Consider the following 72,089-nt stretch of genomic DNA (forward strand, 5'->3'; position numbering starts at 1 on the left):
CATCTCTCCTCTTGAACACCAAGCATCTGGGATCATTGAGAAATACTCTCTACTAGTATTCTCTCCCCCTGGAGATCTCTCTCTCTCCCCTTGAAGGATCTCTCTCTCCTTCTGAGATGTGATCTCTCTCTCTAAATGATAAGCTTTGATGTGATCTCTCTCTCCCCCTTTGACATCAATTTCCAAGAAGGGCTTGATAAAGATGTAACCTCTCTCTCTCCCTCTGGAATTTGACGTGAATGGGTTTGATCCTTGAGTCACAACATAAAGCAAAGATAAAAATGTGATGCTTGTAGAGGACAAGATTCATTGAGTGGAGCTGGATTAGAAGAAACACAGAATAAGTGGCAGACTGTTTTTCCTGTTATGAAATCGGTGGCACCGAGTTGTATGCTTCGGTGGTACCGAGAGTTTTCGGTTGGACCAAAAATAACAAATCGGTGTAACCGAGTTCATCACAGAGAAAACACTTGTCACCTCAGCTCACTAGACTAGAAAGATCTCACAAAGATTTGCAAGGAATTTACTAAATGATATGCAAAGAATTGGATGCAGAAAATGCAGAGCAAACAGAAAGAAATCTAGATGAAGTTTTTTTTGAAAGGGGAAACAAATATGCATGAGACAAATGCAAAAACACAGAAGAAAACACAAGGGAACTTCATCTAGAGATGGTCGGCGATGAAGTCACCTATGTTAGAGTATATTGACTTAGGAGTCAAGTGAGATCACTTGATCATAGGTCATACTCATCGTTTAAGCTCAAAATGGGGTTGCCATTTTTCATTTAAGCATCTTGATGTATTCACATCCTGTCGAGTTGCTTTAGCTCATGTCTTGGAGTAAAGCTTCTCTAAGATGGAATAACATACCTTGGTTGGTGGTGTTGTCCATGTAGTTGAACTTGTGTGAGTTGCTTGAGGTTGATGTAGCTCATCGAGAATTTGGAGCACCACATGGAATTTGAGTCCATCTACCTACATGGGTTAGATAGCATGCAAGATACAAATATATCCAAGACATAAGATTTTCATCATAAGAGAGTTATCAAGGATTAGTCATAAGCTCATGTCTTGCATGTATCTAATGGAGTTTCTACTCCAAGTTTGAAGCATCAATGATGTTCAGTTCTCCTTTTAACCTGCAAAACACTTTCTCATCAAGAGGTTTAGTGAATATATCCGCTAATTGCTTTTCGGTGCGAACATGCTTAAGATCAATGTCACCCTTAGCAACATGATCTCGAATGAAATGATGACGAACTTCAATATGCTTAGTTCGAGAATGTTGCACAAGATTATGACCAATTTTGATAGCACTTTCATTATCACAAAGCAATGGAACATGTCTCACATATATCCCATAATATTTAAGAGTTTGGGTCATCCAAAGTAATTGAGCACAACATGAACCAGCGGCAATATATTCAGCTTCGGCGGTGGATAAGGATACCGAGTTTTGTTTCTTGGAGGACCAAGACACAAGAGATCTACCAAGAAATTGACAAGTACCCAAAGTGGACTTTCTATCAACCTTGTCTCCGGCATAGTCCGAGTCGGAATAGCCAACAAGATCGAAAGAGGCCCTCTTAGGATACCAAATGCCAAAATTTGGTGTATGGATTAAGTATCTCACTATCCTTTTCACGGCCTTAAGATGACATTCTTTAGGAGCAGCTTGATATCGTGCACACATGCACACACTTAGCATAATATCGGGACGTGAAGCACATAGATATAACAATGAACCAATCATAGAGCGATAACCTTTTGATCAACCGGTTCACCATCTTTGGTCAAATCAAGATGTCCACTAGTAGGCATGGGTGTAGACATACCTTTGCATTCTTGCATATTGAACTTCTTAAATAAGTCCTTAGTGTACTTCATTTGAGAGACAAAAGTACCTTCCTTAGTTTGCTTGATTTGCAACCCAAGAAAGAATTTGAGTTCACTCATCATTGACATCTCAAACTTCTCCAACATTAGCTTTCCAAACTTCTCACTAAAATGAGGGTTAGTTGAACCAAATATAATATCATCAACATAAATTTGGCACACAAATAGTTCACCATTAACCCTTTTAGTAAAAAGAGTAGCAATCTTCCCAATTTCAAAGCCTTTTTTAATAAGGAACTTGGTCAAGCATTTATACCATTCTCTAGGAGCTTGTTTAAGACCATAAAGAGCTTTGTGAAGTTTGTAAACATGATTGGGTTTCTTAGGATTGACAAAGCCAGGAGGTTGTTTAACATAAACTTCCTCCTCTATTTCACCATTTAGAAAAGCACTTTTAATGTCCATTTGGTACAATGTGATATCATGGTGATTAGCATAGGCAAGTAAGATGCGAATAGACTCAAGTCTAGCAATAGGAGCATAAGTCTCACCATAGTCCATACCTTCGACTTGTGTGTAGCCTTGGGCGACGAGACGTGCTTTGTTGCGAACTACTTGTCCATCTTCATCTTGCTTGTTGCGAAACACCCATTTGGTACCGATGATGTTGTGGTTGTTGTCGGGCTTCTCAACCAATGTCCAAACTTGGTTCCTCTCAAAGTTGTGTAGCTCTTCATGCATAGCATTTATCCAATCCGGATCTTCCAATGCTTCTTCGACCTTCATAGGTTCAATGCTAGAGATGAAAGAATAGTTTTCACAAAAGTTAGCTAAACGAGTTTTAGAGCGAGTGATTCTCCCGGTTTGAATATCATTGTAGATTTGCTCGACGGGATGGTCTTTAGCAATTCTTGCTCGAACTCGTGAAAGCTTTTGCTTGGATCTTCGTTGAACATCTTCTTCATCTTGTTCTTCTTCTTGGCCTTCTTCATTCTTGGCGTTGTCGTTCTCTTGTCGTGGTGGAGAAGGAGGTTGTTGACGTTCATCTTGATGCACTTCCTCGTTTTCTTCATCTTGGTGTGTCCCACTTGTGGATGCTTCCGTATCACCTCTTGGTTCACCTTGTCGTGAAGTAGAAGCTTCCACTTGGACAGGCGAGGTACTCTCCTTCACCTCCGTTGGACGGACCTTGCCAATAGACAAGTCTTGGATTGCTTCCGAAGGATCTTTGTCTCCTACATCAATTGGCAATTGCTCTACTTGCGAGCCGTTAGATTCATCAAACTTCACATCTACCGTCTCTTCAACCTTTCGGGTGAAGTTGTTGTAGACATGGTATGTGTGAGAGTTTGAGCCATAACCTAGCAGGAAACCTTCATGAGACTTAGGAGCAAATTTAGAACGACAATGCTTATCAAGAATGTAGCACTTTGAGCCGAATACTCGAAAGTATCCAACTTGGGGTTTGTTACCGGTGAGGAGCTCGTATGTCGTCTTGCCGAGTAGCTTGTGAAGATTCAAGCGATTTGTTGCATGAAAAGCTGTCTCAACCGCTTCTGCCCAAAAGTGCTTCGGCGTCTTGTACTCATCAAGCATCGTTCTCGCCATTTCGATGAGCGTCCGGTTCTTCCTCTCAACAACTCCATTTTGTTGAGGTGTGTACGTAGCCGAGAACTCGTGTGAAATCCCTTCTTCGTCAAGAAAGGTGTCCACATTTGCGTTCTTGAACTCCGTTCCGTTGTCGCTGCGAACCTTCTTGATCTTCACTTCAAATTGATTTTGGGCCTTCCTAGCGAAGTTCTTGAAGATCTTTTGGACCTGCGATTTATCATCGAGAAAGAACACCCACGTAAATCTTGAAAAATCATCAACTATAACTAGACCAAAAGAATTTCCACCGAGACTCTTGTAAGAGTTGGGACCAAAGAGATCCATGTGAAGTAGCTCAAGTGGCCTCTTTGTGGTCATGATGTTCTTCACGGGATGCCTTCCTCCAACCTGTTTACCTGCCTGACAAGCACTGCAAAGTCTATCCTTATCAAATATGACATCATTAACTCTAAGGATATGATTTCCCTTAATAAGCTTGTCAAGGTTTCTCATGCCAACGTGACCTAGTCGTCTATGCCATAACCAACCTTTTGAGGATTTAGCAATGAAGCAAGTTTTAGGTTGGGCCTTTTTAGTGAAATCAACAATGTATAGATCGCCTCTATGTATGCCGGTAAAGACCATTTTATGATTGTCTCGACGAAACACTTGGCAATCAATTTCAGTAAATAAGACATTGAAACCAAAGTCAGCAAGTCTAGATACTGAAAGTAAGTTGTATCCAAGAGATTCAACGAGCATGACATTTTGTATGGAGCTATCATGTGAGATGGCCACCTTACCGAGGCAAACCACCTTACCCTTTGAGTTGTCACCGAAAGTGACGTACTTTCGAGGACTATCATTATCAGCAAGCTCATGAAACATGTCTTTATCTTCGGTCATGTGATCGGTACATCCGCTGTCAAGGACCCATTCCTTTCCTCCTGACATATATCCCCGAAGATTTGCCATAAGACCAAAGTGTCTCATTGCATCATCAAGATCGAAGTCACTATCATCATCCTCATCATAGTATCCATGTTCAACATCGTCATGTGGTGGATCAAATCCTAGAGAGGGTGATTCGTTAGAGTGATTTTGACAATGATCTTGTCTATGAATTTTTATAGCTTCGGAAATAATATCACTAATAATACCAACATTTCCTTTGGCACGCATAAGGTTTGTAAGCTCAAATAGACGATCACCAAACATAGGATCACTAGAATTCATCTTACTCAAGGCAATAGACTTATGGAGAATTTCATCAAGATTTTTCAAAGAATAATCAGGAAATCGTTCCTCAAGAAATTTCCATATAGTGTAGGCACACTCAAGAGTAGGCAAACATCCAATCAAGTTTCTAGGCAATCCTCTAATGATAAGTTCGGCAGTTCTAAGATTCCTAACCATGTCAATTGACTCATCATGGGTAGGATGCATAGGATCAACACAAGGTGCACAAGGACTAGCAATGTACTTGTTCAAATGATATTGATTGAAAATTACAAGCATCTCATTTTTCCACTCATGAAAATACTCTCCATCAAGAATAGGCACTCTATGTCTAAGAATCCCCAAAGTAGACTCATCCATCTTCCTCTAATGGTGATTAAACCAAAGCAATGGAGACCAATGCTCTGATACCACTTGTAGGACCTTGAGAAGAGGTGTCTAGAGGGGGGGTGATTAGACACTAAGTACCAAAGTTTCCGTTTTTAAGTTTTTTTAAAGTTTAAGTGGAGTTTAGACACAAGTTTATCATTCACAACACATATCAAGCAAGCATGCAAAGAGTATATATGAGCAGCGGAAAGTAAAGCATGCAGCTTGCAAGAATGTAAAGGGAAGGGATTGGAGGATTCAAACGTAATTGGAGACACGGATATTTTTGGCGTGGTTCCGATAGGTGGTGCTATCGTACATCCACGTTGATGGAGACTTCAACCCACGAAGGGTAACGGCTGCGCGAGTCCACGGAGGGCTCCACCCACGAAGGGTCCACGAAGTAGCAACCTTGTCTATCCCACCATGGCCGTCGCCCACGAAGGACTTGCCTCACTAGCGGTAGATCTTCACGAAGTAGGCGATCTCCTTTCCCTTACAAACTCCTTGGTTCAACTCCACAATCTTGTCGGAGGCTCCCAAGTGACACCTAGCCAATCTAGGAGACACCACTCTCCAAGAAGTAACAAATGGTGCGTTGATGATGAACTCCTTGCTCTTGTGCTTCAAATGATAGTCTCCCCAACACTCAACTCTCTCTCATAGGATTTGGAACTGGTGGAAAGAGGGTTTGAGTGGAAAGCAACTTGGGGAAGGCTAGAGATCAAGATTCATATGGTAGGAATGGAATATCTTGGCCTCAACACATGAGTAGGTAGTTCTCTCTCAGAAATAGGATGCTGGAAGTGTAGGTTTAGTCTGATGGCTCTCTCCACGAATGAAGAGGAGGTGGAGGGGTATATATAGCCTCCACACAAAATCTAACCGTTACACACAATTTACCAAACTCGGTGGGACCGAATCAACAAACTCGGTCGGACCGATTTAGCAAATTTAGTGTCCGTTAGGATTTTCGGTGGGACCGAAATGCAACTCGGTAGGACCGATTCTGTTAGGGTTAGGGCATAACGTAATCTCGGTGAGACCGATTACACAAACTCGGTGAGACCGATTTTGGTAACAAGCTAACCAGAGAGTTGGTCAGGCAAACTCGGTTGGACCGATTATCAAACTCGGTGGGACCGATTTTGATAATGAGTCAACCAGAAAGTTTGCATTGTAATCTCGGTAGTACCGATTGCTCAAACTCGGTGAGACCGATTTTGATAATGGACATACATAGAGAGATTACAATCCCATCTCGGTGAGACCGAGATCCCTATCGGTGAAACCAATTTACCTAAGGTTTGTGGCAGTGGCTAAGACATCCAAACTCTGTGGCGCCGGATAGAAAGAATCAGTGGGGCCGAGTTTGACTTTAGGTTTAGGACATATGTGGAAATGGGAAAGTAGTTGAGGGTATTTGGAGCATATCACTAAGCACTTGAAGCAAGAGGCTTATTAAGCAACACCTCATCCCTCCTTGATAGTATTGGTTTTTCCTATAGACTCAATGTGATCTTGGATCACTGAAATGTAAAATGAAGAGTCTTGAGCTTGAAGCTTTAGCCAATCCTTTGTCCTTAGCATCTCAAAGGAGTTCCCACATCATTTAGTCCATGCCACTCCAATGTTGAACTTATCTGAAATATACTAGATAAAAGTGTTAGTCCAACAAGAGATATGTTGACATTAATTACCAAAACCACCTAGGGAGCACTTGTACTTTCATAGGGCAAAGGAGGCTGGTCAGGTGGGTGGCTTGGTGCCTAATCTAGTTGATGGAGGTGTGTCTATCCTTCAGTACGCTGATGATACAATCATCTTTATGGAGCATGACTTGGCAAAAGCAATAAATATGAAGCTGGTATTATGCTTATTTGAACAATTGACCGGGTTGAAGATTTACTTTCATAAAAGCGAGTTGTTTTGTTTGGTAGAGCCAATGAGGAACAAGAGGCTTACAGGCAATTGTTTGGATGCGAATTGGGGACATTACCTTTCACATACTTAGGTATACCCATTCACCATCGTAAGCTGACAAACAAAGAATGGAAGTGTATCGAGGATCGGTTTGAGAAGAAACTGAGTTGCTGGAAGGGCAAACTCATGTCATACGTGTTGGGGAACGTAGCAGAAATTCAAAATTTTCCTACGTGTCACCAAGATCTATCTATGGAGAAACTAGCAACGAGGGAAGGAGAGTGCATCTACATACCCTTGTAGATCGTTATGCGGAAGCGTTCATGAGAACGGGGTTGAAGGAGTCGTACTCGTCGTGATTCAAATCACCGGAGATCCTAGTGCCGAACGGACGACACCTCCGCGTTCAACACAGTACAGCCCGGTGACGTCTCCCACGCCTTGATCCAGCAAGGAGAGAGGGAGAGGTTGAGGAAGACTCCGTCCAGCAGCAGCACAACGGCGTGGTGGTGGTGGAGGAGCGTGGTAGTCCAGCAGGGCTTCGCCAAGCACCTACGGGAGAGGAGGAGGTGTCACGGGAGGGAGGGAGGCGCCAGGGCTTCTGGTATGGATGCCCTCCCTCACCTCCACTATATATAGGGGCAAGGGAGAGGGGGAAGGCGCAGCCTTGCCCCTTCCTCCAAGGAAGGGGTGCGGCCAAGAGGGGGGGAGGAGTCCATCCTCCCCAAGGCACCTCGGAGGTGCCTTCCCCCTTGAGGACTCTTCCCTCCCCAAGTTTCCTTGGCGCATGGGCCTCTTGGGGCTGGTGCCCTTGGCCCATATAGGCCAAGGCGCACCCCCTACAGCCCATGTGGCCCCCCGGAGCAGGTGGACCCCCCCGGTGGACCCCCGGACCCCTTTCGGCACTCCCGGTACAATACCGATAAAGTGCGGAACTTTTCCGGCGACCAAAACAGGACTTCCCATATATATATCTTTACCTCCGGACCATTCCGGAACTCCTCGTGACATCCGGGATCTCATCCGGGACTCCGAACAACATTCGGTAACCACATACAAACTTCCTTTATAACCCTAGCGTCATCGAACCTTAAGTGTGTAGACCCTACGGGTTCGGGAGACATGTAGACATGACCGAGATGTTCTCCGGTCAATAACCAACAGCGGAATCTGGATACCCATGTTGGCTCCCACATGTTCCACGATGATCTCATCGGATGAACCACTATGTCAAGGACTCAATTGATCCCGTATACAATTCCCTTTGTCTAACGGTATTTTACTTGCCCGAGATTCGATCGTCGGTATACTGATACCCTGTTCAATCTCGTTACCGGCAAGTCTCTTTACTCGTTCCGTAACACATCATCCCGTGATCAACCCCTTGGTCACATTGTGCACATTATGATGATGTCCTACCGAGTGGGCCCAGAGATACCTCTCCGTTTACACGGAGTGACAAACCCCAGTCTCGATTCGTGCCAACCCAACAGACACTTTCAGAGATACCTGTAATGCACCTTTATAGCCACCCAGTTACGTTGTGACGTTTGGTACACCCAAAGTATTCCTACGGTATCTGGGAGTTGCACAATCTCATGGTCTAAGGAAAAGATACTTGACATTAGAAAAGCTTTAGCATACGAACTACATGATCTTTGTGCTAGGCTTAGGATTGGGTCTTTGTCCATCACATCATTCTCCTAATGATGTGATCCCGTTATCAATGACATCCAATGTCCATGGTCAGGAAACCGTAACCATCTATTGATCAACGAGCTAGTCAACTAGAGGCTTACTAGGGACATATTGTGGTCTATGTATTCACACGTGTATTACGATTTCCGGATAATACAGTTATAGCATGAATAAAAGACTATTATCATGAACAAAGAAATATAATAATAACCAATTTATTATTGCCTCTAGGGCATATTTCCAACAGTCTCCCACTTGCACTAGAGTCAATAATCCAGTTCACATCGCTATGTGACTAACACTCAAGGTCACATCCCCATGTGACTAACACCCAAAGAGTTTACTAGAGTCAATAATCTAGTTCACATTACCATGTGATTAACACTCGATGAGTTCTGGGTTTGATCATGTTATGCTTGTGAGAGATGTTATAGTCAACGGGTCTGAATCTTTCAGATCCGTATGTACTTCGCAAATCTCTGTGTCATCTTTGTAGACGCAGCTACTATGCTACATTTGGAGCTATTCCAAAATAAATGTTCTACTATACGAATCCAGTTTAGTACTCATAATAATCTGGATTAGTGTCAAAGTTTGCATCGGCGTAACCCTTTACGACGAACTCTTTTACCACCTCCATAATCGAGAAAATTCCTTAGTCCACTAGTTACTAAGGATAACTTTGACCGCTGTCCTGTGATCCATTCTTAGATCACTCTTGTACCCCTTAACTGACTCATGGCAAGGCACATTTCAGGTGTGGTACACAGCATAGCATACTGTAGAGCCTATGTCTTAAGCATAGGGGACGACCTTCGTCCTTTCTCTCTATTCTGCCGTGGTCGAGCTTTAAGTCTTAACTTCATACCTTATAACTCAGGCAAGAACTTCTTCTTTGACTGATCCATCTTGAACACCTTCAAGATCATGTCAAGGTATGTGCTCATTTGAAAGTATTATTAAGCATTTTGATCTATCCTTATAGATCTTGATGCTCAATGTTCAAGTAGCTTAATCCAGGTTTTCTATTGAAAAACATCTTTCAAATAACCCTATATGCTTTCTAGAAATTCTACGTCATTTCTGATCAACAATATGTCAACAACATATACTCATCAGAAATTCTATAGTGCTCCCACTCACTTCTTTGGAAATACAAGTTTCTCACAAACTTTGTATACACCCAAAACTTTGATCATCTTATCAAAGCATACATTCCAACTCCGAGATGCTTACTCCAGTCCTTAGAAGGATTACTGGAGCTTTGCATACTTATTAGCATCTTTCAGGATTGACAAAACCTTCCGGTTGTATCACATACAACCTTTCCTCAAGAAAATCGTCGAGGAAACAATGTTTTGATATCCTATCTGCAAGATTTCATAAATAATGCAGTAATCGCTAATATAATTCCAACAGACTCTTAGCATCGCTACGAGTGAGAAAGTCTCACCGTAGTCAACTCCTTGAACTTGTCGAAAAACATCTTAACGACAAGTCGAGCTTTCTTAATGGTGATACTTACCATCATTGTCCGTCTTCCTTTTAAAATCCATCTGTACTCAACAACCTTACGACCATCAAGTAGTTCTTCCAAAGTCTACACTTTGTTTTCATACATGGATCCTCTCTCGGATTTTATGGCCTCGAGCCATTTATCGGAATCCGGGCCCACCATCGCTTCTCCATAGCTCGCAGGTTCATTGTTGTCTAGCAACATGACTTCCAAGACAGGATTACTGTACCACTCTGAAGTAGTACGCGTCCTTGTCGTCCTACGAGGTACGGTAGTGACTTGATCCGAAGTTTCATGATCACTATCATAAGCTTCCACTTCAATTGGTGTAGGTGCCACAGGAACAACTTCCTGTGCCCTGCCACACACTAGTTTGAAGAGACGGTTCAATAACCTCATCAAGTCTCCACCATCCTCCCAGTCAATTCTTTCGAGAGAAACTTTTCCTCGAGAAAGGACCCGATTCTAGAAACAATCCCTAATTGCTTTCGGATCTGAGACAGGAGGTATACCCAACTGCTTTGGGTGTCCTATGAAGATGCATTTATCCGCTTTGGGTTCGAGCTTATCAACCTGAAACTTTTCCACATAAGCGTCGCAGCCCCAAACTTTTAAGAAACGACAACTTAGGTTTCTCTAAACCATAATTCATATGGTGTCATCTCAACGGAATTATGTGGTGCCCTATTTAAAGTGAGTGCGGTTGTCTCTAATGCCTAACCCATGAACGATAGTGGTAATTCGATAAGAGACATCATGGTACGCACCATATCCAATAGGGTGCAACTATGATGTTCGGACACACCATCAAACTATGGTGTTCCAGGCGGTATTAATTGTGAAACAATTTCCACAATGTCTTAATTGCGTGCCAAAACTCGTAACTCAGATACTCATCTCTATGATCTTATCATAGACATTTTATCCTCTTGTCACGATGATCTTCAACTTCACTCTGAAATTACTTGAACCATTCAATAATTCAGACTTGTTTTTCATCAAGTAAATATATTCAACATCTACTCGAATCATCTGTGAAGTAAGAACATAACGATATTCACTGCATGCCTCAGCACTCATTGGACTGCACACATCAAAATGTGTTACTTCCAACAAGTTGCTATCTTGTTCCATCTTACTGAAACCGTGGCCTTTCAGTCATCTTGCCCATGTGGTGTGATTTGCATGTCTCAAGTGATTCAAAATCAAGTGAGTCCAAACGATCCATCTGCATGCGTATACACCAATAGACATGGTTCGCATGTCTCACACTTTTCAAAAACGAGTGAGTCCAAAGATCCATCAACATGGAGCTTCTTCATGCGTTTTTATACCAATATGACTTACATGGCAGTGCCACAAGTAGGTGGTACTATCATTACTATCTTATATCTTTTGGCATGAAAATGTGTATCACTACGATCGAGATTCAATAAACCATTCCTTCAGGTGCAAGACCATTGAAGGTATTATTCAAATAAATAGAGTAACCATTATTCTCCTTAAATGAATAACCGTATTGCGATAGACATAATCCAATCATGTCTATGCTCAACGCAAAACACCAAATGACAATTATTCAGGTTTAATACTAATCTTGATGGTAGAGGGAGCGTGCGATGTTTGATCACATCAAACTTGGAAACACTTCCAACACGTATCGTCAGCTCACCTTTAGCTAGTCTCCTTTTATCTCGTAGCTTTTATTTCGAGTTACTAACACTTAGCAACCGAACCGGTATCTAATACCCTGGTGCTACTAGGAGTACTAGTAAAGTACACATTAACATAATGTATATCCAATATACTTCTATCGACTTTGCCAGCCTTCTCATCTACCAAGTATCTAGGGTAATTCTGCTCCAGTGGTTGTTCCCCTTATCACAGAAGCACTTAGTCTCGGGTTTGGGCTCAACCTCGGGTTTCTTCACTAGTGCAGCAGCTGATTTGCCGTTTCATGAAGTATCCCTTTTTGCCCTTGCCCTTCTTGAAACTAGTGGTTTCACCAACCATCAACAATTGATGCTCCTTCTTGATTTCTACTTTCGCGGTGTCAAACATCACGAATATCTCAAGGATCATCATATCTATCCCTGATTTGTTATAGTTCATCACAAAGCTCTAGCAGCTTGGTGGTAATGACTTTGGAGAAACATCACTATCTCATCTGGAAGATCAACTCCCACTCGATTCAAGTGATTGTTGCACTCAGACAATCTGAGCACAAGCTCAACGATTGAGCTTTTCTCCCTGAGTTTGCAGGCTAAGAAAATCGTCGGAGGTCTTATACCTCTTGACGTGGGCACGAGCCTGAAATCCCAATTTCAGCCCTCGAAACATCTCATATGTTCCGCGACGTTTCAAAAAACATCTTTGGTTCCTCAATTCTAAACCGTTTAACTGAACTATCACGCAGTTATCAAAATGTGTATGTCAGATGTTCGCAACATCCACAGACGACGTTCAAGGTTCAGCACACTGAGCGGTGCATAAAGGACATAAGCCTTCTATGAAGCAATGAGGACAATCCTCAGTTTACGGACCTAGTCCGCATAATTGCTACTATCAACTTTCAACTAAATTTTCTCTAGGAACATATCTAAACAGTAGAACTATAACATGAACTACGACATAATTTGCAAAAATCTTTTGACTATGTTCAGGATAATTAAGTTCATCTTATGAACTCCCACTCAGATAGACATCCCTCTGGTCATCTAAGTGATTACATGATCCGAGTCAACTAGGCCGTGTCCGATCATCATGTGAGACGGACTAGTCATCATCGGTGAACATCTTCATGTTGATCGTATCTACTATACGACTCATGCTCGACCTTTCGGTCTCCGTGTTCCGAGGCCATGTCTGTACATGCTAGGCTCGTCAAGTTAACCCTAAGTGTATTGCATGTGTAAATCTGTCTTACACCCGTTGTATGTGAACGTAAGGATCTATCACACCCGATCATCACGTGGTGCTTCGAAATGACGAACTGTAGCAACGGTGCACAGTTAGGGGAGAACACTTCTTGAAATTGTTGTAAGGGATCATCTTATTCACTACCGTCGTTCTAAGTAAACAAGATGCATAAACATGATAAACATCACATGCAATCAAATAGTGACATGATATGGCCAATATCATTTTTGCTCCTTTTGATCTCCATCTTCGGGGCTCCATGATCATCATCGTCACCGGCATGACACCATGATCTCCATCATCATGATCTCCATCATCGTGTCTTCATGAAGTTGTCTCGCCAACTGTTACTTATACTACTATGGCTACCGGTTAGCAATAAAGTAAAGTAATTACATGGCGTTGTTTAATGACACGCAGGTCATACAATAAATTTAAGACAACTCCTATGGCTCCTGCCGGTTGTCATACTCATCGACATGCAAGTCGTGAATCCTATTACAAGAACATGATCAATCTCATACATCACATATCATTCATCACATTCTTCTTGGCCATATCACATCACATAGCATACCCTGCAAAAACAAGTTAGACGTCCTCTAATTGTTGTTTGCATGTTTTACGTGGCTGCTATGGGTTTCTAGCAAGAACGTTTCTTACCTACGCAAAACCACAACGTGATATGCCAATTGCTATTTACCCTTCATAAGGACCCTTTTCATCGAATCTGTTCCGACTAAAGTGGAAGAGACTGGCACCCGCTAGCCACCTTATGCACCAAGTACATGTCAGTCGGTGGAACCTGTCTCACGTAAGAGTACGTGTAAGGTCGGTCCGGGCCGCTTCATCCCACAATACCGTTGAAACAAGGTTGGACTAGTAACGGTAAGCATATTGAACAAAATCAACGCCCACAACTACTTTGTGTTCTACTCGTGCAAAGAATCTACGCAATAAACCTGGCTCTAATACCACTGTTGGGGAACGTAGCAGAAATTCAAAATTTTCCTACATGTCACCAAGATCTATCTATGGAGAAACTAGCAACGAGGGAAGGAGAGTGCATCTACATACCCTTGTAGATCGTTATGCGGAAGCGTTCATGAGAACGGGGTTGAAGGAGTCGTACTCGTTGTGATTCAAATCACCGGAGATCCTAGTGCCGAACGGACGACACCTCCGCGTTCAACACACGTACAGCCCGGTGACGTCTCCCACGCCTTGATCCAGCAAGGAGAGAGGGAGAGGTTGAGGAAGACTCCGTACAGCAGCAGCACAACGGCGTGGTGGTGGTGGAGGAGCGTGGTAGTCCAGCAGGGCTTCGCCAAGCACCTACGGGAGAGGAGGAGGTGTCACGGGAGGGAGGGAGGCGCCAGGGCTTCTGGTATGGATGCCCTCCCTCCCCTCCACTATATATAGGGGCAAGGGAGAGGGGGAAGGCGCAACCTTGCCCCTTCCTCCAAGGAAGGGGTGCGGCCAAGAGGGGGGGAGGAGTCCATCCTCCCCAAGGCACCTCGGAGGTGCCTTCCCCCTTGAGGACTCTTCCCTCCCCAAGTTTCCTTGGCGCATGGGCCTCTTGGGGCTGGTGCCCTTGGCCCATATAGGCCAAGGCGCACCCCCTACAGCCCATGTGGCCCCCCGGAGCAGGTGGACCCCCGGACCCCTTTCGGCACTTCCGGTACAATACCGATAAAGTGCGAAACTTTTCCGGCGACCAAAACATGACTTCCCATATATAAATCTTTACCTCCGGACCATTCCGGAACTCCTCGTGATGTCCGGGATCTCATCCGGGACTCCGAACAACATTCGGTAACCACATACAAACTTCCTTTATAACCCTAGCGTCATCGAACCTTAAGTGTGTAGACCCTACGGGTTCGGGAGACATGTAGACATGACCGAGACGTTCTCCGGTCAATAACCAACAGCGGGATCTGGATACCCATGTTGGCTCCCACATGTTCCACGATGATCTCATCGGATGAACCACTATGTCAAGGACTCAATCGATCCCGTATACAATTCCCTTTGTCTAACGGTATTTTACTTGCCCGAGATTCGATCGTCGGTATACCGATACCCTGTTCAATCTCGTTACCGGCAAGTCTCTTTACTCGTTCCGTAACACATCATCCCGTGATCAACCCCTTGGTCACATTGTGCACATTATGATGATGTCCTACCGAGTGGGCCCAGAGATACCTCTCCGTTTACACGGAGTGACAAATCCCAGTCTCGATTCGTGCCAACCCAACAGACACTTTCGGAGATACCTGTAATGCACCTTTATAGCCACCTAGTTACGTTGTGACGTTTGGTACACCCAAAGTATTCCTACGGTATCCGGGAGTTGCACAATCTCATGGTCTAAGGAAAAGATACTTGACATTAGAAAAGCTTTAGCATACGAACTACATGATCTTTGTGCTAGGCTTAGGATTGGGTCTTTGTCCATCACATCATTCTCCTAATGATGTGACCCCGTTATCAATGACATCCAATGTCCATGGTCAGGAAACCGTAACCATCTATTGATCAACGAGCTAGTCAACTAGAGGCTTACTAGGGACATATTGTGGTCTATGTATTCACACGTGTATTACGATTTCCGGATAATACAGTTATAGCATGAATAAAAGACTATTATCATGAACAAAGAAATATAATAATAACCAATTTATTATTGCCTCTAGGGCATATTTCCAACAGTCTCCCACTTGCACTAGAGTCAATAATCCAGTTCACATTCGCGTAGGAGTATGTGCTTTGTTGTGGGCAATTTGGAACTGCAGAAATGATTTGGCTTTTAACAGAACAACAAATATTCATTTTTTGCAGGTTATATTCCGTGCCACTGCGCTGATCCGTATGTGGTCCGTTACTCACTCCGATGGAGGCCAGGGAGCGTTTGGTTACTGGATCTATCCGGTGGAAGATGGTAGCACGGGATATCTTCAACCGGTTTGGATGACGGTAATGTAATAGGATAGGCGATTAGTTTTCCTATCTTTGTTATGCTAGCCGGTTGTGGCCTATTGCCTTTTTGTTTTTGGCGTTGTGGCTCTTTGCGAGCTTGCCGTTACTTTGTTTCAGACTGTAAGACCTTGTTTAACCTATTTGCTTATTTATAAAGGTGGCCATATGCATCATTCTGATGTAGAGGCCGGGGAATCCCTTTTTGATTTTTTTTTTGATATCAATAAAGAGAGCCATGATGGGCTTCCAACACTACGCACATCTCACTCGAATACATACCACAACAACGTAGAAATTGACCTTAACAAAAATAGATCCTAATCAGCCTTAAAACAGGAATATGTCTCAAGGTATTGTAAACTTCATCTCGCCAACTAAAGGAAGCACATGGCATGATAAAAACGACGGAAAAATGCATTGCAGTAAATGAATATGAACAGGGAGAAAGAACGTGCAGAAAACTATTTTATTTTACACACACTACAAATATTTAAATATCTCACTGCAAAAATGGCATATCCAATTGTTGCGCGCCTCGCCAGTGGCGTCGGCGGCAAAGCCCGACTCCCGCTTCGTCCCCGCCCACCTCGTCTGGATCCCAACGAGGTCCGCGAACCTCCTCTCGCGCCTCGCCGGTGGCGCTACCGATGCAGCTAGCCTCCGGCCTCGTCTCCGCCTTGTCCCTGTCGACGCCTACAAGCATGTGAGATTAACAGTGTGGGGAAATGGGGAGAGAAAATGAGATTTGGTCCTACCGCTGGGGATATGATGCTAGTTCGCTAGTATACCAGTCCTAACGAACGACTTGGTCTAGCGGATGTGTCCACCGCCTTGACTTTAAGATTCGTGTTCTGAATCCAGCGATAGTATATTTTTATGTAAGCTAACATTTTCCATATTTTTATGTGATAGTATATTTTCCATATTAGGAAGATGAACATGCGTGTGTTTCCCTGGGATGATAAACAAAAATGGAACCTGATTGGTTCTCACTCTCCAATTCCTATAAAAAACAAATCGAAGTTAGTGTCTTCAAATGTCAAAGATTGTACAAAGGAAATTTTGAAGCACGACTGTTGGATCAGATTACTGCATAGCAAAGCATACTTCTATTAAAGTATACTCCCTCCGTCTCAAAATAAGTGTCTCAAACTTAGTACTCCCTTCATTTTTTTACTATGCATATAATATTTGGTCAAAGTCAAACATTGTAAAGTTTGACCAATTTCGTAGAAACAAGTATTAACATCTACAATACTAAAGCTATATGGCATGAAAATTTATTTCATGATGCATCCAACAATATTGATTTCATATTGTAAATCTTGATATATTTTTCGATAAACTTAGTCAAAGCTAGCAAAGTTTCATTTTGACCGAATCTTATATGCAAACTAAAAAAAAACAGAGGGAGTACAACTTTGTGCAAAGTTAGTACAAAGTTGAGACACTTATTTTGGCACGGAAGGAGTAGATATTTATTGTGTGTCATTCATAACAACAATTAATTGTTGTGTACTCCATAGCAGTGGTTGATTGTTGTGCTTCTATCAATGCTCTTCACTTTATTTGGACCCTCTCATGTGTTTGAATTTTAAATAATTTAAATTGTGATCTCTAAATTTGTAATATTCATGAATTGTGTGAATCTTCATTATCAAGTTTAGATTTAGGGCCTGTTTGGTTTGCTTCCAGAGAAAGTTGCCTGAGTCAGGCAGCATCGAGTCAGGCTCTTAGTACGTGTGCAAATATGTATTGTAGTTGAAATTCTCTAAGCGATGCAAATAAACATCAGGTGTCCAGTTCAAGCCTAGAGACTATACAAAAGGACATAATTGTACATGCCAAAACATCCAGATTCCTAATGCAATTCTCAGGCTTTAACTTCAAAACATTTGCTCATATACTAGTTAACAGGAAAAAAATGGTGCCTTGAGTGGTGGCCACTGTTTTATTCTTTCTGGCGACGATACTCCCGAGTCGATGCAGAGCTTGGTGAACTTGCTGCATGAGAAACCAGCCGTGGATGCATTGGAGGTCATGGTAAGTCTGCAAGCCAACCTGCAGTGCAGGGAAAGGGTTAGTTTTCAAAGTGAAGTATGATTGCCGTACGTGCAAACGGAACGAAAGAATTAGCCACACAAATAAAGGCATAAAGCAAAGAGCATGTTTTGAAGACAGGAAATTTCTGTCTGCATGAGCGAGGGAACCTGGTTTATATATATGGCGGTGACGGTTGCCTCTCTATATGACTGTCCCGCTAGGAATTAAGGCGTCCTTAATCACGGTGACAATGCCACTTTTGATGAAGTATCCATCACTCTCCCTTGAAGCTTCTTGGATATCATCAACATTGATTATCTGTAAAAGCAGCATACCAATTAGGATCTGACATTACTTACCACAATAAACATGGCATAATATTCTTTTTCAGTACTCCCTCCGATCCATACTACTTCTGGCTCACTTAGTACAACTTTGTACTAAAGTTTTACTAAGTGAGCGACAAGTGATATGGATTGGAGGGAGTAGGAAAGTAAAGAGTTTTTTAGCAAGCATACGGTTTGCCTGAGAAATATTGCCACAGAATAATGCATTAGTATTTGGTAACATAAAGAGGACTGAAATCAGTGTTTCAGGGCACATTCTTGCAAACATCTTTTCATTAACAAGAAGATGATAATGACCAAGAAAAATCTATGAGTCTATTTATGTTCAGATAGAGCCTCCTCTTGTTTTCACCCCAGAGTAATGAGTAGTTGAACAGAGCATACATGAAAATACGGGTTGACTGGCAGGAGGTAGAGATGTATATGAAGTACCTTCACATTTTCTCCGATTCGAGCATTTTTGTCGATTATTGCTTTTCTGATGTGCGCATTTTTTCCAATACCGATGGGAATGCCGCCACTTTCAGAAAGGATTTTCTTGTCATTTTCCGTCTGCACAAAAAAAAATTCACTATGTTCTCACAACGCTTTCATGGCGCTATTAGCACAGTTCTGTTTGATTATATTTCACCTCATAATAGTCTGCACCCATTAGCAGGGAATCCTCTATAACCGCGCCTTCTGATATGCACGAACGTAGTCCAACAACAGAATGGTTGATTGTACAATGCTAGCCAAAAGGAGAAAAAGAAATACAAGATAGTGAATTTTAGAAAGCCCATGTACTGAAGCATGAGAAACTAGACTTGAGGGAGGAGAAGATATCCGATGGATAACATATCAGGTATGAAGGTCCTAAACATGTCGTGACCTAGAGTCTCAAGGGAAAAGGCGGCTTACATTAATGACGCAACCTTCACCGATAACACTGTCTGTCACATCAGCGTTAAGAACCTTCGAAGGAGGCAAGTATCGAGATTGTGTATAAATTGGGGCAGAACGGTCATAGAAGCTGCAAACAAGTTTTTACCAAAAGTGAGTAATAGGTAGTGAATCGAGCAAAATGCCCCTCCTAACTTTTTTCAACTGTAGAATATCTACCTAAAATCTGGTACTGGTTTCTTGGTTATTCCCAAGTTTGCATTGTAAAACGCCTCAATAGTCCCAATATCTTCCCAATAACCATCATATAAGTAAGCTTGCACCTGTCACAGATAATAGCAGCCTAAGCAAACAAAGTATATGGAATATGAACGCTGGAAACAAATTGAAGTAACTACAAAGTCGATAAGTAACTTCTCTCAAAAGATCATGAAAACTAAATTCTTGATGGACAAATATTTAAGTTCATAAACCAATGCTTTCACTTTTACTACAAAATATGAAGGAGTTTCACCTTGTTTCACAAGATAAAAGTTACAGCGTGAAAATAATAAGAATAACATGCACTACAAGCTTCAAGAGCATAGCGTACCCTCATTCCAATTTCTGTTGCACCAGGAATAACCTCACTTCCAAAGTCATTTGCTGAAGGAAAATTGTCACGAAGAAGCCGAAGCATCGCATCTTTGCTAAAAACATAGATTCCCATGCTAGCAATATAAGGTAATTCCTTGGCCCTCTCAGAATCAAGGCCCAGTATGGTGGTGTCAACCTGCAAGATTACGGCATGTCAACTGAAAAAACTAACTGCACAAGCATATATACTTTCGGCTCCTTAAGGCGTATCGTATGTTTTAAATTAGATACAGAAAATGCTACTTAGCTGCATACCATCATTGCCTTCAACTTCTCTCCTTTTGGTTTTTCTGAAAACTCAACAATTCTCCCTTCATCGTCAATTTTCATCAGGCCAAATACAGTTGCGCGCTCCTCGTCCATTGGCAGGGCAGCCACAGTAATATCAGCATCTGTTTCTCTGTGTGCTTGAATGAATTTTTGGTAGTCCATACGGTACAGGTGATCTCCAGCCAGAATAAGGAACTCCATAACATTGTGTTCCTCAAACAGCCATAAGTACTGTCGCACGGCATCTGCGGTACCCTGATTTGGGAAAAGGCAAGAGAACAAAAACTCGTTGGTTCAAGACTATATATTAATATAAAAAGAACATAACATGTCAGGCCTCAGGGGATAACATAAGGGTGTTTGCAGCATCTATTGTTATGCATCATTGTGAACTTGATTTTTTGATTCCAAGGAAACTGCAGGACCCTCCAAGTTCATGAATGTTTCTAAAAGATAAATGATTTGTCTGAATGTTTCTAAAGATAAATTCAACTTATTAAATGTTAACTGTCCCCTGGGACAGAAGTACAACAGGGTGTAAACTGTGAATAATGCATGAATTTCTTTTCATTAACCGATATGTTGACATAAAAAAAAATCTCTGCTGCTCTTCTTCTACTCTATGCAATTTAACAACATACCACAATTTATTTTTATGCATTTTTGCAACTATATTTACTTCTTATTTGAAGTTTAAAATTCTTGACCTGCTTGGTACAAAATTTGAGCCCTTACATGAACACATAGTAATAGTTGGAGATTGATACTCTAGATCTAGATGGAAGATGAATCAACCAAGGTACCTGAAACCAGTTAGGATTCTCCGGGCTCTGCTGCGCAGCGAGAACTTCGACAAAGCCATCATTCTTGTATCCACCAATGTTGTTCCCGTAGGCCCTCGAGAGGTGGCGGTTGAGCGACGCGGAGTTGAACTGCGTCAGAACATAGATCTTGGACACATTGCTGTTGAGGCAGTTGCTGACCGGGATATCTATGAGCCTGTAGTTGGCACCCAACGGCACCGCAGGCTTGGCCCTCTTCTTGGTCAGTGGGTACAGCCTTGTCCCGGCGCCACCACCGAGGATGATCCCAAGAACACTCTGCGGCGATGGATGGATCACATCAGTTGGATGTGATGAGAAAACATTATGTCAAAACATTCAAAATATTAACCGGATGAACTGCTGTCTCAGGTTTATGTACTTCTATCACATAATTTGATAAATTAAAATGCAAATTGTTAGCAGTACAGTCTCCAGGTCTTGAGCCAATTTATATAAACGTTTTTAATTGAAGGTATGGAGTAAATAATTCTACGCCTGCCCCCATTTCATGGATCATAATCTACATATTACACTCTACCCCAATGCGGCAGACGACAGGACCATCGTGAAATCAACGGCAAGGCGCGAGAAAACGAACCCCATCTGCTCATCCAAACGCGCCAAGTATGGAGTAGTAGATAAAATAAAGGGACCCGCATCGAAACCCCAACTCTGCGTGCGCACGAACCTTTTCCCGCGTAATAATCACGAAAGGGACGGCTAAAAGTCGCATAATAGAGTGCGGAGGAAGGTAAATGTCAAAGAAAAAAAAAGCGTGGAGGAAGGTGATCGGCGGGATCGCGCATTACCGTGCTGGCGTCCGGATCGAGGCACGTCTGGGAATTGCGCGAGTCCGAGACGGCCCGGGGCGAGAACAGGGGCCGCGGCCTCGCCGTCACCGCCCGCGCCCGCCGCCCGCCGGCCGCGCGGTGAGGAGAGAATGCGGCGGGTGCCGGCGCCGGGATCGGTGCCCCGTACGTGGCGGCCGTCGCGCACATCGCCGTCGCCGTCGCCATCGGGGCCAGAGAGTGACGGGTCGAGGCGGTGGCAGCGACGGCCGAGAGAGACCGAGGGAGTGAGGTGAGGTGAGGTGGGGCTGGCTGGCGGCAGGACAGGCGCGCACACACGTACCCCCTTTCAGCGGCTGCGAGAGTTTTCAGCTTCTTTTTTCCGCTTTGTTCCTGTGTCTCTGTGTGCAGCTCAGCCTCAGGGCATGGCTTGTCTGCATTTATGGTTGTGTTTGTACATGTGCCGCGATTGCGTGTGCGGTCGAGATGAAGCTCGGACCAACGGCTCTGCTTGCGCACGCGTGTCTATATTTCACGTTTTCTTTTTGACAGGAATATTCTGCAGTGAGCATCTCTCTCAGGACAACTCTGTTTTTTTTTTCTTTGAGGTTCAGGCCAACTCTGATGTTCAAGGCGTATTTAAAACAAAAAAGAAGCTAGCCAACTCAGTTCCAGGATGCTCCTTCGATTGGGCCTTCGTTGGCCGTCGGATCTACCTTCGGGCGAGTTTGAACCGTTAGATCTTCACAGCAGTAAAACCCATTTTCACCTCGCAGTTATTTTTGCTGGCCAATGACGGGTGGGCTCGCGCCATGCACTCATTGGTTGGGTTGCTTGTTTCTGCGTGCAAAACGCTTTGTCCAATCCGCTCCGCGTGCTCGCACCGCACCCAATCCCATCCTCTCCCCTGGTCGTCCCGATCCACACCAGCCGCCGCACAACCCTAGCCCCTTTCCCCTCGATCCCCACAGCCCCTCCCTCCTCCTCGCTCTCCGCCATGGCCTCTGCACTAGGAGCCTCTCCATGGCCTCCTACCCATCCCCCCCACCACCATAGGTGTACACAGATGGTGGATCCGTGCCGGAGAAGAGCAGCTCCAGTTATGGTGGGGTGCATCTGTGCCGAAGATGAAGGAGGTCCGCTACCCGTCTTTGCCTCCTCGTTGCGTCCTTGTTGCTCCTCCTCCTCTCTCTCTCTCCGCACCTAGCAGTGCAGCAGCCGGAACAAGGGGAAGGAGCAGCCCGACCCGGCTCCATCTCTCTCCTTCATGCAGGAGAACTGGATGAGCAGGTGGCGAGGGAAGCCGCCACGGCTAGCGGCGGCGCTGCACAGGAACGTCCACCTCCAGGTCTCCATCCTGTCTCACGATCCCTTTCCGTTTCAGTGTTGTTCTTTTTTCTCTTGGCCCGATCTGCTCACAGGTTTGAGGCTTCGTGTTGTAGGGACCAGATCTTGGCTATGATCTATGCTGCTGATTTGGCTATCAACTGCTAAATCTACGAATCATTCAAAATGTTTTGCCTAACTGCACAAGCTTGCATATGACCACTGGGCCATGTCTCTTGTGAGCCCCCATAATTCTTTTGTTCTATTGATGTTTTGCCTAACTGCACAAGCCTTGCATATGACCACTAGGCCATGTCTTTTGTGAGCCTCCATAATTCTTTTGTTGTATTGATGTCGTGGAGTTCAGTAGATTAGTAAAAGGGTCTTTTGATTTCGTTGAGTTCAGTAGATTAGTAAAGGGTCTTTTGATTTTGTTGGCCATATAGGATTTTACTACTGCTATGGACAAAAGAAGGCTAAAGCTGGGAAAGACAACAATGTCAGGAGCCAACCGAGGTAAAGAAACCTAAGTTGACAAGCAGGGCGTACTCCCCTCTGCAGTTATTTTTCTCTGCTATTCATTGAGCATATCAGGAGATTGATAGACAGTGTGAGAACTGGTACATAAAATAATTTAAGAACATTAATCTGAATCACATAGTGGTTCCTAACATTTAGCATTTCTAAAATTTGCCATTTTTAGATAGACAGTGTGAGAACTGGTACATAAAATAATTTAAGAACATTAATCTGAATCACATAGTGGTTCCTAACATTTAGCATTTCTAAAATTTGCCATTTTTACCTAGATCCAAAATGCCGAGAAGCAGGGTTTATTTTCTCTCATCACCATAACAAAGGTATGCAGTCCATTCTTATATTATTTTTTTACAATGGCATTATGCACATAACCTGTCTGATGCAATGGACAATCGGATATTTGTGGTTGGTATAAATCATTTTAATGCATAAAAGAAGAGTTGGTAGGTTTTGACATGAACATGATGAATTATTGCGGCCTTGTTGTTTCTTGAATGGTAGTGTGTAGAAAGTTTGTTTTGCTCTTGAAAGGTGTGTGTGAGAGTTCGAGGGAAGAAACTATTGCTTTACTTATGTTTCAACTCCAGTGAGGCATGTTTGAACGGTAGTGAAAATATGGTGCTTATTTTTATTTTGCTGATTTGAGGATATTGGTAGTAGAATGTCCTTTTGGGCTGGTCTTGCGGTTCATTCAGTTTCAAGGGAAAAGATATATGTGTGGTTTCTTTGCTTTACAGAAGATGCATTATATGATGTCTTCATCTTGGTAACCATTACCAATTTTACATTCTGTGGTGAATTCTAAATCATGCTAGGCAATGTTGTCTTTTAATAAGTTGTCATATTGTACGCATGAGTTCTCTAAAATTCCTGGGTGGTTTATTCTATTATAAAGCTAGAAAAGAAGCAGCAATGGGGAGTTGTTTAAGGACGGACAAAAGCCATGAGTTGTTTTGCTGGGAAAAGAAACAAGTAATATCACATTCTGAAGGTTCATTTTCATCTATACGGGTCAGGAGTCCTTAACATGTGAAGTATCATAGGTTTCTAACCATGTACATAGGTCATACACAGCTAAGCACTCGAGCTATGATTATTGTTATGTATGGATTAATAGTGATAATCATTGTTTGGTTCAGGCATTGAACAGCTAAAACTAACTCAAAAGTATATGTTGTTTCAAAATAAATGATGTACCTAAAGAACTTTATTGATGATCAGGCGTGCATTTCGAATGCATTTGAATCAAATTCAGAATGCCTGAGGATTGATTTTTTCTGTTGGTCATGTTGTAAAAATAGGAAGCAGCTTCTCACGAGCTAACCTTTTTTTTGCACTTGTTGTACCAAGGAAATCTGTTCTCCCGTGAGTACAGTTCGATTGTGTGTACCCAGAGTTTTTTTGGTGCTTACAGGACAAAAAAGTTATATTTACTTTGATTCATCTATTTGCAGCAAAAAAAAACTTTTTCTTCGTGCATAAATGTGTAGTGTTCATTATTCAGATCAAATCAGTGAGACTGTCGTTTTTGTATCGGCTTTGAGGGAGGATGATGTTTTGTGCATGTTTCATTTGCCATCAAGGCGATCATGATGTTGACTCATGTCTAATGCTGATGGTGAACCGATTTATTTCTAACAAAAGAACTATGAACCTGAGCTTTTCAGTGTCGTTTATCTGGTGTAGGGGAATGTGGATGTTAAAGCATTTGGTTCTGATGGATCATATTATTGGTTCTCTGTTCAACTGAAGATGGCTTCAGATAGGACTAACGTTGGAATATTCATGTGTTATATGCCAATATAGATTTCTCAATGTATCATTTTGGCACTGTTTGACTGCTGAACAATATTGCCATGCTGATCATTTCTCATGTCTTTGCAATTTTTGGTCTTTGTTTGATTTCGTTGTGTGGTGTGCTTCGATCTAGGTGAGTTGAGTTGCTGCTTGGTTGGAGATATTGATGTCGTTCGAGACGCCCGCTGGATTCACCCTTTTCAAGGCTCTGAATAAGGGCAAGCTCGACAAGGTCGAGGTGAGTGTTCGTCACCACCTCAGCTCTTGGTTTGGTTTGGATTACTCGTGTTTTTTATTTTGACTGCAAAATAACTTCTCTTTTCAACACACTTAGTACGTGATCTAGCAATCATATTTTATAATAGAGTAAGTGAGAAAAAGCTCTTTATTTGAATGACCAAGAATCCGTGGTGTGCTCCTGAACTGCAAGAAACACTCCATTACGAAACTCACTTAAGTAGGCTGATAGATGATACCTTGTCTTAAGCCTATTTTCTCAAAATAATGAGAGGCTGAATGATTCAAACACAAGCTGAACCATCTTTCTCACCTCATCATTTCGTTACATTTGATTACTGATTCGTTAAGGAGTTGTTGTTCTGTGTTCACCTATTTTCCCAAACTGTATGTACGCATCGCTCGCAAAAGAAATCGATTTAAACCCTGTTCGAAAAAATTTGGGCTGTTGTAAGGTTGAAAAAAAATGCATGTGTTGTCATGTAAGCACTTGAATTGAGGAGCAAAATGAAAAGTAACTCAGCAGTGGATAATCTTACCTCATTAGCCTAGACAATACTACAGGTAGTATGCTGTTGCTGGCCCATATATCCCAAGACAGGGTACACAGATAGCTCTTGACCTTGCCATAACGTAAGTAGTTCATTTGGTTAATCTGTTTTGCGTTTTGACATGCATAATTTGTTGCATTATTCTATTCTTGATAAAATGATGATAAAAATGAAATGAATCTTCAGTATTGGGGCTGATGGTCGGCACTTGTTGTGTAAATGGAGTACACGCACATTGCAGCGATAAAGTTATTAATTGTCCCTATATATTCCTCAGTTAGATCTCTAATAAATCAAGAAGTTTGACAATTGTCAGTAAGTTCAGTATATCATCGTCTGCTTAATATTTCGCAAGTGGAAAAAGCATACAAATATTAATTCTCAGTACAAAGGTGAAGTGTTCATATATATCAATGCTTTCACCTCACTTGTCATGCTGTTATGAACTATATTTTTTTGTGATTGCTATATCAGAATCAAATTGACCCATCCGATGCTTGACTGTATCTTAGCATGCTTATCGAGTACATCCCTTATGTCATTTTTAGAGATAAATTCATTTGTGTCAAGTATCGCATTTTGCCATATGAACATGACAAGTTGTCATATATTGGCCTGTCAAATTTATCGGGTGTCAAGTTCACTTGCCATATTCTTAATTCTGTTTCTTCTCATTTTGATGTTGGTGTGTGTATTGTTAGTGAAAATATGCTCACCATTTTTTTTAAATATGTGTATGCCATTAACTGATGTCATTGTTAGTAATTTGTATTTGCTTTATCCGCTCTGATGAGTTTGTCAGGTTCCTTTCTCAATATGCTTAGATGCTTGTGCAACAGCAGAAGTAATGGTTGATTGGTCCAGCCTTTGTGTCGGTTTCATATGTATATATGTTGGCCTAGCTAACATTGTGAGTTAGTAATTTATGCTTCTTTTCTTTGGGATAATTATGCCTAGCTGGAAACAAAGAGGAGTCAGGTATGATACAACCACGGCGGCTGGCCAGCGACTAACAGGTAATTTCTCTTTCAATTTGATGATAATGGATGAGAATCAGTTCTATGATTGCAGCTTAATTGCAGCTTATAAAAGCAGATGTTGGAATGTGATGTACTTATTCATCATGATAGATGCAATTGCTTATTAGTTGGTGCTCTCGAATCCTTCTTTAACTAATTTACTTTGGAGTTTGGACAAAGGAGACTATTTTTTTATTCGTTCTGTCATGGATTCCCTCTCTAGCCTATGTATGTTTCAGAGATAGGCACACACCTAGGAGAAGCCTGAGATATAATAATAGTGCTAAGCAATTACTCTGATTGTCATTCTATGCTATTATCACAACACAGGTCAACAGATAGTCAACAAATGTGTAATCAGCTTTGTCTGGGTCCTGCATCATCTACTAATAATCAAATTTTGTAGCGATCGTCTTATAAATTAGCATACCTATTTCTCCACATTCGGTAGCTTTTATTGTGACTACAAAGAATATAGTTTGAGGATGGCATGCCAATTCTTCTATGTCTTAGGTATGAAGTAATTTCTAAAATGTCTTAGGCTTCCCTGTAAATTATGCAAATTTATGGCATGCCACTAAAACCTACAGGGTGCTCCACCGATGGTGAAAATACCTCACAGGATGATGTTGGATATTATTCTACAAACTTTGGGCCTACCGGTGGCTGAAAATGTGACAGTGGCATGATGTGGATGACTGTAATTTCCATACACCAACGTTATCTTTTGGAGATAAAATAGCCGTATGGCTATTACATGAGACCATGTCAGAAGACCCTGCTGCTATGGAAGCAAAATGATTCATGAAATCTGCGGTGAAAACAAAGATAAGAAACTATAATTACAGCAGCATTAAGAAACCGAGGACACGAAATGAGTCTAAAAAATGCTATGGGCTAATTCGTTCTAGCTAGGTACATGCACGACTTATCTTATATATATGCAACGTAACAATGTGGATAACTAGAACTGTTGTGATGTTGCTCTATTATAAGTACAAATAATTCATGGTTATCTTTTCTTTGGTTTACAGGCGATGTGTGGTAGAAGTTGTACTCACAGGAAGACTATCGTGCTGTGTATAAACCACATTCTACGATTCACTTCTGTTATGCATATTTACTTTTCAGTTTTAGGACCAAAACCCATCCATTGTAATGAATTTGGTTGTATGGGCATTACCTATTTGACTTAGGCTTGCTTCATCACATATAGACTGCTTTTCTTTTCCCCACTGCTTGTATGACCTAAAACTATCATGTATATGAGCCAAGTTATTAGCAATGTTTCACATTTTCTTACTTGCAATACTGTGCTTGCCTATTCAGGTTTGAACTTTGGTTATCCTTATACAAGCCCCCGTTCATTTTGTTTATATACTGGTTAGAGTAGTAACCATATGTGCTTGCTCAATACTGATAAATGGAATATTTTCAAAGCACGTATGGTGTGGTTCTTTTCGCAATTTGGCGCAACGGGAGATTACTGAAAAATACACATTTTTTCAACATGACATGATCTTGAAATGGAACTCTACTACCAAATTAAAATGTGTAAGTGTATCTCATTGTAGATGACAAGTCTCTTTTTCTATTAAAGTGGGTTAAATTTGTTATCATATATGCTTGCCCGCTACTAAAACAACTATCATGGAATTTCTTTTCATGCTGAATATGGATTCAGTGGGTCTTTGCGCCATTTGTTACCCGGCTGACGAACCGAGAAAGAAAGGAAGGGGATAGATAGTCTTCGATGGCTCCGCCCCCTACCGCTTCATATTCAGCTCCTCACGGGCCATAGGCATCGCTCTACGTGGGTTGGGCTAAATAACATATGGGCTATCCTAATACCTCTTGATCCCTATATCTCCGTATATGCACAACAAAGACATGTTTTTTTCTTAGGTTTCTTATCTTTTTCCTTTTTTTGCAAGAAAAATATGCATGGCCTGGTTTCTCATCATGATAACCATGTTTCCAAACTTGCTAAAAAAATACAACCATGCCAACTTTACTCTCTCATCATAGTGCCCATATTTTCAAACTGAACATATTCATATTATGCAAAGTTTCCCTTTTTCCAGACTATTATTTAACAACGTAATAAACATGTTTTAAAATAGCATGATTTAGTTGAAGGTTCTTGCAGCATGAAACTATTTTCATCGACAACATGTCTTCAGGAGGTCTCTGCGCCATTTGGCGCAACGGGTCAACTAGTGTGCCTAGCAACCCCTAGAAAAAACATATTCAAATTCAAAATTAGCATTGAGATACAAAAATTCATCATTTTTTTCTCAATGTGCACAAGGTATGCGGCGGCGAGAGCGGCACAGGACCACAATCAAAGAGCGACCGCTGGAGTTGTCATGCGTACTCCTCTGCCCACACGGCCGCTGCTGCTCCTCATCGTCGTCGAAGATGACCATCTCCTCCTTGTCTGTGGGCGTGGACGGTGGATGCTGGCGGGCCCAAAGAGCGTGGGCGGCGGCGTGATGACCCATAAGAATAGGGGATCAATCGTAGTCCTTTTGATAAGTAAGAGTGTCGAACCCAACGAGGAGCAGAATAAAATGACAATTAGTTTTCAGTAAGGTATTCTCTGCAAGCACTGAAATTATAAATAACGAGTAGTTTGATAGCAAGATAATTTGTAATGAGCAAGTAACGGTAATGATAACAAAATGCAGCAAGGTAGTCAATCCTTTTGAGGCAAATGACAGGCGAAAACGGTCTCTTATGATAATCAAAACATTCTTGACAGTACGCGGGAATTTCATCTAGTCACTTTCATCATGTTGGTTTAATTTGTGTTCACTACTTTTGATAATTTGATATGTGGGTAGACCGGTGCTTAGGTGTTGTTCTTACTTGAACAAACCTCCTACTTATGATTAACCCCCTCGCAAGCATCCGCAACTACGAGAAAAGTATTACGATAAAATCTAATAATAGCATTAAACTTTTGGATCCAAATCAGTCCCGTACGAAGTAGCACATAAACTAAGGTTTAAGCTTCTGTCACTCTCGCAACCCATCATCTAATAACTACTCCACAATGCATTCCCTTAGGCCCTAATAAGGTGAAGTGCCATGTAGTTGACATTCACATGACACCATTAAGGGAATCACAACATACATACCATCAAAATGTCGAACACATATCAAGTTCACATGATTACTTGCAACAAGATTTCTCCCATGACCTCAAGAACAAAACTAAATACTCATAAATGATAATCATGCTCAAGGTTAGACGAGTATTAACTAGCATAATGGATCTGAACATATAATCTTCCACCAAATAAACTATATAGTAATCAATTACAAGATGTAATCAACACTATTAGTCACCCACAAGCACCAATCTAAGGTTCTGGTACAAAGATTAAACACAAGAGATGGACTAGGTTTGAGAGGAGATGGTGTTGTTGGAGATGTTGATGGAGATTGCCCTTCCCAAGATGGGAGAGTTGTTGGTGATCACGATGACGATGATTTCCCCCTTTGGGAGGGCAAAATGCTCCTGCCCAAGTTCCTCCTCGAGATGGCAGCGCTTCATCCTGAAAGTCCTCTCCTTATTTTTTTCTAGGTCAAAATGACTTATATACCAGAGGAGGGGCACCGGAGATGGGCCGAGGAGGGCACAACCCACCAGGGCGCACCCAGGTGGGTTGTGCCCACCTGGTGGGCCCCTTTGGTAGTTACTTGCTCCAATAATTCTAATATATTTCATAAAAAATCTCCGTGAAGTTTCAGCTCATTTGGAGTTGTGCAGAATAGGTAGCCTGACGCAGCTTTTTCAGGTCCAGAATTTCAGCTGCTGGTATTCTCCGTCCTTGTGGGAACCTTACATATTATGAGAGAAAAGGTATTAGAATTACTTCAAAAAGCATTATTATACATAAAAATAATATAAATAACAGTAAAAAAACATGATGCAAAATGGACATATCAACTCCCCAAGCTTAGACCTAGCTTGTCCTCAAGCAAAAACCGAATCGGAAAACATGCCCGCATGCTTAGAGAGAGAGAGAGGTGTCGATAAAAACAAAATATGGACATAGAAGCATCATGTATATTGTTATAACATCAACAAACTTTAACATAAAACTTTATCATATAACTTCTCATGAACAAGTAACTATTCATCACAACATCGAAGTATAAAGCATAAACTCTATTGAAAACCGACAAATTATGTTCTCAGTTAACTTTGCAACTACAATTCATCATCTTTTCAGGAAGGGTCACGTATCGGAGCCTTTAGGCAAGTCCACATACTCAACCATCATATAGTCTTCTATGATTGCTAACACTCATCGCATACAGCAAAAAGTCTCAACCAGACACATAGAAAGATAGTGGCTTATAGTTCCGCCTCCCAATATATTCACCTCAAGGGTGATGTCAACAATATTCACTCATGCCCACTCATATCCAACTGGATATATGTGCCTAGATCTTTCCTCACCACATGGTGCTTGGCAAAAGAGAAAATAAAAAGGAATAAAGAGAAATACTTTGACTCTTGCATAAAAGTAAATACATAAAGTAAAAGATAGGCCCTTCGTAAAGGGAAGCAGAGGTTGCCATGCGCTATTTGTTTGTATGCTAAATCTCTTAGTGCAAAAGAACGTCACGTTATATTGCCCCTTATGATAGCAACCTTTATTATGCAGTCTGTCGCTTTTATTCTTTGCCATCACAAGTTCGTATAACGCTCAATTTTCTCTTACACTAAATGATCCAACACTTTTAGAAGCAATTTTTATTGCCTTATTGCACCGATGGTAACTTACTTGAAGGATCTTACTCAATCCATAGGTAGGTATGGTGGACTCTCAAAACAAGATTTGGGTTTAAGGATTTTTGGATGCACAAGTAGTATCTCTACTTAGTGCGGAATTTTTGGGTAGAAAAGATGGGGGACAAGCACCACATGTTAAAGGATCTATGACAATATAACTTCTATGTGAATATGAACAAGCATAAATCATTATGTTGTCTTCCTTATCCAACGTCAACAATTTTGGCATATAATATTTTGATGGGGGCTCACAATCATAAAAGATGTCCAAGATAGTGTATTTGCATATGAATCTTCTCTTTGCTTATTAATTCTTTCATGAATTGCATCATTGACCAATGTTATGTTTGTAAATCTCCAATAAAATTTTCTACTTATACTCTTCCTTATGTGATGTCATTACTTACCATAAGATTAGCATATGATCTTTTCCATTTATTTCCTTTCTTTTATTGAACATGAAAGTAAAGAAAAGAAAACTCAAACTAAACCTTATTATATATCTCGCACACGATTACAAGGATAGATCACTAAGCAAACACTCGAAAAGAAAGGATCGAACTAAACTTTTACTCAACTAAAGCAAAAGATAACTGAGTATCGAACTAAGACAAGTAAAGGCAAAAGATAGTGGAGGTGATACGATACTGGGGCACCTCCCCCAAGCTTGGCAGAAGCCAAGGGGAGTGCCCATACCCAATACTCAAGTTTCTATTGGTGATGAAGAAGGAGGTGGTGGTGATGAAGTGGTAGCAATCTTATCCTCAGGTTTCCATAGCAAGGGCTCACCATCATAGGAGGAAGAGTGAGTATCGCGGGTCCTGCAACTGGCAGCCAAACTCATACCTTTAAACCTTCCTCATATTCAAAGACTTGGTTTTGGAGATCGTAGATCTAGCTTTTGGAGAAAATTGATTTGCTCGTTGAAGGTGAAGACAATGTCCTCCATGGACTTGCCATCCATCTTGAGATCACGGGTGTAGTCCGCGATCATGAGGTGATTGGAATTGAGTCCACATTCCACCATCCCCTTGCACTTGAAGACCTCCTACTCCATAGCTTCAAGCCCGGCCTCCACGGTTCCGGTCCCCTTGGGACCTTGAACATCGCGAATGTGGAGCACCCCCTCACGCATTCGATAGCTTGAGGGTTCTACATCACTGTGACACCCAAATAATTAGGCTAGAGTAATCCCACGTTAATGGTGCCACGTCACCTCGGTTACTGTTGATAGTCTCGCGTTAGTTCAAAATGATTCGAATTCAAATCTGAATTTTTGACAAACATCAAAAATATTTCAAACGTTAGAACTAAAATGTTCGGAGTGTGCCAAATATTGCATAGATAATTAGGGTGAAGAAATCACGCTTTTTCAAAATGCTTAAATACTTTAATATGAATTAGAACAGAAAAGAAAAATAAGAAAAAGGAAAAGAAACAAACAAAAGGAGAGTAAAAAAAGGAAAAGCCCCCCCTCATTGGGCTTCGCCCAGCTGGCCACTTGGCCAACCGGGCCGGCCCAGCCGCGCCTACTAACCCACCCCACCCCCCGAAACCCTAGCGCCACCCTTCCCCACTACTCCAACTCGCCCCCACTCCCTCCCCCTCGTCCCACTCCTCCTTTGCCTCCCGCCCCCGATCCAGATTGGATCGGGGCATGGGGGCCCGATCCCATGCGCCTCGCCGTGGCTCCCATGGACATCGTCGCCGTCCACCGCCGCCCGGAGCTCCGTGAGCCTTGACGGAGCCACCCAGTCGCCGACCCCGTCGTCGTTGGCTCGCCTCCTCATCTCCTCCTCGCTGGCCGACCCCGAGCCACTCCTACCCCTCCCCTCCAACGCTCGTGAGCTCGCTCCCCCTTCCCCTATGCTCGCTCGCCACCGAACGCGCCCGCGACGGAGCTCACGCTCCGGGACGCACTCGCCCCGCCCGGCGTGCCACCACGTGCGCACGCGCCCGCCTTCCCTACGCCGGCCGCGCACACCGCAGCCCCGGTCATCCCTCCCGCGCACCGTACCCCCATGCCCCCCTGCTCACCCTCTCGCCTCACTCGCCATTACCGGGGCCGCTCCGGCCGGCCCGTGCGCCCGCTGCTCGCCCCGCGTCCGCGCCCTGCTCGCCTGCCACTCTATCCTGCCTCCGCCACTGATGCCGCCTCCGCGCGCGCACGCCCCGCTCCCCTCGCCCCGCTCCAGCCCGAGCTTGTGTCGACCACCACCGCCCCCGTGACCAACTCCGGTACCGCGCCAACCACGCCCGTTCGCCCATGCCATGGCCCACTGCTCGGCCGCGCCCACCGTTCCCCGCACGTGCCCACAACTGCCCTCGCCACCCCGTTGCACGCGCCACCCGACCTGCCATGCCTGCCGGCCGCACCCTCCTCGCAGCGCCGCTCCGGCGCCCTGCCGTCGCCATCGCCCACCCCCTTGTTGGCCGGAGTGGGCGCCCCTTTCAGGCTGGGCGCTAGCGCCCGCTAACCACGCCCGTTAAGGCCCCCTGTCAGGACCCCGACTTGACTTGACGAAACACTTGGTGCGGCCGGGGACGGGCCGGAGCGACGACGACGTTGAAGGGGATCTCCGGTGACGGCGGTTCGGTCGAGGTCGATGCGGTGGACTCGGGCCTTGCGAGCGCTCGGGGCTCGGCTTGCTCGAAGGAGAGGAGGGTGGCGGAGCTCCTGGACACGGCGGCACGACGTGGAGTTGACGGAGGGCGTGGCTACGGCGAGGGGGTGGCGGCGATGGCGTCGGCCATGGCGGGGGAACGCGAGAGGGAGGAGTTGGGGGAGAATGGAGGTGTCCTGGGGGTTCACGGCTCGATGTGGAGTTCATCCATCCAGCAACGAGGCGAGGAGGTGAAGCAGGGCGACGGCCAGCTGCGTGGCGCATGCTGCGGCCGCCGTCGGGCACCTGCCTGCCTGCCTGGCCGGCAAGCAGCTCGCTGGCGCGGTGCTGGGCTGGGCCGGCAGGTGGGCCGGGTGCTGGGCGCCAGGTAAGTCTTTTTGTTATTTCCCTGTTTTCTGTTTTTTAATTCCTCTGCAACTTTGTTGAATTATTAAAAATACTTAGGCAACTCCTAAAATCACCAAACTACTCCTGGTCCATAGTTGGATTATTTCCAACATGAAACATTTTAGTTTGGAGATATTTGAGCATTTGAAATATTTTATATAATTTTAAATGCCCAAATTCAAATATCTATGATTTAATTCAAAGACCCTAAGATGACCTAGGAAAATGTGCACCACTTTTGGCAGAGGTTCTGAACCAAGACAAAAATGATGGGCATTTTAGAAGGGCATTTCAGGTTCATTGAAAAAGTTTTTAGTAAACCCTAGTTGGTTTCAGAGGGGGCTGGGGGTTCTGTCATCCCCATTTCAGGTTTCTGATGAAAGAATAGACATGATGCAACACTCTAATGCATGAACTAGCTAGGGTGTGACAACTCACCCCCACTCAAAAGAATCTCGTCCCGAGATTTGGGTTCCTCCGGAAAGAAGGCGGGATACTCGAGTCGAAGACGATCCTCCCTTTCCCAAGTTGCTTCCTCCTCAGAATGGTGCGACCATTGAACTTTGAGAAACTTGATATTATGACGTCGAGTGGTACGCTCGGCCTGATCGAGGATACGAATGGGGTACTCTCGATACGTGAGATTATCTTGGAGATCAAGCGTTTCGTGGTCCACTCCACGGATAGGATCCGAGAAGCAACGCCTGAGTTGAGAAACGTGGAAGACATCATGGACTCTGGAGAGATGCGGAGGTAGTTCCAACTGGTAGGCAACTTCTCCTCGTTTAGCGAGAATACGAAAAGGTCCAATGTAACGGGGAGCCAATTTGCCTTTGATACCGAAACGATGGGTTCCCTTCAGAGGAGTAACCCGAAGGTAAGCCTTCTCGTCAACCTCGAAAGTCATCGCCTTATGTTTTCGGTCATATTGACTCTTTTGACGAGATTGGGCTGTTTTCAACTTTTCACGAACGATGCGAACTTGCTCTTCTGCTTCCTGGATCATATCCGGGCCAAAGAATTGTCTTTCCCCGGTTTCTGACCAATTAAGGGGTGTTCGACATCGTCGTCCATAGAGAACTTCGAAAGGGGCTTTACCCAAGCTAGATTGATAGCTGTTGTTATAAGCAAATTCGGCAAATGGAAGGCATTTCTCCCACTCCATTCCGAATGAGATAACAGAAGCTTGAAGCATGTCTTCTAGAATCTGGTTGACGCGTTCCACTTGACCACTTGATTGAGGGTGGAAAGCGGTGCTAAAAGAAAGGCGGGTTCCCATAGCATTTTGGAAACTTTCCCAAAATCGAGAGGTGAAAAGACTTCCTCGATCCGAGTTAATTTCCAAAGGAACACCATGGAGAGATACTATTCGGGAGATGTACAAGTCTGCTAACTGACTAGCAGTTATACTCTCACGAACAGGTAAGAAATGGGCCACTTTGGAAAGACGATCGACAACAACGAAGATAGCATTATTCCCTCTCTTGGTCCTGGGAAAACCGGTAATGAAATCCATACCAATTTTATCCCATTTCCATTCAGGAATAGCTAGGGGTTGAAGGGTGCCAGCAGGCCGTTGATGCTCTGCTTTTACACAACGACAGACGTCGCAATTAGCAATATACTGAGCAATTTCTCTCTTCATCCTAGTCCACCAGAACCTCTGGCGTAGGTCCTGATACATTTTGGTACTACCGGGATGAATGGTGAGAGGAGATTCATGAGCCTCCTTAAGGATCAACTGCCGTAGATGCTGGTTCTTGGGAACCACTAAACGGTTCTCAAAGTACACAACACCATGATCATTTGTGGAGAAACATCTAGCACCTCCGCTAGCAATGTTCTCCTTGATCTTAGATATTCCCTTATCTCGCTTTTGGGCAGCGATAATTTGATCCGTAAGAGTAGGTTTCGCCACCAAGGTGGAAAGAAATCCTTGAGGAACAATGTGAAGGTTAAGCTTCCGAAATTCCTCATGGAGAAGCGGTTGACTTTGTTGTAACATCAGGTTGTTACAATAAGATTTACGACTTAGCGCATCAGCCATGACGTTGGCTTTCCCTGGGGTGTAAGTTATTCCTAAGTCGAAATCTGTGATCAACTCGACCCAACGTCTTTGCCTGAGATTCAAATCCGGTTGGGTGAAGATGTACTTCAGACTTTGGTGATCAGTGAATATTTCGCAACGATTACCGAGGAGGTAATGTCGCCAGGTTTTAAGTGCATAGACTACAGCTGCAAGCTCTAGATCATGAGTAGGATAATTCTCCTCATGTGGGTGCAATTGCCGTGAAGCGTAAGCAATTACGTGTCGGTCTTGCATGAGAATGCAACCTAGTCCCTGTCGCGAGGCGTCGCAGTAGATAACAAAGTCCTTAGAGAAATCTGGCGGTACCAATACGGGAGCAGATGTCAGGCGTCTTTTCAGTTCCTGAAAGCTGTGCTCACATTGTGGAGTCCATTCGAACTTTTTATCTTTCTTGAGGAGTTCGGTTAGAGGTTTAGCAACTTTGGAGAAGTTCTCGACAAAGCGACGACAATAGCTCGCTAGGCCAAGGAAACTCCGAACTTGCTTGACCGTTTCAGGTGGAGTCCAATTAAGGACGGCTTGAACTCGCTCAGGGTTAACAGCAATACCTTTACCAGATATTACATGACCCAGATAGGTCACTTCTGACAACCAAAATTCACATTTAGAAAATTTGGCATAAAGACGATGCTCTCGAAGTTTCTTCAACACTAGCCTTAGATGTTCGGCATGTTCTTCCTCGTTCTTGGAGTAGATGAGTATATCATCGAGGTAAACCACGACGAATTTATCCAAATACTCCATGAAGATTGAGTTCATTAACCGAGAAAAGGTGGCTGGAGCGTTGGTTAAACCGAAGGACATGACGGTGTACTCGTATTGGCCATAATGAGTAACAAAGGCCATTTTAGGAATGTCCCCATTCCTGATTTTGATTTGATGGTAGCCCAACCTCAAAACCATTTTGGAGAAGACTGAGGATCCAGCGAGCTGATCATACAGGTCATTGATCCTGGGGAGCGGATATTTGTTCTTGATTGTGACCAAATTGACAGGTCGATAATCTACAACCATCCAGTCCGTACCATCCTTCTTCTTGACGAAGAGGACGGGGCAAGCCCACGGAGATGAACTAGGTCGGATGAAACCCTTTTTCAAGGACTCATCGAGTTGTTTCTTAAGCTCAGCTAGTTCTAGTGGTGCCATCTTATAGGGTCTTCTAGCAATCGGGACGGTTCCTGGAATGAGGTCTATTACGAACTCAACATCCCTGTCAGGTGGAACACCTGGCAATTCCTCTGGGAAGACATCCGGGAAGTCACGGACTACCGGAACGTCCTCAAGGTCTGGCAAAGGGCTGGCGTTAAGAGAATATAACTGTCGCTTGGCTATTCGGGTCAAGACATTGACTATCTTCCCCGAGGGATGGGTGAGTTGAACAGTCCTAGAGAAGCAATCAATTTTGGCATGATGGGATGACATCCAGTCCATACCCAAGATGATATTAATATCCGAAGATTTGAGGGCTATCAAAGATGCGAGAAAAACAAGTCTGTCGACTTGAATTTCATTTTCATGGCTTACTCTAGAAGTTTGCCATTTGGATCCCGGAGTTTGAATTACCATAGAGGTGGGCATCTCACAGAATGTGGTGTTATGCAGACGAGCATAGCCCTCGGATATAAATGAATGAGATGCTCCTGTATCGAAAAGAACAGATGCCGGGTGGCAATTAACAAGGAGCGTACCGAGAACGACGTTGGGATCCTCTTGAGCTTCTTTGGCAGAGATACGATTGACATGGCCACGTGCAGCGGTGGCCGGCTTGGCGTAGAACACTTTCCCTATCGGCTTGCCACGGCCAACAGCTTTAGCAGATTGGTTGGGATTAGTTTGGGGGCACTCGCGCATATAGTGGCCCGATTCCCCACACTTGAAACAAGTCACGGAACTGGTGCGTGGAGGAGCATTGTTGGTTGGACCACCATAGGGCTTGGCTGGTGCAAACTGTTGAACGGGGCGAGGCGCCTGAAAGGATGGCCTCGGTGTGAACCTGGGTGGCAGGGCAGTGTTAGGCACCCACACGCGGCGCTTCTGAGGACCAGCACCGGATGAGGAACCCATGTCACGGCCATGCTTGCGTGTTGCGTCATAATCAGTCTGACCAGTCTCAGCACTGATGGCCTTGTTAACAAGCTTCTGAAAAGATGTGCACTCATGCAGACGGAGGTCGCGGCGAAGCTCAGGACTAAGTCCCTTACGGAACCTTGCTTGCTTCTTGGCATCAGTAGAAACTTCCTCAGTTGCATATCGTGCGAGGTTACCGAACTCCCTGCTGTAAGCATCCACAGAGAGTCGGCCTTGAGTGAAACTGCAAAATTCTTCACGCTTACGGTCCATGAGACCCTCCGGAATGTGATGTTCACGGAAAGCCTCGCTGAATTCAGCCCAAGTAGTGACATGGTCCGCTGGGCGCATAGCTCCATAATTCTCCCACCATAGACTGGCGGGGCCTTCAAGATGATATGCAGCAAAGGTGACCTTGTCAGCCTCAGCTACTAGCGCAGAACACAGTTTGTGAGAAATACTGCGAAGCCAGTCATCAGCGTCGAGAGGCTCGACGGAGTGGTGGAACGTGGGTGGATGTAACTTGATGAAATCACTGAGTGACACCAAGTTATTTCTCTGATGGTGTGCTGTGTTCTGTTCAATACGCTCCAACAAACGGTTGGTCTCCCGCTTGTTTCTCTCGGCTTCCAGCATAACTTCGGCTAGGGAAGGAGCGTGAGGCAGGTTTGCATTCCCGACTTCACTGCCTTCGGCCTGCTCTTGGGAAACAGGGTTATTGCGCGTGTTGACCATCCTAGGTAAACAAGACAATGATTTAGTCAGAATGATAAGATTCCGACATAGAATACAGAATGTAAGGAATAACTCGGAATGCAAGATGATCATCCGTATGACATGGTAGATACAGAAACTGCTTCTCTTATTCCATCGTCATACACACCATACAAGGTTTAGTACAAGACCAAACAAGGTACTATTACGGTGAAAGGAAGATTACATCACATCGGAGGCACTCCGAGCTCCTATACATTATTTTTCTACACCTCCGGAAAGCGGTACAAACTAGGTCATATCCCACGAGTCACGCAGGACGATAGACGACACAGCTAGTACGAACTAGTGATACTACCACTAACTCAGATCGATCCATAGTAGTCCTCGTAGAAATCACCTCCATAGCCTGGAAGCTCAACATGATCATCCGGGAACAGACGATCTCGCGGAGCTTGTGGACCATAGGGGCTAGGATGAGGTCTTGGACCAACAGACGGTGGCCTGCGGGGACCGCAAGGTGGGGTGATGCCTCCTACATCACGCCAACCCATCACGTCTGGCAGAGCAGATCTCACAGGATAGAGATCGCGCATATCCGAATATCCAGCTTGCACAGCCGGTGCAAACCGAGTCAAAGTGGCCCAATGGTCAGCACGGGTATTGAAAAGCTCTAGCCTCAAGGCCCGATTTTCACGGTCCTTATCCTCGAGCATCTCAGCAGTAGTGCGAGTCCGTGAATCCTCCTGAGTGGGGTCAGCATAGATAGCCTGGAGATACCCTTGTGCTCCCGGAAGTGATGCTGGCATATACCGAAAATCAGAGTCCCGAAATAGGCCAGTCCTGACTCGCATGATGGTCATCATAGAGTAGGCGGCATCCTGCACAGCCATCTCGATAGTAACCCCGAGTCCATAGGAGCAGTGAAGGGGCTCGGTGGATCCAGGATAAGATGGAAATATCCTGACAGTGCAAAGATACTGGCTTTGATTAAAGTCTCGAAATTGCTCTTCGACCGTGTACTCAGGATACCAACGGTATCCTGCCTCAGTCATTACCCTGACCAACATGGCAGTATGGCCGGGTACATCTAGGCATCGAGTCAGGCGAACCACTTGATTGAGGTCGCGAGTGGCCATCTGAAAGCACAACCATAATGCAAAGGCATTAGAATTTCTAGCAAAATTTTGACAGCATAACAGCTGTAAATGCTCAAAAAGGATTTTGAGACATTTGACAAAGGATTTCATACACACTCAACAACATCATATCAAAGTTCTGGGTCCATCCTAGCAACATAATGTGGTAGTAGAACTGAGCTAGGCTTGTATCCATCAAACCTATAAGGTACTACTGATTAGTAACACGTGAACCTGATGGAGAGAAAAGATCCTAATTCCTTAACCCCCGGTGGAAGAATAGACTGACTCAGATCAGAATGTCATAAGATAAAGGAGTAAAAAGAGCCTTACGTTCCAACCCACAAACAATTCCCCTACATATAACTAAAGAATTTCTAGACTCAACATCGACCAGTTTGGCTTGGAGAACCTACAGGCAGTCCGGCTCTGATGCCAACGCTGTCAGGACCCCGACTTGATGCCACATAGGTCTAGCATGTAACACCTCATATCACTTTGCGGCCTCACGCTCGGTATTCCCACGGGTGTCGTCTTACTTTTGCCCGGGACCGTTTGCGCCTTTTGGCACACGTATATGATAGTGTCGTTAGCATCCATATGATAAGGAGCCCGGGCTGACATGGCTAGTCGTAAACCCAAAGTGGCACAGACTTACAGGGACAGGCATCCATGACCCAGCAACGAACGTGTCGGTCATCAGCAAGTGGGTCCGGGCTGTAGCACTGGGCTAGCAGGACTCCGGTAAACCGGGTTGTAGCGGGCTAACAGGACTCCGGTACTCAATGTGTGACATTTCCTCGAAGGGACAGACACAGGAACGAAGAAGGACACATGCCGGCCAGCCTAAGTGTTCCGGAGCAGTAGCAAGCTACCATGGCTCAGTGGTAACACTAGGAGACATTTCCCGGTAAGAGAGGCTACTAAAGATAAACAACTAGATAGTCAGATCCCACACATACCAAGCATTTCAATCATACACACAATATGCTCGATATGTGCAAATACAACAAGGCATCACAACATGACTCTATGACACAAGTACTTTATTTAAGGCTCAGAGAGCCATACATAACATACACATAGGTACGGGTCACACGACCCAGCATTCAAGTCATACAGTCATACAAACCAGCAGCGGAAGTAACTTGTCTGAGTACAGCCCTAGTAAAATAAAAGAGGCTTGGAAAGCCTAGCTATACTACGTGGTCCTTCACAAGCTCAGGATCACCACCTGGGCCTTAGCCTACTCATTGATGTCAACGTCTACGAAGAACCCATCAGAAGGGGTTGCAGCGTCTTCTATAAAAATGTAAATTGTAGCAACATGAGTACAAAGGTACTCAGCAAGACTTACATCAGGTCCTACATACATGCACATTATCAAGAAGGGTTGGTGGAGTTATTGCAGCAAGCCAGCTTTGACTCTTGGCTAGGCTATCCTACGAGACTCCAACTTGAAATGGTTTTGCGCACACGAGTCCACTACTCACCACTTCAATACACTACCGAGGACCCACCTCCGTCTTCCCACGGAAGAGCCATCCTCGGCACTCACACTTATCTTGAGGCTTTTAGTAGTTTCCATTTACTTGTCTATGAACTGTATAAGCAACCAAGTAGTCCTTTACCGCGGACGCGGCTATTCGAATAGATCATGTTAACCCTGCAGGGGTGTACTTCTTCATACATGTTTCCACCACTTAGCGTCTGCACACGACATGTGCTCGGCAGACTTCAAGCGAAAGCCGACGTGGGTGTAGACCACGACCTACCTAGACACCTAAGTCTCTAATCCAGGTTTATCGCCTATCCAGGTTCCATCCGCAGGGAGTCCGGCCGAGGTTTCCCATACGGCCCCGAACGATGTGTACAGGGTTCTCGAGATACCTAACGGGTATTCGATACACCGTGCCACGTACCTACCGCATCACAGCCCACCCCTACGGTCAGCGCTGTCCACGGCCTCCAGTAGGCTACAAACACCAGAAACTACTTGCAACTCCTGGACAGAGGACTAGGGTGAATAAGAAGTCGAGCGGGGACATATTTCAGGGCCCAATGCATGGTAGTAACTGTATCTTAAATCACACATACAGATCTCAGTGCTTAAGGTCGGCTTCAATGAAACAACCCACCATGTACTCCTACATGGCCTCTCATCGATACCTTTACCAAATCGTGTTCACCACATCACTCTCATTACCGACATAACCATTTCACTCTAGCCCATCACCCAGATGAACCAGACCTGACATGACTCTAAGCATAGCAGGCATAGCAAGGTAGGAACAACACATACATATGGCTCAATCAACTCCTACACATGCTAGTGGGTTTCATCTAATTACTGTGGCAATGACAGGTCATGCAGAGGAAATGGGTTCAACTACCGTAGCACACAGCAGTTTGAAACGCGTTGTCGTAATGCAGTAAAAGAGAGCAGGAGCGAGAACATGGGATTGTATCGATATGATCAAATGGTTGGTTGCTTGCCTGATGGTTCGATGCACTGATATGGTTCTTCGCTAGGGTAATCACGGTACTCCTCGGAGGCAGAACCTGCCGCAAAGAACACCGATACACAACCATCACCAAACAATGTGCGACAATATGATGCATGCATGAAACATGGCAATATGAGTGTGTTGGGCTAATGCAACTAAGACCAGAAGGGTTTGAACCAATTTGAACCAAAGATTCAAATTTCAAACTCATACATGGCCCTTTAAAGTGTTTTATCTTGTTCTGCATAAAACAGCAAGTTAACTTGTTTAATCATGCATGAAAACAGTACAGATGGATAGATTGGATTTTTTTGATCATTTTTCATATATAACTTGTCTGATTTGGAGTTACAGATTAAAAGTTATGAATTTTTGAAGTTTAAACTATATTCTGGAATTTCCTATATTAGAATAAATCCAGAAATTAATTTATTGCGTCAGCCATGCGTCAGAATGACGTCAGGGTCAACGGAGACGTCCAGGTCAAACCTGACTGTGGGTCCAGGGTGTCAGGGTAATTAGTTTAGTTAAAGTTTAATTAAAACTAACCCTATTTAGTTAACAGGGCTGGGCCCCACCTGTCATTGACTCATCGGAGTCAACCAGGGCCCACCCGCGGTCAAAGCCAGGTCGGCTGCACCGGCGTTTAGCCGCCGGCGAGCCCGACGCGGCGGCGAAAGTGGTTTTGGCCGTTCCGGCAACCAAACGAGTCGTGGAGGCCATCGGAGTGGAGCTGAGGAGGAGCCGCAGCTCTTGGTGTAGTCCGTTGGGGTCGGGGTGGCCGGAGTTGGCGCCGGCGGCGACTTTGGCGGCCACCGGAGTTCGGCCGAAGGCGAACTTGATGCTAGAGGGGTCGGTGAGGTGCGGGGAGTAGCTGGTTAGGTGCTACGTGACGTGGTGAGCATGATGGACACCAAGTTGTGGCCGGAGGGTGACCGGGAGCACGTCGGCGATGAGCTCCGCGGCGGTGGGTGCGGTTGAGCTTCGGGAGGTCATTACACAGCTCGGGAGCAAGAAAAGAAGGGAGGGGAAGATGGTTAAGCTCACGGGGAGTTCGACGAAACACTTGGTGCGGCCGGGGACGGGCCGGAGCGACGACGGCGTTGAAGGGGATCTCCGGCGATGGCGGTTCGGTCGAGGTCGATGCGGTGGACTCGGGCCTTGCGAGCGCTCGGGGCTCGGCTTGCTCGAAGGAGAGGAGGGTGGCGGAGCTCCTGGACACGGCGGCACGGCGTGGAGTTGACAGAGGGCGTGGCTACGGCGAGGGGGTGGCGGCGATGGCGTCGGCCATGGCGGGGGAACACGAGAGGGAGGAGTTGGGGGAGAATGGAGGTGTCCTGGGGGTTAACGGCTCGACGTAGAGTTCATCCATCCAGCAACGAGGCGAGGAGGTGAAGCAGGGCGACGGCCAGCTGCGTGGCGCATGCTGCGGCCGCCGTCGGGCACCTGCCTGCCTGCCTGGCCGGCAAGCAGCTCGCTGGCGCGGCGCTGGGCTGGGCCGGCAGGTGGGCCGGGTGCTGGGCGCCAGGTAAGTCTTTTTGTTATTTCCCTGTTTTCTGTTTTTTAATTCCTCTGCAACTTTGTTGAATTATTAAAAATACTTAGGCAACTCCTAAAATCACCAAACTACTCCTGGTCCATAGTTGGATTATTTCCAACATGAAACATTTTAGTTTGGAGATATTTGAGCATTTGAAATATTTTATATAATTTTAAATGCCCAAATTCAAATATCTATGATTTAATTCAAAGACCCTAAGATGACCTAGGAAAATGTGCACCACTTTTGGCAGAGGTTCTGAACCAAGACAAAAATGATGGGCATTTTAGAAGGGCATTTCAGGTTCATTGAAAAAGTTTTTAGTAAACCCTAGTTGGTTTCAGAGGGGGCTGGGGGTTCTGTCATCCCCATTTCAGGTTTCTGATGAAAGAATAGACATGATGCAACACTCTAATGCATGAACTAGCTAGGGTGTGACACCCCCCCGGGCCATTGTCTAGGGGCCGCATGCCCAAAACAAAAAGATAAAAAATAAAAATAATATATATAAGAATAATACTAATTTAATTAATTAATTAATTAATTAGTTAAGCAACTAAGTGAATTCTATTTAAATGAACCCTAACTACCTAAATGGCTAATTAGTTAACACTAATAGAAAACTGACATGTGGGTCCCCTCCATAGTTGACCAATCAACTGGTCAACAGTTGACCTCGTCAACAGGGCCCGCGGTCAGCCTCTAATGACCAGGATGTGTACAGTTATTGTGTACACTTAGCAATTTCACTTTTATTTTTGAATTAAAATAATTCCAAAATATTGTTAAAAGTTTAGGAAATCATATAAAATATTCCGTAACTTGGATGAAAAAACTTTGTACATGAAAGTTGCTCAGAACGACGAGATGAATCTGAATATGCAGCCTGTTCGTTAGCCACGGGCCCCTAGCATAGCGAACATGCAACATTTCACCTCCGATCCATCTGTCCGGAAATGTGAAATGCTGGGGATACTTTCCCGGATGTTTCCCCCCTTCATCGGTATCACCAACTATCGGGTGAGGGCACACCTAGCACCGCGTATTGCCATGTTACGCTTCGTGATGCTTTGATTGCTCTATTATTTATTGTGTTCCCCTCCGTTACTTCTTTCCGGTAGACCCCGAGACTGTCGGCGACCCCCAGTTCGACTACGGCGTTGATGACTCGTCCTCCTTGCCAGAGCAACCAGGCAAGCCCCCTCTTGATCACTAGATATCACCTATTCTTCCCTATACTACTTGCATTAGAGTAGTATAGCATGTTACTACTTTCGATTAATCTTATTCTGCTGCATAGCCTGTCTTTGTTGCTACAGTTGTTGATACCTTACCTGCAATCCTAAATGCTTAGTATAGGATGCTAGTTTATCATCTGTGGCCCTACATTCTTGTCAGTCTGCCTTGCTATACTATCGGGCCATGATCACTCGGGAGGTGATCACGGGTATATACTATACATACATACATAGTATACAAATGGTGACTAAAAGTCGGGTCGGCTCGTTGAGTACCTGCGATTGATTCACGGATTGGGGGCTGAAAGGATATACTTTCCCGACGGCCCTCTGAGTGGATCTTTGTGGCGGAGCGACAGGGCAGGATGAGACCACCTAGGCGAGAGGTGGGCCTGGCCCTGGTAGGCATTCACGGTTACTTCATAATAAGACGCTTAACGAGATCTTGGTATTTGATCCGAGTCTGGCCACTGGCCTATACGCACTAACCAACTACGCAGGAACAGTTATGGGCACTCGACGTCATGGTATCAGCCGAAGCCTTCTTGACGTTAGCGACTGAGCGGCGCGCGCCGGGTTGGACTGGAACGCTTGCCCTTGTATAAGGGAGGCTAGGTCTGCTCACCGGCCGCATTCGCAATGTGCAAGTGTGCAATGCGTGATGGTCCCAGACCCCTGTGCGCATAGGATTTAGACCGGCGTGCTGACCTCTCTATTGTGCCTAGGTGGGGCTGCGATGTGTTGATCTTTCGAGGCCGGGCATGACCTAGGAAAGTGTGTCTGGCCAGAGGGATCGAGCGTGTTGGGTTATGTGGTGCACCCCTGCAGGGAAGTTTATCTATTCGAATAGCCGTGTCCCTCGGTAAAAGGACGACCCGGAGTTGTACATTGACCTTATGACAACTAGAACCGGATACTTAATAAAACACACCCAGACAAGTTCCAGAGACACCTCGGTGATCGCTTTCCCACAGGGCGACGAGGGGAGGATCGCCGGGTAGGATTATGCTATGCGATGCTACTTGGAGGAATTCAATCTACTCTCTTCTACATGCTGCAAGACAGAGGCTGCCAGAAGTGTAGTCTTCGATAGGACTAGCTATCCCCCTCTTATTCTGGCATTCTGCAGTTCAGTCCACCGATATTTCCTCTTTACACATATACCCATGCATATGTAGTGTAGATCCTTGCTTGTGAGTACTTCGGATGAGTACTCACAGTTGCTTTGCTCCCTCTTTCTCCTCTTTTTCCTCTTCTTCTCGGTTGCCACAACCAGACATTGGAGCCCAAGAGCCAGGTGAGGGAGTCCTGGATTAGGGGGTATCTGGACAGCCGGACTATATACATCGTCCGGACTATTGAAGCGTGAAGATACAAGACTCAAGACTCTGTCCCGTGTCTGGATGGGACTCTCCTTTGCGTGGAAGGCAAGCTTGGCGATCCAGATATTGTTTCCTTCCTTGTAACCGACTCCATGTAAACCCTACCCTCTCCGATGTCTATATAAACCGGAGAGGTTGGTCCTTAGAAGGCCGATCACAATTACAATCATACCATCATAGGCTAGCTCTTAGGGTTTAGCCTCTATGATCTCGTGGTAGATCTACTCTTGTACTACTCATATCTTCAATATTAATCAAGCAGGAAGTAGGGTTTTACCTCCATCGAGAGGGCCCGAACCTGGGTAAACATTGTGCCCCTTGCTTCCTGTTACCATCAGCCTAAGACGCATAGATCGGGACCCCCTACCCGAGATCTGCCGGTTTTGACACTGACATTGGTGCTTTCATTGAGAGTTCCTCTGTGTCGTCGCTTTGAGGCTTGATGGCGCCTTCAATCGTCAACAACACGGTCCAGGGCGAGACTTTTCTCCCCGGACAGATCTTTGTGTTCGGCGGCTTCGCACTGCGGGCCAATTCACTTGGCCATCTGGAGTAGATTGATAGCTACGACCCCGACCACCAGGTCAGGTTCGGAAACCTGAACTACATGACCGATATCCGCGGAGACTTGATCTTCGACGGAATCTGGCCTGTGCTAGGAGCGTCGGACAGTCAAGGCGAGCACGGCCTAGACCTGCTGTCGGACAACGCTCGGGATATCACCCCTTCAGTAAAAGCCTCGGATCTAAATCCGGAGTAGGTTGCGTTGCCTAAGGGCGGAGGGGTGGACCCCGCCCCACAGGCCGCACACTCATCGGCGGTGGAGCCGAATACAGGTCTCACCTTTGTGGAAGCCTGTAACCCCGGGCCCCCGGACTCGTATCCGGTTGTTGGTTCCGGTCCGCACACCCTCGAGCCAGCCGAGCCAGGTTGGGCACCGGTAATGGAGTTTACCGCTGCGGATATCTTCCAGCACTCGCCCTTTGGCGACATGCTGAACTCATTAAAGTCTCTCTCGTTGTCGGGAGGCTCTGGGCCGAACTATGTCCGGCTTGAGTGGGAAGCAGGTGACGAAGGAATTCGGTGTCCACCCACCACCCACTTCATTGCCACGGTCGATGATTTAACCGCCGTGCTTGACTTGGACTCCGAAGAGATCAACGGTATGGACGATGATGCAGGAGAAGTAAAGGAGCCACCGCTTGCAGGGCGGTGGACGACCACCTCGTCACACGATATATACATGGTGGATATGCCCAAGGAGGACGACGGCGGCAATCCGGAAGATAAAACCCCCAGGCAAAAGCCAAAACGGCGGCGCAGACGCCGCTCAAAGTCCGGCAACAGTAAAAATAGCGACAAGAGCGCAAGAAGGATCGACATACCAGCAAACTCCGAAGGCAATAACGACCACATGGACCCAGCGATAGAGCAGGATGAGCCATGTCACGCCGAACCGAGTTCGGAGCAGACGCCCGATCACAATGATCCAGAGGGACGAGTTCATCAAACCGCCCAGGACAAGAACACAGCCCGGACGATGATGCATTGATCATTCCGGAAAAACGCGTGGAACGAGATAACCTCCACAGAAAGCTTATGGCCACATCGAGAAGCCTAAAGAAGCAGAGGCAATGGCTCAAAGCCGCACAGGAAACGCTCAATCGCAGATGGAATAAAGTGCTAGACACCGAAGAAAGATATGGCGATGATCGCCATACAAAGAGCTATCCTAAACGCTAGCTATTGCCAGAATTCGATGACGAGGCCGTTCCACCAAAGAATAATACGACCAGGAGACCAGACGTACCGCTTAACAACCGCAACAGAACGGCTACTGACGCCGCGCACGATCTACGTGAGCATCTGGATAAGCAAGCCAGTGCGGCCAGGTCCATCTACGGATCTAAAGGACACACCCCGGTGAGGGACTATGTTCACCAGAACGATCATACAAACCAAATACCAGTTCGGAATAAGCTCCGGACACAGCAACATCCAACTGCATGCCACAACGCGTCCAGATACAAAGGGGCTGCTCACCCCCTGTGCTTCACGGAAGAAGTACTGGACCATGAATTCCCACAAGGTTTCAAACCTGTGAACATAGAGGCATACGACGGAACAACAGACCCAGGGGTCTGGATCGAGGATTTTATCCTGCATATTCACATGGCTCGTGGGGATGACCTCCACGCCATCAAATACCTTCCCCTCAAGTTGAAGGGACCAGCTCGACACTGGTTGAAAAGCCTCCCCGAAAATTCAATTGGGAGTTGGGAGGAACTCGAGGACGCTTTCAGGTCCAATTTTCAAGGGACTTATGTCCGGCCTCCGGATGCGGACGATCTAAGTCACATAATCCAACAGCCCGGAGAGTCCGCCTGCAAGCTTTGGAACATATTCCACACTAAGAAGAATCAAATTGTCGATTGTCCGGACACCGAAGCCTTAGCGGCATTCAAACACAGCATCCGCGACGAATGGCTCGCCAGACACCTCGGCCAAGAAAAGCCAAGGACAATGGCAGCCTTAACAAGCCTTATGACCCGCTTTTGCGCGGGTGAAGATAGCTGGCTAGCCTGTAAAGGCACCAGCGACCCCAGCACATCTGAAATAAGGGATGGAAATGGGAAGCCACGGTGTAATAAACACAGACGCCAAAACAAGGAAGAGAGCCCGGACAACACAACGGTTAATGCCGGATTCAGGGGCTCTCTACCTGATCAGCAAAAGAAGCCATTTAAAGGCAGTAAAGAGGGACCGTCTGGTCTGAACAGAGTCCTGGACAGACTGTGCCAAATTCACGGCACCCCGGAGAAATCTGCGAACCACACGCATAGAGAATGCTGGGTCTTCAAGCAGGCCGGCAAATTAAAAGCCGAACACAAGGGGAGGGAAACTCCAAGTGAAGACGAGGATGAACCTCGCCAGCCGAATACTGGGGGACAGAAAAAATTCCCGCCATAGGTTAAAACAGTAAACATGATCCACGCGACTCACACATCCACGATAGGGCACGAACGCGCGCTCAGAGACGCGCATGATATAGAGCCCATCGTAGCCACATCTAACTACTGGACGTCTTATCCGATCACCTTCGATCACACGGACGGCCGAACTAGTATTCGACGCGGAGGATCAGAGGCCTTGGTGCTTGACCCAATAATTGACGGTTACCGTCTCACCCGTGTTCTGATGGACGGCGGTAGTAGTCTCAATCTAATATACAAGGACACTGTCCGCAGGATGAGGATAAACCCATCCAGAATCAGCCAAAGCAACACCACCTTTGAAGGGGTGATACTAGGCATTGAAGCCTACGACAGGGGCTCCGTCGTACTGGAGGTAACATTTGGCTCCCCAGGCAACTCCAGACGCAAAGAACTACTCTTCACCATTGCACCCTTCCAAAGCGGCTATCATGCACTGCTTGGAAGAACGGCCTTCGCCCGCTTCAACGCATTGCTGCACTATGGCTACATTACACTAAAGATGCCCGGTCCACGTGGCGTCATCACCGTTAGCGGAATCACAGAGCGCTCTTCACGCGCAGAGGAACACGCGACGGCCCTGGCGGCCGGACTATAAGCGGCCTCCAATATCAGAAAACATGACTGGTCATTAAGACCACAAACACGGTTAGACGAGTCCGGTAGCCCGGATAAAATTAAACCAGGGCACCGTATATGTAATCCCAGAGGCTATAAATATTTAATACAGTCCCACACTTGGCTCAACCTTATTGGCAGGCCAACATCTTACACTTTTACTATCCATCGCATACTTACGTTGTACTCTCCTACGAGTTTTCCTTTTTTCACAGACAACGTTAGCGCGATACCCTTTCAGGATACGGCACAACGGAGACAAAGGCGCAGACGTGCAGTAGGGCCCCGTTCAATAGGTTTCTTTTTAGATTAAGCCCCTGTGTAAACCTTTTCTATTGCCTCTTGTTGTTTAACCATCCCATGGGTTCCATACCCATAGAGCATACTGTCGTTATTGGCATTTCACCACGACAGATTACCGCACGTACCTGGAAACACAGGGTTTAATGAATGGGCATTCTTGAGCCGATCTTCTGTTATAAAGCTGAATACCTTCGAGAGTGTTCGGCGTCACGAGTTTGGCCTTATATGCATTAGCTCCGAATCATGTCTTTGGTCAAATGTTGGGTTTGCCCGACTCCTGGGTTTGCCGCCTTATGTTCCGTTATTATCGGCTAAGGCGGCCAAAGGAGAACTACTGCGATTGTGCCCTGGTTATTCCGGATGAGCACCTCAGTAGAGAAAGCCAAAAACTGACTGTCATGATGCAGCGAGAGACTGTTCAACCACTCGAAGACTCACCGGAATCTTTAGGATTCCTCCGCATTAACGAAGGGCCGTTTCCCGGCCATGTACATACGCGCCCGTATTTGGATGCACGCGAAGGTACCAGGGGCTACATAGTAGCCCCACTTTAGACTCCCACGGCTAAGCGAAAGTGTTACAGCTATATAGTCCGGTTGCCTAGTTCGACGTGCGATCACCTCCTTAATGGACCAAGACATTGGATCAAGTGTGGTTAAGCATATATTTCGCGAACACCCCCGCATTGTATGCGTGGGGGCTAAAGCCAACGACTGCTAACTTTCGGATTACTTATATATATATATATATATATATATATATATATATATATATATATATATATATATATATATATATATATATATATATAAACGGCCGCATAGGGGACACATTCATCTTTTCAGGCAAAAAGTATAAATATAGCCTCATAATCAAAATAAACATTGTTTTACAATGATTCGATTTATCACTCGAACAAGAGATTCTTCGAGCACTGCGCCTCTATTAGCCGGGCACCTTTTGTGACCTGCGCCAAGTAGTGCTCGGCCGGATATTGGCCCCCCGCCAGATCCTGGGTCGCTACAATGGTGGCCTCCATATCCGTCCAATAGGCTTTAACGCGGGCAAGAGCCAGTCGTGCACCCTCTATGCACGCCGACCTCCTCATGGCATCGATCCGAGGCACGGCCGCAAGGAATTGTTGCACCAAACCAAAGTAGTTGTCGGGCTTAGGCCCCTTCGGCCAAAGATGGTCTATTACAGACCGCATTGCAAGCCTGGACAGCCTGTGAAGCTCCGCCACAGCAGCCATCTTCTCATTTAACGATAGCGGGCGAGTGGGAGCATTGAATTGCGGCCAGAAAAGCTTCTCTACTTCCTTATCACCTTGATCCTCGAAGAACTTGGCAACGTCAGCCGTACTATTCGCCAAGTCCGCATATGCGTCGGCCGGACTGCAGCGTCCACCCAGGGAAGCATACTTCGGATCCAAAAACATCGTCCGCAGTAAGTAGGACCCCCAGCCATGATTTTGTCGGCCTGTTGGAGCTCCTCCTGCATACCCCGGATCTCGGTCCGCATCTCCTTGGTGGCATTAAGTGCCTTGTCCAGCTCGGCCGAGCTAGCCTTATTCTCCTTTTCAAGGAGTACATACCGGTTGGCGGAATGTTTTAACTCCACAGCCATTTCGGCTATCTTTTCCTTGCTTCGGCGATGAGCAGCCTGTTCGGCTCTCAATTCTTCGGCCACCTTTAGGGCAGCCGCATTGCTAGCCCGAGCTTGTTCCTTGGCCTGAGCAAGTTCCGCAGTAGCAGCACCATCTGCAATACAAACGCATTGCATTAATATTATGCCCCTCTCACATTTTCCTATACAACATAATAAGGGAAACAGAGCACATACCCTGTGACTCGTCCAGCCGTTTGTTCACCAGCGTGATATCGGCATCGATAGATCCGATCTGCCTCCTTAGTTCGGCAACTTCAACAGACTGGTCGGCTGCCGGATCCTTAGATCCCTGCGCACATGTACAACACAACCATTGCTACATGATCCCCCGTTTGCCGCCTATGGCGGGCAACCAGAGTCTCAGGGGCTACTATCCATATGGAGCACACCTAGCGCGTGCCTCACAGCCAAAAAATAGTGCATTTTTTACTACATACCTCAAAGCCTCTGAGCAGGCTCGTAAATGCCTCATTCAAACCGCTTGTAGCGGATGAAATCTTCTTAAGCACCGCGCTCATTAATGAGCGGTGCTCCGTCGAGAGCGCAGCTCGCTCCAGAAGACCTGTCAGTATGTCTGGTCGGGCATCGAACTGTGCCGGACCCTTCTCATCGCCCCCCGTGGGAGCCAAACGCTCCGGGCTCAGGGCGACTGACGTATTGGCCTCCAGCTTCGGCAGATCCAGACTCCTCCATGAAGACTCCTCAGTGTCGCCCGCTTCATGAGGCGGAGAGGTGGGTGGGGTCTCGCTCTCCATCATCTCCGGAGGAAGATCCCTCGAAGACGAACTCTGTTGAGGAGAGCTGCTAGCCGGACTGCAAAAGACGAACCCTGGTTATTGATCTCGGAGAAACGCAGTACCCTCGGAATAATGATTAACTTACAGCCCGGTCGAGGGCTGGCCCGTTGGCGGGCGTGACATGGTGAGAACGCCCGTCGAGACAGAGCCCCCCGGGGACACTTTCTTCCCCTGTTTGGGCATCTCCGTCTCCAAGTCTTCGGAGGCGGCCCTTTTCTTCTCGCGCGGGGAGGTGGCCTCAGATTCCCCTCCCCAACTATCCTCCTTTGGGGTGGAATCAATTCCCTCGGTCCGGATGCGTAGTGTGTGAAGTCCGGCTTCGCTGCCCTTTCCTTCACCTTTCCTTGAGGGCATTTTGCTAAGCACCCGGCCAAGCATCTTGATAATGGTTGGACCCGGCGAGCCTTCAGGAAGTGGCGCCGGACACCTGATTCTCTCCGCCTTGTTGAGCCGTTCCTGGCCACGGAGTTTTTTTTAGAACAATGGTTATGGCAAATATAAACAGAGTGTTTGGCTTTAAGGTTACTTACTTGGATATCTAGGCGATTGCAGCTTAGGCCTGCATCCTCGGTGGTGTGCGGACACTTTACTTGTGGTATGAAGAATAATTTACACACCCCTTCGAGCTTCAGGACGAAGAAGTGCTTAATAGTCCACGAACCCTCCGGATTGAACTCCCACATCAGGAGAGGCCGACGTTTGCACGACAACATCCGTCGGATTAGCATTACTTGAATTATGCTGACAAGATTTATGTCCCTCTCGATAAGCTCCCGGATGCGGCTCTGCAGTATTGGAACATCAGTGGCGGGCCCCCAATTCCGTCCTGTGTCGGTCCATGATGCCAATTGTGATGGAGGGCCCAAACGGAACTCGGGGGCGGCTACTCACTTTGTGCCTCTGGGAGCCATAACATAAAACCACCTCCGTTGCCATACATCGGATACTTCCGTGAAAGAGCCCTCTGGCCATGGGGCATCGGCGTTCCTGCTTATTATGGCACCTCCGCTCCGCATGTCGCCCCTCGGTCATCCTCGGCTTCACATTGAAGGTCTTGAGCCATAAGCCGAAGTGTGGGGTGACATGGAGAAAAGCCTCGCACACAATAATGAACGACGAGATATGGAAGATGGCGTCTGGAGCCAGATAATGAAAATCCAACCCATAGTAGAACATGAGCCCCCTCACGAAGGGGTCGAGGGTGAGGCCTAGGCCTCGGAGGAAGTGAGGGACAAACACCATGCTCTCATTGGGCTCCGGTGTAGGGATAACCTGCCCTGGGGCAGGAAGCCTGTGCTGGATATCGGCGATCAGGTATCCGCCCTCCCTAAGCTTCATAATGTCCTCCTCTTGGATCGAGGAGGCCACCCACCGGCATTTTGCGTTGGATCCAGACATGTTGGAGGGTCTGGGTGTTGGAGCTTAGGTCTTGGGTGTTAGAACTCGAGGCACGAGAAGGAGCAAGGGAGGTGGAAAAGAGGCATAGGCCTCGACCCCTTTATAAAGGGGATGAATATCAAGAGTCCTCAGCGCAACCGCTTGAGACTTATCCAAAAGTACACGGAGTCATACCAACGGTCGTCGTGGGGTCACACATGCCCATATTGATGAAAGATCCCGTAATAAGAGGAACACGATCTCTGCTTTGACAGGACGTGCCAATAAAACCTCCTCGCAACGCATGTCAAGGTGGGGCAAGAAACGCCGGTTCGTATTGGACCAGGCCACGATGCAAGGGCACGACGTACGAAGATTGTCAGCAGAATGAATTTATGCTATGTTCCCTACAATGGTGTGTGAAGATCATTTTGCAGATCCGGACACGGTCTACGTGTTCGATAATTACCTTGGAGTATTCGGAGAAGGAACCCGCCTTGCAATGCCGAAGACAAGATTGCGCGCCGGACTCATCGTCATTGAAGCCTGGTTCAGGGGCTACTGAGGGAGTCCTAGATTAGAGGGTATCCCGACAGCCGGACTATATACATCGTCCGGACTATTGAAGCATGAAGATACAAGACTCAAGACTCCGTCCCATGTCCGGATGGGACTCTCCTTTGCGTGGAAGGCAAGCTTGGTGATCCGGATATTGTTTTCTTCCTTGTAACCGACTCCATGTAAACCCTAGCCCTCTCCCGTGTCTATATAAACCGGAGAGGTTGGTCCTTAGAAGGCCGATCACAATTACAATCATACCATCATAGGCTAGCTCTTAGGGTTTAGCCTCTACGATCTCGTGGTAGATCTACTCTTGTACTACTCATATCTTCAATATTAATCAAGCAGGAAGTAGGGTTTTACCTCCATTGAGAGGGCTCGAACCTGGGTAAACATTGTGTCCCTCGCTTCCTGTTACCATCAGCCTAAGACGCACAGATCGGGACCCCCTACCCGAGATCCGCCGGTTTTGACACCGACACCAGGCGCCACCGTCGACGACGACTCCTACTACACTGGAGGTGCCTACACTGCAAAAAAAGGACACATCCGTGACATTTTGGGCCGAACGAAAAAAAAATTCTGTCATACATATGACACTTCTATGACGATAATTGTGACAAAACACGGTATCATCATAGATGTGGTGGGCTCCTACTTCTATACAAAAAATCATGACAGAAAATGCGCTTTTCATCCTGGGCGGGCCGGAGACGCAGCTGCATGACATTCTTTGGGCCGTCCATGACGGAAAAAACCATGGTAGAAGCAAGGGGGAGGAAAATTTCGGGGAGTTGCCGGTTATGGTGGGAGGTCGGGGGCCAAGCGATGCGCGTTTCTCTCGTACACGTGCGAGGCGTTGGCTCTAACTGAACCCGAGCGAGGCGTTGGGCTCTAACTGAACCCGAGAGGTTGCACTGCAGGCTACGCGTTACTGAACCCGAGCGATCGATCGATGGCTGTTAACTAAACCCCATGGAGCGATTCCTTCGCTACTGCTGCTAACTGTGAAGGAAATATGCCCTAGAGGCAATAATAAAGTTATTATTTATTTCCTTATATCATGATAAATGTTTATTATTCATGCTAGAATTGTATTAACCGGAAACATAATACATGTGTGAATACATAGACAAACAGAGTGTCACTAGTATGCCTCTACTTGACTAGCTTGTTAATCGAAGATGGTTATGTTTCCTAACCATAGACATGAGTTGTCATTTGATTAACGGGATCACATCATTAGGAGAATGATGTGATTGAGATGACCCATTCCATTAGCTTAGCACACGATCGTTTAGTATTCTGCTATTGCTTTCTTCATGACTTATACATGTTCCTGTAACTATGAGATTATGCAACTCCCGTTTACCGGAGGAACACTTTGGGTTCTACCAAACGTCACAATGTAACTGGGTGATTATAAAGGACTACTACAGGTGTCTCCAAAGGTACATATTGGGTTGGCATATTTGGAGATTAGGTTTTGTCACTCCGATTGTCGAAGAGGTATCTCTGGGCCCTCTCGGTAATGCACATCACTATAAGCCTTGCAAGCAATATAGCTAATGAGTTAGTTACGGAATGATGCATTACGTAACGAGTAAAGAGACTTGCGAGTAACGAGATTGAACTAGGTATTGGATACCGACGATCGAATCTCGGGCAAGTAACATACCAATGACAAAGGGAACAACGTATGTTGTTATGCGGTTTGACCGATAAAGATCTTCGTAGAATATGTAGGAGCCAATATGAGCATCCAAGTTCTGCTATTGGTTATTGACCGAGAATAGTTCTAGGTCATGTCTACATTGTTCTCGAACCCGTAGGGTCCGCACACTTAAGGTTTCGATGACAGTTATATTATGAGTTTACATGTTTTAATGTACCGAAGGAGTTCGGAGTCCCAGATGAGATCAGGGACATGACGAGGAGTCTCGAAATGGTCGAGACGTAAAGATTCATATATTGGATCATATGGTTAGGCCAAGGGGTCAAGCCCATGAGGCTTTAGGTCGGTGCAAAAGGAGTTTTGCGGAGGCCAGGGGGCCAAACGCCGGAGACCCTAGCGTCTGGCTTTCAGGCAAAACCGACTTTGAGGAGGTTTTTGCTCCAAGTTTCGACCCCGGGGCTCAACATATAAATAGAGGGGCAGGGCTAGCACCAAAGACACAACAATTGATCCCTTGGATCTCTTAGCCGTGTGCGGTGCCCCCCTCCACCATAGTCCACCTCGATAATATTGTAGCGGTGCTTAGGCGAAGCCCTGCGACGGTAGAACATCAAGATCGTCACCACGCCGTCGTGCTAACGGAACTCTCCCTCGACACTCGGCTGGATCGGAGTTCGAGGGACGTTATCGAGCTGAACGTGTGCTAGAACTCGGAGGTGCCGTAGTTTCGGTGCTTGATCGGTCGGGCCGTGAAGACGTACGACTACATCAACCGCGTTGTGCTAACGCTTCCGCTTACGGTCTACAAGGGTATGTAGACAACACTCTCCCCTCTCGTTGCTATACGTCACCATGATCTTGCGTGTGCGTAGGAATTTTTTTGAAATTACTACGTTCCCCAACAGTGGCATCCGAGCCAGGTTTTATGCGTTGATGTTATATGCACGAGTAGAACACAAGTGAGTTGTGGGCGATACAAGTCATACTGCTTACCATCATGTCATACTTTGGTTCGGCAGTATTGTTGGATGAAGCGGCCCGGACCGACATTACGCGTACGCTTACGCGAGACTGGTTTTACCGCCGTGCTTTGCACACAGGTGACTAGCGGGTGTCTGTTTCTCCAACTTTAGTTGAATCGAGTGTGGCTACGCCCGGTCCTTGCGAAGGTTAAAACAACACTAACTTGACAAACTATCGTTGTGGTTTTGATGCGTAGGTAAGAACGGTTCTTGCTAAGCCCGTAGCAGCCACGTAAAATTTGCAACAACAAAGTAGAGGACGTCTAACTTGTTTTTGCAGGGCATGTTGTGATGTGATATGGTCAAGACATGATGCTATATTTTATTGTATGAGATGATCATGTTTTGTAACTGAGTTATCGGCAACTGGCAGGAGCCATATGGTTGTCACTTTATTGTATGCAATGCAATCGCCCTGTAATTGCTTTACTTTATCACTAAGCGGTAGCAATAGTCGTAGAAGAAATAGTTGGCAAGACAACAACGATGCTACGATGGAGATCAAGGTGTCGCGCCGATGATGATGGTGATCATGATGGTGCTTCGGAGATGGAGATCACAAGCACAAGATGATGATGGCCATATCATATCACTTATATTGATTGCATGTGATGTTTATCTTTTATGCATCTTATCTTGCTTTGATTGACGGTAGCATTTTAAGACGATCTCTTACTAATTATCAAGAAGTGTTCTCCCTGAGTATGCACCGTTGCCAAAGTTCGTCGTGCCCAGACACCACGTGATGATCGGGTGTGATAAGCTCTACGTCCATCTACAACGGGTGCAAGCCAGTTTTGCACACGCGGAATACTCAGGTTAAACTTGACGAGCCTAGCATATGCAGATATGGCCTCGGAACACGGAGACCAAAAGGTCGAGCGTGAATCATATAGTAGATATGATCAACATAATGATGTTCACCATTGAAAGCTACTCCATTTCACGTGATGATCGGTTATGGTTTAGTTGATTTGGATCACGTGATCACTTAGAGGATTAGAGGGATGTCTTTCTAAGTGGGAGTTCTTAAGTAATATGATTAATTGAACTTAAATTTATCATGAACTTAGTCCTAGTAGTATTTTGCAAATTATGTTGTAAATCAATAGCTTGCGTTGTTGCTTTCATATGTTTATTTTGATATGTTCCTAGAGAAAATTGTGTTGAAAGATGTTACTAGCAATGATGCGGATTGGATCCGTGACAAACCTATTGCAGGAGCAGATGCAGATGTTATGAACGTTTGGCTAGCTCAATATGATGACTACTTGATAGTTTAGTGCACCATGCTTAACGGCTTAGAATCGGAACTTCAAAGACGTTTTGAACGTTATGGACCATATGAGATGTTCCAGGAATTGAAGTTAATATTTCAAGCAAATACCCGAGTTGAGAGATATGAAGTCTCCAACAAGTTCTATAGCTAAAGGATGGAGGAGAATCGCTCAACTAGTGAGCAAGTGCTCAGATTGTCTGGGTACTACAATCGCTTGAATCAAGTGGGAGTTAATCTTCCAGATAAGATAGTGATTGACAGAGTTCTCTAGTCACCATCACCATGTTAGTAGAACTTCGTGATGAACTATAGTATGCAAAGGATGACGAAAATGATTCCCGAGCTCTTCGTGATGTTGAAATCAATGAAGGTAGAAATCAAGAAAGAACATCAAGTGTTGATGATTGACAAGACCACTAGTTTCAAGAAAAGGGCAAAGGGAAAGAAAGGGAAACTTCAAGTAGAATGCCAAACAAGTTGTCACTCCCGTGAAGAAGACCAAAGCTGGACCAAAGCCTGAAACTGAGTGCTTACACTGCAAAGGAAATGGTCACTGGAAGCGGAAATGCCCTGAACATTTGGTGGATAAGAAGGATGGCAAAGTGAACAAGGGTATATTTGATATACAGGTTATTGATATGTGCCTTACTAGTGTTTATAGTAGCCCCTAAGTACTTGATACTTGTTCGGTTGCTAAGATTAGTAACTCGAAACAGGAGTTATAGAATAAACAGAGACTAGTTGAATGGGAAGTGACGATGAGTGTTGGAAGTAGTTCCAAGATTGATATGATCATCATCGCACACTCCCTATACTTTCAGGATTAGTGTTAAACCTAAATAAATGTAATTTAGCGTTTGCGTTGAGCATGAATATGATTTGATCATGTTTATTGCAATACAGTTATTCATTTAAAGTCAGAGAATAATTGTTGTTCTGTTTACATGAATAAAACCTTTAATGGTCATACACCCAATGAAAATAGTTTGTTGGATCTCGATTGTAGTAGCGGTGCTTAGGCGAAGCCCTGCAACGGTAGAACATCAAGATCGTCACCACGCCGTCGTGCTGACGGAACTCTCCCTCGACACTCGGCTGGATCGGAGTTCGAGGGACGTCATCGAGCTGAATGTGTGCTAGAACTCGGAGGTGCCGTAGTTTCGGTGCTTGATCGGTCGGGCCGTGAAGACGTACGACTACATCAACCGCGTTGTGCTAACGCTTCCACTTACGGTCTACAAGGGTATGTAGACAACACTCTCCCCCCTCGTTGCTATACGTCACCATGATCTTGCGTGTGCGTAGGATTTTTTTTGAAATTACTACGTTCCCCAACAAACTGAAGCCGATCGATTGGATGAACAGTGAGCGGTGGCATTGCCTCTGGATGAACAGGACCCCGTGGTGTGGAGGGCTGGATGAACAGTAGAGGGTGGAGGGGTGGCCGTGGAGGGGTGGTTGAACAGGACCCCGTGGTGTGGAGGGCTGGATGAACAGTAGACGGTGGAGGGCTGGATGAACAGTAGACGGTGGAGGGGTGGTTGAACAGTAGCCGGTGGAGTAGCACGCGGTGGAGGCTGGATGAACAGGAGCCCGTGGTGGCTGGAGGAGGTCGACGGTGGAGATGAACAGTATCCCGTGGAGTCCCGTTTTGCGGTACGCCACACCCCTCCCGATGAACAGGACCCCCGTTTCGACCGTAGGAGGTCCGTTTCCTCCGTTTTGCGGTACGCCACACCCCTCCCAATCAACAGGACCCCTGTTTCGACCGTAGGAGGTCCGTTTCGTCCGTTTTGCGGTACGCCACACCCCTCCCGATCAACAGGACCCCCGTTTTGACCGTAGGAGGTCTGTTTCCTCCGTTTTGCGGTACGCCAGACCCCTCCCGATCAACATGACCCCTGTTTCGACCGTAGGAGGTCTGTTTCCTCCGTTTTGCGGTATGCCACACCCCTCCCGATCAACAGGACCCCTGTTTCGACCGTAGGAGGTCCGTTTCCTCCGTTTTGCGGTATGCCACACCCCTCCCGATCAACAGGACCCCTGTTTCGATCGTAGGAGGTCCGTTTCCTCTATTTTGTGGTACGCCACACCCCTCCCGATCAACAGGACCCCGTTCCGAACGTAGGAGGTCCGTTTCCTCCGTTGTGCGGTACACCAGGCCTCGTTTCCATCGCCTGTTCCGCCTAAGCCCTCTCGATGAACACTGTCAGGACCCCGACTCGATGCCACATCGATCTAGCATGTAACACCTCATATCACTTTGCGGCCTCACGCACGGTATCCCCACGGGTGTCGTCTTACCTTCACCCGGGACCGTTTGCGCCTTTTGGCACACGTATATGATAGTGTCACTAGCATCCATATGGTAAGGAGCCCGGGCTGACATGGTTAGTCGTAAACCCAAAGTGGCACAAACTTACAGGGACATGCATTCATGACCCAGCATCGAACGTGTCGGTCATCAGCAAGTGAATCCGGGCTATAACACTGGGCTAGCAGGACTCCGGTAAACTGGGCTGTAGCGGGCTAACAGGACTCCGGTATCCATCGTGTGACATTTCCCCGAAGGGACAGACACAGGAACGAAGAAGGACACATGCCGGCCAGCCTAAGTGTTCCGGAGCAGTAGCAAGCTACCAAGGCTCAGTGGAAACACTAGGAGACATTTCCCGGTAAGAGAGGCTACTAAGAATAAACAACTAGATAGTCAGATCCCACACATACCAATCATTTCAATCATACACACAGTATGCTCGATATGTGCAAATACAACAAGGCATCACAACATGACTCTACGACACCAGTACTTTATTTAAGGGCTCAGAGAGCCATACATAGCATACACACAAGTACGGGTCACACGACCCACATTCAAGTCATACAGACATACAAGCCAACAACGGAAGTAACTTGTCTGAGTACAGATAACTAGTAAAATAAAAGAGGCTTGGGAAAGCCTGGCTATACTACGTGGTCCTTCACAAGCTCAGGGTCACCACCTGGGCCTCAGTCTACTCATCGATGTCAACGTCTACGAAGAACCCATCAGAAGGGGTTGCAGCGTCTTCTGAAAAAATGTAAATTAAAGCAACATGAGTACAAAGGTACTCAGCAAGACTTACATCAGATCCTACATACATGCACATTATCAAGAAGGGTTGGTGGGGTTATTGCAGCAAGCCAACTTTGACTCTTGGCTAAGCTATCCTACGATACACCAACTTAAAATGGTTTTGCGCACACGAGTCCACTACTCACCATTTCAATACACCACCGAGGATCCACCTCCGTCATCCTACGGAAGAGCCATCCTCGGCACTCACGCTTATCTTGAGATTTTTAGTAGTATCCATTTACTTGTCTATGAACTGTATAGGCAACCAAGTAGTCCTTTACCACGAACGCGGCTATTCAAATAGATCATGTTAACCCTGCAGGGGTGTACTTCTTCATACATGTTTCCACCACTTAGCGTCTGCACACGACATGTGCTCGGCAGACTTCAAGCGAAAGCCGACGTAGGTGTAGACCACGACCTACCTAAACACCTAAGTCTCTAGTCCAGGTTTATCGCCTATCCAGGTTCCATCTGCAGGGAGTCCGGCCGAGGTTTCCACATACGGCCCCGAACGATGTGTACAGGGTTGCCGAGATACCTAACGGGTATCCGGTACACCGTGCCACGTACCTACCGCATCACAGCCCACCTCGCGGTCAGCGCTGCCCACGGCCCCCAGTAAGCTACAAACACCAGAAACTACTTGCAACTCCTAGACAGAGGACTAGGGTGAATAAGAAGTCGAGCGGGGTCATATTTCAGGGCCCAATGCATGGTAGTAGCTGAATCTTAAATCACACATACAGATCTCAGTGCTTAATGTCGGCTTCAATGAAACAACCCACCATGTACTCCTACATGGCCTTTCATCGATACCTTTACCAAATCGTGTTCACCACATCACTCTCATTACCGGCATGATCATTTCACTCTAGCCCATCACCCCGATGAACCAGACCTGACACGACTCTAAGCATAGCAGGCATAGCAAGGTAGGAACAACACATACATATGGCTCAATCAACTCCTACACATGCTAGTGGGTTTCATCTAGTTACTGTGGCAATGACAGGTCATGCAGAGGAAATGGGTTCAGCTACCGTAACGCTTAGCAGTTTGAATTGCGTTGTCTTAATGCAGTAAAAGAGAGCAAAAGCGAGAACATGGGATTGTATCGGTATGATCAAATGGTTGGTTGCTTGCCTGATGGGTCGGTGCACTGGTATTGTTCTTCACTAGGGTAATCACGGTACTCATCGGAGGCAGAACCTGCCGCAAAGAGCACCGATACACAAACATCACCAAACAATATGCAACAAAATGATGCATGCATGAAACATGGCAAAATGAGTGTATTGGGTTAATGCAACTAAGACCAGATGGGTTTGAACCATTTTGAATCAAAGATTCAAGTTTCAAACTCATGAATGGCCCTTATAAGTGCTTTATCTTGTTCTGCACTAAACATCAGGTTAGCTTGCTTAAACATGCATGAAACCAGTATAGATGGATAGATTGGATTTTTCTGATCATTTTTCATATATAAAACTTTGCATTTGGAGTTACAGATTAATTTCTATGATTTTTTAAAGTTTGTGGTATTTACTGGAATTTCCTGTGTAATAATAATTCCAGTAAATAAATTACTGCGTGAGCATTACGTCAGGATGACGTCAGCGGTCAATGGAACAGTCCAGGTCAACCCTGACTAGTGGGTCCCGTGTGTCAGGGTAATTAGTTTAACTAAGTATTAATTAAAACTAATCCTGATTAGTTAACAGGGCTGGGCCCCACCTGTCATTGACCCAGGGGGGTCAAACTGGGCCCACCCGTGGTCAAACGAGGGGTCAGCGGGGTCAATTCACCGGCGTTTAGCCGCCGGCGAGGCCGAACGCGGCGGCGAGAGTGGTTTTGTGCATTCCGGCGACCAAATGAGCGGCGGAGGCCATCTACGAGTAGCTGGGAGCAAGCCGCAGCTCTTGGTGGTGGTGGTTGAGCTCGGGGTGGCCGGAAACATCGCCGGCGACGACTTTGGCGGTCGCCGGAGTTCGGGTGAGGTCGAACTCGACGTTAGGGGGCACGGCGAGGCGCGTGGAGTGATGCTACGGGTTCCTGTTGGTGTGGTGAGTGTGTTAGACAAGGTGGTGTGGCCGGAGACACGTCGGCGACGAGCTCGGTGGCGGTGCGTGCGGTGAAGCTTCGTGTGCTCGCTGTGGTGCAGAGAGCGAGAGAGGAAAGGGGAAGAGGTAGCTGGGCTCACGGCGATCTCGAGGAACCAGACGGCGTGGTCGGGGATGAGCTGGTGCGGCGGCGACGGTGAAGGGGATCTCCGGTGATGGCGGAGTCGGCGAGGTCGGTGTAGTGGCTTCGGGGCACGCGAGCGCTCGGGGCTCGACTAGCTCGAAGGAGAGGAGGGCGGCGGAGCTCCTGGACACGGTGGCGCGGCGCGGGGACGAGGGAGAGCGCGACTACGGCGACGGTGCGGCTGTGGTGGCGTCGGCCATGGTGCGGGAGAGCGAGGGAGAGGAGCTGGGGGCGAATGGGTGTGTCCACGGGGTTCGGGGTGCGGCGTGGAGTTCATCCAGGCCAGCAGCGAGGTGAGAGGAGGAAGCAGGGCGGCGGGCAGCTGCGTGGCGCACGCTGGCGTCGCCGTCGAGCACCTGCCTGCCTGTCTGGCGAAGGCAAGCAGCTCGCTGGAGCGGCTGCTGGGCTGGGCCGGCTGGTGGGCTGGCTAGGCGGGCTGCCAGGTTAGTTCACTCTCTCTCTCTTATTTATCTTTTTCTATTTATTCTGTAGCTTTGTGGACTTTCTAAAAATACCTAAACAACTCCAAAATTCACCAAACTGCTCATGGCCATTAACTGGAATATATCCAGCATGGAACATTTTAGTTTGGGATTATTTGAGAATTTAAAATAATTTATATAATTTAAATGCCCAAACTCAAATACTTATGATTTTATTCAAAAACCTTAGGCTGACCTAGAAAAATGAGCACCACTTTTGGCAGAGGTTCTGAACCAAGACAAAAATGATGGACATTTTAGAAGGGCATTTCAGGTTCATTGAAAATATTTTTAGTAAACCCTAGTTGGTTTCAGAGGGGGCTGGGGGTTCTGTCATCCCCATTTCAAATTTCTGTTGAATGGAACAGACATGATGCAACACTCTAATGCATGATTTACTAGGGTGTGACAAACACGACCATGCATTCCGTTCTTACCCAGCCGGTTGGCTCCCCATGAACACGACGACGACGCTGTTTCTCCGTTCCGACCCAGCCATGTACGTATGTGCGAGTAGGCGTTCGAGACCCTTCCCGTATGTACATACGTGGCCGTATTTTCTTTCTTGCACCCTCGCCGCTGTATGTACGTGTACATGCTACGTGCGCGCCTCTACCACGACACGTGCGCATCTCTACTACGATACGTGCGCGCCTCTACATCGACCAGTATGTATGTACACGTTCGCGACCAGAATGACAATGCTATGTACGCTTCGACCAGGTGGTTCTCGACTGTTAGGCACTTCCTTGCCTGCGAAGATGTAGCTCGTGGGTCCCAGTAGTCAGGGGGCGAATCGTTTTTTTGCCCGGACGCACTTCCTTGCATACGAAGATGTAGCTGGTGGGTCCCAGCAGTCAGGGGGGCGAATCGTTTTTTTTGCCCGGACGCACTTCCTTGCGTGCGAAGGTGTCGCTGGTGGGTCCCAGCGGTCAGGGGGGCAAATCGTTTTGTTTTTTTGCCCGGACGCACTTCCTTGCATGCGAAGATGTAGCTGGTGGGTCCCAGCAGTCAGGGGGAAACGTTTTTTTCGTCAAATACAGTGGCCTGTCCGGTGGGTCCCAGCTGTCAGGTGGAGGAATCATTATTTTCCGTGTAATAAGGAGGCACTTCCTTGCTGCGGCCGTGGACCCAGCTGTCAGCCTCTCCACGTACAGTCCACGTCCGATGGAAGTCGTTCCTTGACCACGTTGACCACGCCGCGCCGAGAGCACCAGGGCGGTGGACGACGGCGAGGCCTAGAAAGGGGACGACGGGGAGCCGCGGAAGACGCGGCAGTGGAAGCCCGCGCGGAGAGGTGTACGAGGGTTCACTGGTTCGGCTGTGGTGTGAGGCTGCCATCGCCGCAGGGCCTGGCCAACGGTGGGAATAGTGGGGGGCGGTGAGGCCTCCGCGGCAGCACAGCCAGCCACGGGAGGCAGGATCATGTGGCACGACCGGCGCTGCTTTGGGCGGCTGGAGCAAGAAGACCAGAGGTTGAAGAAGCACTACGGCCGTTGGATGGACATCATACGGTCACTGGAGCTAGAATCGTTCATATGGACTAAAGTTGACAAAGGCCCCCGTCCCAGTCAACTTAGTAGGCCCACAAGTCAGCCTCCCACCATGGTGGGTCCCAGCTAGCAGGGGGGTATTCATTTTTTTGTGCGTAATAAGAAGGCACTTTCGGTGGGTCCGAGCTGACAGCGTGGGGAACGTTTTTTTTTGAGAAATACGCTGGCCGGTCCGATGGGTCCCAGCAGTCAGGGGGGAAACTTTTTTTCGCGAAATAAGGTGGACCGTTCGATGGGTCCCTGCTGTCAGGTGGAGGAATAATTATTTTGCGCGTAATAAGGAGGCACTTCCTTGCGGCCGCCTGGACCCAGCTGTTAGCCTCTCCACGTACAGTACTCTTCCGATGGAAGTCGGTCGTTGACCACGTTGACCACGCCGCGCCAAGAGCACCAGGACGGTGGTCTGGATGACGGCGATGCCTAGAAAGGGGACGGCGCGGAGCCAAGGAAGATGCAGCAGTGGTAGCCCGCGCAGAGAGGAGTACGAGGGTTCACTGGTTCGGTCGCGGTGTGAGGCTCCCGTCGCCGCAGAATAACAGGGGTGTGGGTGAGTAGATGGATGGCCTGGCCAGCGGTGGGAGTAGTACGGGGCGGTGAGGCCTCCGCGGCATCACAGCTGGCCACGGGAGGCAGGAGCACGCGACACGACCGGCGCTGCTTTGGGCAGCTGGAGCAAGAAGACCAGAGGTTGAAGAAGCACTAAGGCCGTTGGATGGACATCGTACGATCACTGCAGCTAGAATCGTTTATATTGACTAAGTTGACAAAGCCCTTGGTACGCGTCAACTTAGTAGGCCCACAGCTCGGATTTGGCAGAGAACATATAGCCCATTTGCGATTTGTAAGAATGTACGTCCCATTTTTCAATTCTAATGGAATTTACTACAGCCCATTTACAGTTTGTTAAAAGTACAGCCTAACTTCTAGCTAGGACAACGATTAATAATTTCAAACAACCGCTCAAAACAGAATTAAAAAAAAATTCCCACATTTTGATGGGATCCGAAATATTTTTATCCGAAATTTCTAGTCAGGTTAAATATAATTTCAAAATAAAGTTGTATCACATTAAAATCCAATGAAATATTGCGTGCGCAACAAGTAATGAAATTAAAATTTCCAAATTCCAAAAATAATATATATTTCAAACTAATTACGTGTTTGGTGCATAGTAATTACCCAGTTATTATAATTACATCCCATTTATTATTTCTTAAAGTCCATTTTCTTGTTAAGCCTAATGTATACCTCCTAGGAAACTTTGCAGCCCAGCGGGGCGGATAACAAGTTGACCCGGATATTGTGTACAACTGTCGGCCCAGTTGCATTGCTGATGTTGAAAAAAGGCCTCAGTAGTACAGTACAACCTAACATGGTTACTCAGCCCACATTCAACGACACCGGAAAGGCCCAAACAAGGCTTATGTACAACTTTTTAAGTCACTGAGCTCAATTAATAACTCAAGAAAAAAGTTAGATTACAGTGGAACCTAATTAAAGGCTGTCACGAGCAAATAAATAATTCAACGGGTCCCACTTGTGCGTGTGCGCGTGTGTGCATGTGTGTGTGTATGTGTGTGTGTGTGTGAGAGAGAGAGATAGAGATAGAGAGAGAGACCCATCGGTCGATGCTCGTAAATACATCTTTCAGCCATATGCATTGCTGATGCTCAGTAAAAACTTATATAGTTGACACAATCATATAGAACATCATAGCACACTGAACTTGCATACAAAAATTTCACGCAGGCGGCACAATCAGGATGGAAGCAGTGGATCGCTACGGGAAGGGCTATGTTGAAACCAATGAAGTCGTACATAATGGTTCATCGTCTTTATAAATGACGGGGAAATATCTTGAATGTTGTGCAAAGAAAACAGACAGACAACACAATAAGTTCTGCTAGCACATTAAGTTGACGTATATCCCTTTCTAAAAAAAGTTCAGGTACAAAATTAGAATAGGTCACAATCAAATGTACTGGCATATCAGTGCTTCAGACCCATAGCTCGGATTTAACTAGTACTATCTGACAAGATTTAGTTGTTACCTCAAATTAGAGCACATCCAGGCAGCCAGCCCTGCCTCTTCTCCCAAAGAAGCAGTGGCCTCTGCCGCGCGATGGAGTAGGCCCTGTGCCATCCATCGTTCCGAGCAACATGGGGAAAGTCTGACGTTGACTCCTGTAATGGACGTCGTGGACAGACCCTGGCACCAGCGGCGGCGGCAGGACTTCGATTGATGGATTGACCACTTCTTCGACATGCATGAACACTCGATATAGGTACATCCCTAACATGGTCCGCGGCGGCCTTGGTGGCGACAAATAGTACAACCCCGGTTCCTGCACCGGTATCTCAACACCAATCACCTTTGGTATGGTGGACGGCTTCTTCATCCATGCCATAACAGTCAGAGCCCAGCTGTCTGGAGGAACAAACATACTTACGAGCTCACCTCCAAGGTCGTTGATAAGCTCGTTCGTGCACTCGCTGTTCCAAGCATGTCGAGGCATGCTGTGGAAGGTAAGCTTTGTTAAAAACTCAAGCTCAGAGGGCACCGAGCCCCATCCTGGGTGCCACCGATCAAAGCTCACCAGCGCACCATCGCAGAACAAATGCCGGGAAGATTTGAACACATGATTGCAGTCGAAAGTTGTCCGGAACCTGACGAAGAAATCAGCCAGTGGCAGACAGACTTCGATGAGCAAGTCACTTATTTGGATTCCGTGCGCAATGCCAAGAGCTTTGACAAGGTCGTCCGGCGAGACGGGAGGCCGGTCACCCTTGATGGTTACCATCAACACTTTGCCGGCAAACTGGTCGTCAAGCGCCGCCATGCCACTGTTGAGCGACAGCACGCAGCGACCGAAGGCAGGACGGACCTCAGGATCTCCGGCTCGGAGATCCGCGTTGACCGGCGACATGATAGTGCGCTTGAGTACAGGGAGTTCAGGAGGGGGATTTGGGGTAACTGGAGTAGGAATCGAGATTCCAGAGGTGGGGGAGGGGCGGGAGACAGGGGATGAAAAGGTAGCATGAATTTCGAGCACGCGCCAATATGCTCTCGACGCGCAAGCGCACGAAAACACTGGTGGCGCCAATATGCCCGGCCTTTTTTTTTCAAGATCTTTTGATAGCCCGGCCCGAGAGTCATAATTGACCTGTTTGGCATTGCGTTACTACTCGGCCCATATTCAACGACACCTCACTGGCCCAAGCAAGTGTACATCATCGAAAAGGCTGTGAGCTCAAATTATATAACTTGAAAAAAGGAGATATATTCTGAACACTGGAGAATGGTGATGCCCTCATTTAGCCCACCAGTAGTTCGAGACAATAAACAGTTCGAAACAACGATATATACAACATTCAAACACTGACTAGTGACTACTACTGACATAAACAGCAAGACATGATAGTTCATAAGAAGTCTTGCTACACCACCAAAACGTACCCATCTGCAGCGCTCAGACTCTCGTGATCCAGATGAGAATGACATTCTAAACAGAAGCAACTATTACATAGAAAGAGTGACATAGACGAGGATGACCAAATGACAAGGAATATGCATAACAAAAGAAAGAACTACCCATCCAGAACCAGCAGCAAAGACAACAAAGTCATCCGAAGAGATGATCCAACACCATCATAATTTGCAGCCCCGCTTCAACGACCAGTGATCCGGAGACACCAGTACTCCACCCTTTCGATGCAACAACCCAGTTACCTATCAACCTGAAGGCTTGAACCACATCACTGCCTGTCGTAATTGAGACATCCAAGGATCAAAGTTAATCCGGATGCCTTTGTCATTCTCAACTTCTTTTGGCTGCAGGCTATATCATTGACAATCAGGGGAGTTTGCTCCCGAACTCCTAGGGCTCGCCGTGTAGACACTGTTTTCCATAGCAAACAGAGCCTCTCTGCCATCAAGGTCCTTGCCAACGGTGATCTCCTGGTTAATCGGATAATTGAGTCTAAGAAACAGAGAGTGTGAACCAAGGCTGTTTACCTGCCTCCAACTAAAAAATCCTAAAGGCCCCAACAAGCTGGTATCCTGCTCATAGACATAACAACCATTGTCCGGATACTCACGTATTACACGGTGCTTGTATACAGTGAGGTTTTTGCAATATAACTTTTCCGTCTCATGTGTCCGAATGATCATCAGTCTTTTGCCGTCGTCTGATCGAGCGAGGAACCAGTGGTGCTTCCCTGTTTTTGGCAAAGGTGGTGTAATTACAAAGGGCAGTAACTATAGGGACACTGCATCATATCAAAAAGGACAGGCGTTGTTAATGTAAGATCAGCATTGTTCAGAGTATGAGTAGGATAATGCAAGAAACAACATTGATATGTCCCTGTTGGAACCGGGAGGAAAATATAGGGATATGTATACTGGGTTCGAAAATATAGAAGTGCCATGCATGGTTATACTCATGTTATCTCGCAATCGATTCTTCATAGGAAACTACCATGTCATGCATGTTATGTAATCATGTTCTGTCCTCACAAACAAATTCTTCAAGGTAACTAACAGAACATGCATTGTTATATACTTG

The 72,089-nt window shown here is 46.1% G+C and overlaps 1 protein-coding gene and 1 long non-coding RNA gene across 12 annotated transcripts; one reads left to right on the forward strand and one right to left on the reverse strand.

Moving 5' to 3' along the window:
• Positions 1-17,815: 17,815 nt before the first annotated feature.
• On the reverse strand, positions 17,816-22,263 carry LOC119308779 (glucose-1-phosphate adenylyltransferase small subunit 1, chloroplastic/amyloplastic). Its single transcript, XM_037584924.1, has 10 exons — positions 21,886-22,263; positions 21,056-21,352; positions 20,238-20,507; positions 19,939-20,118; positions 19,566-19,669; positions 19,365-19,476; positions 19,096-19,194; positions 18,897-19,016; positions 18,285-18,435; positions 17,816-18,135 (listed from the first exon to the last, which is right to left on the reverse strand). Exons 1-9 carry the CDS (start codon positions 22,090-22,092, stop codon positions 18,319-18,321), a joined length of 1,506 nt encoding a protein of 501 aa, XP_037440821.1. The 5' UTR covers positions 22,093-22,263; the 3' UTR covers positions 17,816-18,135; positions 18,285-18,318.
• A 474-nt stretch (positions 22,264-22,737) lies between these two features.
• On the forward strand, positions 22,738-28,643 carry LOC119308780. 11 transcript variants are annotated; one of them, XR_005150293.1, is made up of 5 exons: positions 22,738-23,212; positions 23,307-23,428; positions 23,637-24,050; positions 25,661-25,765; positions 26,329-28,643. It is a non-coding gene; the product is annotated as an uncharacterized LOC119308780 (long non-coding RNA). The 11 variants fall into 11 exon arrangements; XR_005150288.1 differs by having other exon boundaries at positions 23,637-23,706; positions 24,000-24,050; positions 25,661-28,643; XR_005150290.1 differs by having other exon boundaries at positions 23,637-28,249; positions 28,369-28,643.
• The last annotated feature ends 43,446 nt before the right edge of the window (positions 28,644-72,089 follow it).

The sequence above is a fragment of the Triticum dicoccoides genome, chromosome 5B (genome assembly GCF_002162155.2).
Source record: "Triticum dicoccoides isolate Atlit2015 ecotype Zavitan chromosome 5B, WEW_v2.0, whole genome shotgun sequence".
Lineage (NCBI taxonomy): Eukaryota > Viridiplantae > Streptophyta > Magnoliopsida > Poales > Poaceae > Triticum > Triticum dicoccoides.

Coding starts and splice junctions, on each gene's coding strand:
- LOC119308779 (XM_037584924.1), bottom strand. CDS start 22,092: ATGGCGACGGCGACGGCGATGTGCGCGACGGCCGCCACGTACGGGGCA. Junction 21,353..21,885: donor TCGATCCGGACGCCAGCACG/GTAATGCGCGAT, acceptor CCATCGCCGCAG/AGTGTTCTTGGGATCATCCT. Junction 20,508..21,055: donor AGAATCCTAACTGGTTTCAG/GTACCTTGGTTG, acceptor TTCCCAAATCAG/GGTACCGCAGATGCCGTGCG.